Source organism: Piliocolobus tephrosceles, chromosome 13 (assembly GCF_002776525.5).
Source record: "Piliocolobus tephrosceles isolate RC106 chromosome 13, ASM277652v3, whole genome shotgun sequence".
NCBI classification, from domain to species: domain Eukaryota; kingdom Metazoa; phylum Chordata; class Mammalia; order Primates; family Cercopithecidae; genus Piliocolobus; species Piliocolobus tephrosceles.
The window spans coordinates 59,222,867-59,294,955 of record NC_045446.1 but is presented as its reverse complement, the minus strand read 5'-3'; positions in this window follow the sequence as shown (position 1 = coordinate 59,294,955).

Below are 72,089 nucleotides of genomic sequence, written 5' to 3'. Positions count from 1 at the left end.
ATCACACGCTAAACATACACAGGGTTAGAAAACTGCTCAATGAAAAGAGAGGCTTAACTGAGTGAGAGGAATTAAGACGACACAGAGCAGTTTCACAGAAAGCTTCTTTCTGGATTTTACCTGAGGATATTTCACTCTCCATATTCTAAGGATCTTTCCCAAATGTCCTTCCTGAGATGCCACAAAAACAGTGATTTCAAGCTGCTCAATCCAAAGAATGGTTTCACTCTATGAGACGAATACACACAACGCAAAGCAGTTGCTGAGAAAGTTTCTCTGCAGGATTCATCGGAAGACGTTTCCTTGCTCACTACAAGCCTCCGGACGTCACTAAATATCCCTTCAGAGATTCTTCAAAAACAGAGTTTTGAAAGTTGGCAACATAGAGTAAGCATTAACTCTGTGAATTGAACGCACATATTAGAGAGCAGATCCTTGTAACGCTTCCTCCTCGAGTTCATTTCAGTATATTTCACTATTTGCCATAGTGCTCAATGCACTCCAATATATCACTTTTTTGATTTCACAGGAACAGTGTTCAAACACTGCCTTGTGAGAAGAGAGGTGTATCTCCCAGAGTTGCATACATGACAAAGTAGTTTCTCAGAATCCTTCTGTCCAGTTTTTATCTGAAGATATCTCCTCTTTCACCATAGGCCAGAATGTGCTCCTGAATATCCCTTTGTGGATCCATGCATGACGGAGTTTCCAAACTGCGTTATGTAAGAAAAGTTTTAACTATGCGAGATGAATAAATATATCTAACACAAAGCAGTGTCACAGAAATCTTCCTTCCAGTTTTTGTCTGAGGGTATTTCCTTTTTCACCAGTGCTGTCCCTATACTCCCGAATGTCTCTTGGTAGCTTTTTCTCTAAAAGGGATTCCTTAATCCTCTAGGAGAGGAACTGTATAATTCTGTGAGTGAAATGCACACGTCACAAAGCAGCTCCTCAAAAAGCTTCTCTCCAGTTTCTATCTGAGGACGCTTCCTTTCTCACCGTAAGCCTCAATGTGCTCCTGAATATCACTTTGCAGACTAAAAAAAAACAGTGTTAGGATACTGCTCAATGAAAAGAGAAGCTTAACTGTGTGAGCGGAATTCACGTGACACAGAGCAGTTTCACAGAAAGCTTCCTTCCGGTTTCTCTCAGAGTTTCTTTCTTTTTTAGGATATTCTAAAGAGCGTTTCCAAATGTCCTTTCTCAGATACATAGAAACAGTGATTTCAAACTGCTCAACCCAAAGAATGATTGAACTCTATGAGATGAATACAAACATCACAAAATGGTTGCGCAGAAAGCTTCTCTCCAATTTTCGATGGAAGACATTTCTTTGCTCGACACAGGCCTCCAGTTGCTACTTACTATCCCTTCACAGAACCCTCAAAGACCAACATTCAAACTGGGAAATGTAGAGTGAGCTTTAACCCTTTTAAAATAACGGACAACCAGAAAGCGGTTTCTTCGAGTGCTTCTTTCTGCTTTTTATTGGACGACATTTCACTTTTTGCCATAGTCTTCAATGTGCTCTGAATATCACTCTTTTGGTTTTACAGGAACAGTGTTCAAATCTGCCTTATGAGAAGAAAGTTATAACTCTCTGAGTGGAATGCACACGTCACCAGGCAGTTTCTCAGAAAGCTTCTTTCCAGTTTTTATCTGACTATATTTCCTCTTTCACCATAGGCCCGAATGTGATGAAAAATATCCCTTTGCAGATACATCCACAAGGGAGTTTCCCAGCTGCATATTGTAAAGTAAGCCACATCTATGTGAGATGAAAAAACACAGCAAAAAGCAGATTCACATAAAGCTTCTTTCCAGTTTTTGTCTGAAGATATTTCCTTTTCACCATAGTCCTGAAAGTGCTCCCGAAGGTCCCTTCATGGATCCCTCCATGACAGTTTCCAAGCTGCATAATGTAAAGGAAGCTTTATCTATGTGAGATGATTACACATAGCACAGAGTAGTTTCCTAAAAAGCTTCTTTCCATCAGCATCAACATGCTCCCGAATATCACTTGTTACCTGTTTCTCCAACAGGGTATCCCCAACGCTGCATGAGAAGAGAGGTATAGCACTGTGAGTGGAATGCACACGTCACAAAGCAGTTCCTCGAAACGCTTCTGTCCAGTTTCGGTCTCAGCATATTTCGTTTTTCACTGTTAGCCTCAAAGTGCTCCCGAATATCCAATCACACACTAAACATACACAGGATTAGAAAACTGCTCAATGAAAGGAGAGGCTAAAGTGAGTGAGAGGAATTAAGACAACACAGAGCAGTTTCACAGAAAGCTTCCTAATGGGTTTTACTGAGGACGTTTCTTTCTCCATTATCTAAGGATCGTTTCCAAATGTCCTTCCTCAGATTCCACTAACACAGTGATTTCAAGCTGCTCAATTCAAAGAATGGTTTAACTCTATGAGACGAATACACACATCACAAACCAGTTGCTCAGAACGTTTTTCGGCAAGTTTCATCGGAAGGCGTTTCCTTTCTCAACACAAGCCTCTGGGCGTCACTAAGTATCCCTTCACAGATTCTTCAAAGACAGAGTTTCAAAACTGGGAAACATAGAGTAAGCATCAATTCTGTGAAGTGAATGCACATATCAGAGAGAAGACTCTGGGAATGCTTCTTCCTCGATTATATTTCAGTATATTTCACTATGAGAGATAAATAAATATATCTAACACAAAGCAGTTTCACAGAAAACTGGATAGAAGGTTTCTGGGAAACTACTTTGTGATGTATGCATTCCACTCAGGGAGTTACACGTCTTTTCTCACAAGGCAGCTTTTGAACACTGTTCCTGTGAAACCGAAAAAGTGATAGTTCAGAATGCATTGAGGACTATGGGGAATAGTGAAATATGCTGAAATAAAGTAGAAGAAGAAGCCTTCCAAGAATCTGGTGCTGATATGTGCATTCACTTCACAGAGTTAATGCTTACTCTATAATGCCCAGTTTCGAAACTGTGTCTTTGAAGCATCTGTGAAGGGATATTTCGTGACGCCTGGAGGCTTGTGGTGAGCAAGGAAACGTCTTCCAATGAAACCTGCAGAGAAACTTTCTGAGAAACTGCTTGGTGATGTCTGTATTTGTCTCATAGAGTGAAACCATTCTTTGGATTGAGCAGCTTGAAATCACTGTTTTTGTGGCATCTGAGGAAGGACATTTGGGAACGAACTTTAGAATATGGAGAAGAAATATCCTCAGGTAAAATCCAGAAGGAAGCTTTCTGTGGAACTGCTTTGTGTCGTCTTAATTCCTCTCATTCCTTTAAGCCTCTGTTTTCATTGAGCAGTTTTCTAACCCTGTGTGTGTTTAGCATGTGATGGGATATTCGGAAGCACTTTGAGGCTTACAGTGAAAAAGGAAATATATGGAGAGCGAAACTGGAGAGAAGCTTTCTGAGGAACTGCTTTGTGACGGGTGCATTCCACTCACAGTGTTGTACCTCCTTTCTCATACATAGTCTGGAAAACCCGTTTTGAGAAACAGGTATCAAGTGATATTTGGCAGCATGTGGATGCTGATGGTGAAAGGGGAAACAGCCTCACACAAAAACTGGAAAGAAGCTTTCTAGAAAAATACTCTGTGATATGTGTAATCATCTCACTTAGATAAAGCATTCTTTACATTATACAGTTTGGAAACTCTCATGGACGGATCCACGAAGGGACTTTAGGGAGCACATTCAGGACAAATGTGAAAAAGGGAATATCTTCAGATAAAAACTGGAAAGAAGCTTTCTGTGAATCTGCTTTTTGCTATGTTTATTCATCTCACGTAGATGTAGCTTTCTGTACTTTATGCAGCTTGGAAACTCCCTCGTGGATGGATCCACGAAGGGATATTTGGGATCACATTCGGGTCTATGGTGAAAGAGGAAATATATTCAGATAAAAACTGGAGACAAGCTTTCTGAGAAACTGCTTGGGGACGTGTGTATTCAATGCAGGGAGTCAAAACTTTCTTCTTCTAAGGCCCAGTTTGAACACTGTTGCTGTAAAACCAAAAGAGTGATATTCGGAGCACATTGAAGACTATGACAAAAAGTGAAATGTCGTCCAATAAAAAACTGAAAGAAGCACTCGAAGAAACTGCTCTCTGACACGTCAATTCTTTTCACAGGGTAAAAGCTTACTCTACATTTCCCAGTTTGAAAGTCGGTCTTTGAGGGTTCTGCGAAGGGATAGTAATTGGGAACTGGAGGCCTGTGTCGAGCAAGGAAATGTCTTCCATCGAAAATTGGTGAGAAGCTATCTGCAGAACTCTTTTGTGATGTTTGTATTCATCTCATAAAGTTAAATGATTCTTTGGATTGAGCAGTTTGAAATCACAGTTTCTGTGGAATATGAGAAAGGACATTTGGGAATGCTCTTTAGAATATCCTGAAAAAGAAATAACCTCAGAGAGAAATTAGAAGGAAGCTTTCTGTGAAACTGCTCTGTGTCACGTGAATTCCGCTCACACAGTTAAGCTTCTCTTTTCATTGAGCAGAATCATAATGCTATTTTTGCTTAGACTCTTAAGGGTTATTCAGGAGCGCTTTGAGGCTAATGGTGAGAAAGGAAACGTCTTCAGATAGAAACTGGAGAGAAGCTTTCTGAGGAGCTTCTTTGTGACGTGTGCATTCCACTCACAGAAATATACCTTTCTTCTCATAGAGGATTCCGGAAATCCTTTTGGAGAAAAAGCTACCAAGAGACATCCGGGAATATGGGGACAGTTATGGTGAAAAAGGAAATATCCTCAGACAAAAACTGGAAAGAAGATTTCTCTGAAACTGGTTTGTGTTAGATATATTGATTCATCTTGCATAGTTAAAACTTTTCTTATATTACGCCGTTTGGAAGCTCCGTCATGCATGGATCCGTGAAGGGACATTTGGGAGCACATTCAGGCCTACGGTCAAAGAAGAGATATCTTCAGATAAAAATTGGATAGAAGATTTCTGAAGATTTCTGAGAAACTGCTTTGTGATGTATGCATTCCACTCAGGGAGTTATACATCTTTTCTAACAAGGCAGCATTTGAACACTGTTCCTGTGAAACCGAAAAAGTGATATTTTGGAGCACATTGAGAACTATGGCAAAATGTGCTCCCGAATGTCCCTTCATGTGTCCGTGCATGATGGAGTTTCCAAACACCAAGGTCCGCTTGGTGCAGAGATGAGTTCAATTCCTGGATATCCTTGTTAACTTTCTGTCTCGTTGATCTGTCTAATGTTGATAGTGGAGTGTTGAAGTCTCCCATTATTATTGTATGGGAGTCTAAGTCTCTTTGTAAGTCTCTAAGGACTTGCTTTATGAATCTGGGTGCTCCTGTATTGGGTGCATATATATTTAGGATAGTTAGCTCTTCCTGTTGAATTGATCCCTTTACCATTGTGTAATGGCCTTCTTTGTTTCGTTTGATCTTTGATGGTTTAAAGTCTGTTTTATCAGAGACTAGGATTGCAACCCCTGCTTTTTTTTGTTCTCCATTTACTTGGTAGATCTTCCCCCATCCCTTTATTTTGAGCCTATGTATGTCTCTGCATGTGAGATGGGTCTCCTGAATACAGCAGACTGAGGGGTCTTGACTCTTTATCCAGTTTGCCAGTCTGTGCCTTTTAATTGGAGCATTTAGTCCATTTACATTGAAGGTTAATATTGTTATGTGTGAACTTGATCCTGCCATTATGATATTAACTGGTTATTTTGCTCGTTAGTTGATGCAGTTTCTTCCTAGCCTTGATCGTGTTTACATTTTGGCATGGTTTTGCAATGGCTGGTACCGTTTGTTCCTTTCCATGTTCAGGGCTTCCTTCAGGGTCTCTTGTAAGGCAGGCCTGGTAGTGACAAAATGGCTAATCATTTGCTTATCTGTAAAGGATTTTATTTCTCCTTCACTTATGAAACTTATTTTGGCTGGATATGAAATTCTGGGTTTAAAATTCTTTTCTTTAAGAATGTTGAATATTGGCCACCACTCTCTTCTGGTTTGTAGAGTTTCTGCTGAGAGATCTGCTCTTAGTCTGATGGGCTTCCCTTTGTGGGTAACCCGACCTTTCTCTCTGGCTGCCCTTAAGATTTTTTCCTTCATTTCAACTTTTGTGAATCTGGCATTTATGTGTCTTGGAGTTGCTCTTCTCGAGGAGTATCTTTGTAGCATTCTCTGTATTTCCTGAATTTGAATGTTGGCCTGCCCTACTAGATTGGGGAAGTTCTCCTGGTTGATATCCTGAAGAGTGTTTTCCAACCTGGTTCCATTTTCCCCCTCACTTTCAGGCACCCCAATCAGACGTAGATTTGGTCTTTTTACATAATCCCATACTTCTTGCAGGCTTTGTTCATTTCTTTTTCTTCTTTTTTCTTTTGGTTTCTCTTCTCGCTTCATTTCATTCATTTGATCCTCCATCCTGATACTCTTTCTTCCAGTTGATCGAGTCGGTTACTGAAGCTTGTGGATTTGTCACGTATTTCTTGTGTCATGGTTTTCATCTCTGTCATTTTGTTTATGACCTTCTCTGCATTAATTATTCTAGCTATCAATTCTTCCACTCTTTTTTCAAGATTTTTAGTTTCTTTGCGCTGAGTACGTAGTTCCTCCTTTATGTCTGAGAAGTTTGATGGACTGAAGCCTTCTTCTCTCATCTCGTCAAAGTCATTCTCTGACCAGCTTTGATCCATTGCTGGCGATGAGCTCTCCTCCTTTGCAGGGGGGGATGCGCTCTTATTTTTTGAATTTCCAGCTTTTCTGCCATGCTTCTTCCCCATGTTTGTGGTTTTATCTGCCTCTGGTCTTTGATGATGGGGATGTACTGATGGGGTTTTGGTATAGGTGTCCTTTCTGTTTGATAGTTTTCCTTCTAATAGGACCCTCCGATGTAGGTCTGTTGGAGATTGCTTGAGGTCCACTCCAGAACCTGTTTGCTTGTGTATTAGCAGGAGAGGTTGCAGAAGATAGAATATTGCTGAACAGCGAGTGCACCTGTCTGATTCTTACTTTGGAAGCTTCCTCTCAGGGGTGTACTCCACCCTGTGTGGTGTGGGGTGTCAGACTGCCCTAGTGGGGGATGTCACCCAGTTAGGCTACTCAGGGGTCAGGGACCCACTTGGGCAGGTAGTCTGTCCCTTCTCAGATCTCAACCTCCGTGTTGGGAGATCCACTGCTCTCTTCAAAGCTGTCAGACAGAGTCGTTTGCCTGTGGGCAGGTTTCTGCTGCTTTTGTTGTTGTTGTTGTTTAGCTGTGCCCTGCCCCCAAAGGTGGAGTCTACAGAGACAAGCAGGTTTAATTGAGCTGCTGTGAGCTCCACCCTGTTCAAGCTTCCCAGCAGCTTTGTTTACCTACTTAAGCCTCAGCAATGGCGGGCGCCCCTCCCCCAGCCTGGCTGCTGCCTTGTGGTTAGATTGAAGACTGCTGTGCTAGCAATGAGGGAGGCTCCGTGGCTGTGGGACCCTCCCGGCCAGGTGTGGGTATAATCTCCTGGTGTGCCCATTTGCTTAAAGCGCTGTATTGAGGTGGGAGTTACCCGATTTTCCAAGTGTTGTGTGTCTCAGTTCCCCTGGCTTGGAAAAGGGATTCCCTTCCCCCTTGCACTTCCCAGGTGAGGTGATACCTCACCCTGCTTCAGCTTTTGCTGGTCGGGCTGCCACAGCTGACCAGCACCGATTGTCTGGCACTCCCTAGTGAGATGATCCCAGTACCTCAGTTGAAAATGCAGAAATCACTGGTCTTCTGTCTCGCTCGTGCTGGGAGTTTGAGACTGGAGCTATTCCTATTCGGCTATCTTGCTCCGACCCTCAAAAATATCAGTTTTTTGGTTTCCCAGAATGGTGTAAAAACACTGCCCTGTGAGAAAAGAGGTATAACTCCCTGAGTGGAATGCATACCTCAAAAATAGTTTCTCAGAAAGCTTCTATCCAGTTTTGATCTGAAGATATCTCCTTTTTCACCATTGGCCTGAATGTACTCCCAAATGTCCCTTCTCGGATCCATCCACAAGGGTATTTCCAAGCTGCATAATATAAGGAAAGCTTCATGTATGTGAGATGAATAAACATAGCACAAAGCAGATTCACTGAAAGCTTCTTTCCAGTTTTTATGTGAACATATTTCCTTTTTCACCATAGTCCTGAATGTGCTCCCAAATGTCCCTTCGTGGATCCGTCCATTACAGTTTCCAAGCTGCATAATATAGAGAAAGCTTTATCTATGTGAGATGATTACACATATCACAGAGTAGTTTCCAAGAAAGCTTCTTCCCAGGTTTTGTCTGAGTCTATTTCCCTTTTCACCATAGGCATCTACATGCTCCTGAATATCACTTGGTGCCTGTTTCTCCAAAAGGGTTTCTGCAATGCTGTATGAGAAGAGAGGTATAACAGTGTGAGTTCAATGCACACAACACAAAGCATTTCCTCAGAGAGCTTCTCCCCGTTTCGTTCTGAACATATTTCCTTTTTCAAAGTAAGCCTCAAAGGGCTCCTGAATATACCATCACATGCTTAACATACTTAGGGTTAGAAAACTGCTCAATGAAAAGAGAGTCTTAACTGAGCGAGAGGAATTAAGGCAATGCAGAGCAGTTTCACAGAAAGCTTTCTTCTGCACTTTTCCTGAGGATATTTCTTTCTCCATATTCTAAGGATCTTTCCCAAATGTCCTTCCTCAGATTCCACAAAAACAGTGATTTAAAGCTGCTCAATTCAGAGAATTATTTAACTCTATGAGACGAATACAGACATCACAAAGCAGTTGCTCAGAAAGATTCTCTGCATGTTTTATTGGAAGACGTTTCCATGCTCACCATAAGCCTCTGGGCGTCACTAAATATCCCTTCACAGATTCTTCAAAGACAGAGTTTTGAAACTGGGCAACATAGAGTAAACATTAACTCTGTGAAGTGAATGCACATATCAGAGAGCAGATTCTTGGAAGGCTTCTTTCTCAATTTTACTTCAGTAAATTTCACTATTCACCATAATCCTCAATGCGCTCTGAAATATCACTTTTTTGGTGTCACAGGAACAGTGTTCAAAAACTGCCTAGTGAGAAAAGTGGTATAACTCCCTGAATGGAATGCACACATCAAAAAGTAGTTTCTCCAAAAGCTTCTATCCAGTTTTTATCTGAAGATATCTCCACTTTCACCGTAGGCCTGAATGTGCTCTGGAATGTCCCTTCACAAATCCATGCATAACGGAGTTTCCAGTCTGTGTAATTTAAGAAAAGTTTTAAGTATGAGTGATGAATCAATATATCTAACACAAAGCATTTTCACAGAAATCTTCTTTCCAGTATTTGTTTGAGGATATTTGCTTTTTCACCATAACCATCCTTATACTCCCGAATGTCCCTTGGTAGCTTTTTCTCCAAAAGCGATTCCAGAATCCTCTATGAGAAAAAGGTATATTTCTGTGAGTGGAATGCACACATCACAAAGCGGGTCCTCAGAAAGCTTCTCTCCAGTTTCTATCTGAAGACGTTTCATTTCTCACCGTAAACCTTAATGGGCTTCTGAACATCCCTTCACAGACTAAACAAAAACAGAGTTATGATACTGCTCAATGGAAAGAGAAGCTTAACTGTGTGAGTGGAATTCACGTGACACAGAGCAGTTTCACAGAAAGCTTCCTTCTGGTTTCTCTCTGAGGTTATTTCTTTTCAGGATAATCTAAAGAGCATTTCCAAATGTCCTTTCTCAGATTTCACAGAAGCAATGATTTCAAGATGCTCAATCCAAAGAATTATTTCACTCTATGAGATGAATACAAGCATCACAAAGAAGTTGCTTGGAAAAATTCTCTCCAATATTCGATTGAAGACATTTCATTGCTCAACACAGGCCTCCGGGTGCCACTTACTATCCATTCGCAGAACCCTCAAAGACCGACTTCCAAAATGGGAAATGTAGAGTAAGTTTTAACCCTGTGAAAAGAATGGACATGTAAGACAGCAGTTTCTTCGAGTGCTTTTTTCTGTTTTTTATTGGACGATATTTCACTTTTTGCCATAGTCATCAACGTGCTCCAATTATCACTCTTTTGGTTTTACAGGAACAGTGTTCAAACTGTGCCTTATGAGAGGAAAGTGATAACTCCCTGAGTGGAATGCACACATCACCAAGCATATTCTCAGAAAGCTTCTCTCCAGTTTTTATCTGACTGTATTTCCTATTTCACCATAGGCCCGAATGTGTTCCCAAATATGCCTTTGCGTATCCATCCACGAGGGAGTTTCCAAGCAGTATAAGGTAAAAAAAGCTTCTGCTATGTTAGATGAGTAAACATACTAAAAAGCAGACTCACAGAAAGCTTCTTTCAAGTTTTTATCTGAAGATATTCTCTTTTTCAAAATAGTTCTGAATGTGCTCATGAAGGTCCCTTCGTGGATGTGCTCATGACAGTTTCCAACCTGCGTAATGTAAAGAAAGCTTTACTTATGTGAGATGATTACACATATCACAGAGTAATTTCCTAGAAAGCTTCTTTCCAGTTTTTGTCTGAGGCTATTTCCCTTTTCACCATCGGCATCAACATGTCCCGAATATCACTTGGTACCTGTTTCTGCAAAACGGTTTCCCTCACACTGTATGTGAAGAGTGGTATATCACTGTGAGTGTAATGCACACTTCACAAAGCAGTTCCTCGGAAAGCTTCTCTACAGTTTTGGTCCGAACATATTTCCTTTTTCATTGTAAGCCTCAAACTGCTCCTGAATATCCCATCACACGCTCAACATACACAGAGTTAGAAAAATGCTCAATGAAAAGAGAGGCTTAACTGAGTGAAAGGAATTAAGACGTCACAGAGCAGTTTCACAGAAAGCTTCCTTCTGGACATTACCTGAGGATATTTCTTTCTCCATATTCTAAGGATCGTTCCCAAAATCCTTCGTCAGATTCCACGGAAACGATGATTTCTAGCTGCTCATTCCAAAGAATGTTTTAACTCCATGAGACGAATACACACATCGCAAAGCAGTTGCTCAGAATGTTTCTCTGCAGGTTTCATCAGAAGATGTTTCCTTGCTCACCACCAGCCTCCGGGCGTCACTAAAGATCCCTCATAGATTCTTCAAAGACAGATTTTCGAAACTGGGCAACTTAGAGTAAGCATTAACTCTGTGTAGTGAATGCACATACCAGAGATCAGTTTCTTGGAACACTTCTTCCTCGATTTTATTTCAGTATATTTCACTATTCGCCATAGTCTTCAATGTGCTCTGAAATATCACTTTTTCAGTTTCACATGAACAGTTTTCCAACACTGCCTTGTGAGAAAAGAGGTATAACTCCCTGAGTGGAATGCATACATCACAAAGTAGTTTCTGAGGTAACTTCTATCCAGTTTTTATCTGAAGATATCTCCTCCGTCACTGTAGGCCTGTATTTGCTCTGGAATGTCCCTTGGCGGATCTGTGCATGATGGAGTTTCCAAACTGCATAATATAAGAAAGTTGTTAAATATGCGAGATCAATCAATATATCTAACAAAAAGCAGTTTCACAGAAATCTTCTTTCCAGTTTTTGTCTGAAAATATTTCCTTTTTCACCATAGCCATCACTATACTCCCAAATGTCTCTTGGTAGCTTTTTCTCCAAAATGGATTCCGGAATCCTCTATGAGAAGAAAGGTATATTTCTGAGAGTAGAATGCACATGTCACAATGCAGCTCCTCAGAAAGCTTCTCTCCACTTTCTATCTGAAGATGTTTCCTTTCTCACCGTTAGCCTCAAAGTGCTCCTGAATATCTCTTTCACAGACTAAACAAAAATAGTGTTTTTATACGGCTGAATGAAAAGAGAAGCTTAACTGTGTGAATGGAATTCGTGTGACACAGAGCAGTTTCACAGAAAGCTTCCTTCTGGTTTCTCTCTGAGGTTATTTCTTTTTCAGGATATTCTTTTTTTTTTTTTTTTTTTAGACGGAGTCTCGCTCTGTCGCCCAGGCTGGAGTGCAGTGGCCAGATCTCAGCTCACTGCAAGCTCCGCCTCCCGGGTTCACGCCATTCTCCTGCCTCAGCCTCCTGGGTAGCTGGGACTACAGGCACCCGCCACCTCGCCCGGCTAGTTTTTTGTATCTTTTAGTAGAGACGGGGTTTCACTGTGTTAGCCAGGATGTTCTCGATCTCCTGACCTTGTGATCCACCCATCTCGGCCTCCCAAAGTGCTGGGATTACAGGCTTGAGCCACCGCGCCCGGCCCTTTTTCAGGATATTCTAAAGAGCATTTCCAAATGTCCTTTCTCCGATTCCACAGAAACAGTGATTTCAAACTCCTCAATAGAAATAATTGCTTTACTCTATGAGACGAATACACACATCACAAAGTAGTTGCTCACTAAGTTTCTCAGCAGGTTTCAGCGAAAGGTGATTCCTTGCTCACCACAAGCCTCCAGGTGTCAAGAAATATCCCTTCAAATATTCTTCAAAGCAGAGTTTCGAAACTAGGTAACATAGAGTAAGCCTTTACTCTGTGAAGTGAATGCACATATCAGAGGGCAAATTCTTGGAACGCTTCTTCCTCGCTTTTATTTCAGTATATTTCACTACTCGCCATAGTCCTCAATGCACTCTGAAATATCACTTTTTCAGATTCACAGGAACAGTGTTCACATACTGCCTTGTGAGAAAAGAGGTATAACTCCCTGAGTGAAATACATACATCACAAAGTAGGTTCTCAGAAAGCTTCTCTCCAGTTTTTTTTCTGAAGATATCTCCCCTTTCCCATAGGCCTGAATGTGCTCCCGAATGTCTCTTCATGGATCCGTGAATGACGGAGTTTCCAAACTGTGTAACATAAGAAAACTTTAACTATGCGAGATGAATAAATATATCTAACACAAAGCAGCTTCACAGAAATCTTCTTTCCAGTTTTTGTCAGAGGATATTTCCATTTTCACCATAGCCGTCCCTATACTCCAGAATGTGTCTTGGTAGCTTTTTCTCCAAAAGGATTTCCGGAATCCTCTATGAGAAGAAAGATATATTTCTGTGAGTGGAATGCACACGTCACAAACCGACTCTTGAGAATGCTTCCCTCCAGTTTCTATCTGAAGGCGTTTCCTTTCTCACTGTCTGCTTAAAGGTGCTACTTAATATCCCTTTCACAGACTAAACAATAACAGTGTTATGATACTGCTCAATGCAAACAGAAGCTTAACGGTTTGAGTGGAATTAATGTGACAAAGAGCAGTTTCACGAAAAGCTTCCTTCTGGTTTCTCTCTGAGGTTATTTCTTTTTCAGTATATTCTAAATAGCGTTTCCAAATGTCCTTTCTCAGATTCCACAGAAACAGTGTTTTCAGACTGCTTAATCCAAAGAATGATTTAACTCTATGAGATGAATACAAACATCACAAAATAGTTGCGCAGAAAGCTTCTCTCCAATTTTCCATGGAAGACATTTCCTTGCTGGTCACAGGCCTCTGGTTGCCACTTACTGTCCCTTCACAGAATTCTCAAAGACCAACTTTCCAACTGGGAAATGTACAGTAAGCTTTAAACCTGTGAAAATAATGGTCATGTCAGAGACCAGTTTCTTCGAGTGCTTCCTACTGTTTTTTATTGGACGACATTTCTCTTTTTGCCATAGTCTTCAATGTGCTCCGAATATCACTCTTTTGGTTTTACAGGAACACTGTACAAACTGCCTTATGAGAAGAAAATTATAACTCCATTAGTGGAATGCACACATCACCAAGCAGTTTCTCAGTAAGCTTCTCTGCAATATTTACCTGACTATATTTCCTATTTCACCATAGGCCCCAATGTGATCCCAAATATCCCTTTGCGGATCCATTCATGAGGGAGTTTCCAAGCAGCGTAATGTTAAGGAAGCTTCATCTATGTTAGATGAATAAACAGAGCAAAAACAGATTCACAGAAAGCTTCTTTTTAGTTTTAATCTGAAGATATATCCTTTTTCACCATAGTCCTGAAAGTGCTCCCAAATATCACTTCCTGGATCCGTCCATGACAGTTTCCAAGCTGCGTAATGTAAAGAAAGCTTTATCTACGTGAGATGATTACCCATACCACAGAGTAGTTTCCTAGAAAGCTTCTTTCCAGTTTTTGGCTGCGGCTATTTCCCTTTTCACCATCGGTATCAACATGCTCCCGAATATCACGTGGAACCTGTTTCTCCCAAAGGTTTTCCCTGATGCTGTATGAGAAGAGAGGTCTAACACTCTTAGTGGAATGTACTCGCCACAAAGCAGTCCCTCGGAAAGCTTCTCTCCAGTTTCAGTCTGATCATATTTCCTTTTTCACCGTAAGCCTCAATGTAATCCCGAATATCCCATCACATGATAAACCTATACAGGGTTAGAAAACTGCTCAATGAAAAGAGAGGCATAATTGAGTGAGAGGAATTAAGACAACACAGAGGAGTTTCCCAGAAAGCTTCCTTCTGGATTTTACCAGGAGATATTTCTTTCTCCATATTCTAAGGATCGTTCCTAAATGTCCTTCCTCAGATTCCATAAAAACAGTGATTTCAAGCTTTTCAATCCAAAGAATGGTTTAATTCTATGAGAGGAATACACACATCGCAAAGCAGTAGTGCAGAAAGTTTCACTGCATGTTTCATTGGAAGACGTTTCCTTGCTCACCACAAGCCTCTGGGCGTCACTAAATATCCCTTCACAGATTCTTCAAAGACAGAGTTTCGAAACTGGGCAACATAGAGTAAGCATTAAATCTGTGAAGCAAATGCACATATCACAGAGCAGATTCTTGGAATGCTTCTTCCTTGTTTTTATTTCAGTATATTTCACTATTTGCCATAGCCCTCAAGTCGCTCCGAAATATCACCTTTCTGGTTTCACAGGAACAGTGTTCAAACACTGCCTTGTGAGAATGGAGGTATAACTCCCTGAGTGGAATGCACACATCACAAAGTAGTTTCTCAGAAAGTTTCCATCCAGTTTTTATCTGAAGACATCTCCTCTTTCACCGTATGCCTGAATGTGCTCACGAATGTCCCTTTGCGGATCCGTGCGTGATGGAGATTCCAAAGTGCGTAATATAAGAAAAGTTTTAACTATGCGAGATGAATCAATACATCTCACACAAAGCAGTTTCACAGAAATCTTCTTTCCAGTTTTTGTCTGAGGACATTTCCTTTTTCACCATATCCATCCCTATACTCCTGAATGTCTCTTGGTAGTTTTTTTCTCCAAAAGGGATTCCAGAATCCTCTATGGGAAGAAAGGTATATTTCTGTGAGTGGAATGCACACGTCACAAAGCAGCTCCTCAGAAAGCTCTCAAATTTCTATCTGAAGATGTTTCCTCTCTCACCGTAAGCCTCAAAGTGCTCCTGAATATCCCATTCACAGACTAACGAAAAAAAGTGTTATGATACTGCTCAATGAAAAGAGACGCTTAACTCTGTGGGCGGTATTTATGTGAAACAGATTAGCTTCACAAAAAGCTTCTTTCTGGTTTATCTCTGAGGTTATTTCTTTTTCAGGATATTCTAAACAGCGTTTCCTAATATCCTTTCTCAGATTCCACAGAAACAGTGATTTCAAACTGCTCATTCCAATGAATGATTTCACTCTATGAGATGAATACAAACATCACAAAAGAGTTGCGCAGAAAGATTCTCTCCAATTTTCGATTGAAGACATTTCCTTGCTCAACATAGGCCTCCAGTTGCCACTTAATATCCCTTCACAGAACATTCAAAGACCGACTTGAACCTGGGAAATGTAGAGTAAGCTTTAACCCTGTGAAAAGAATGGACATGTCAGACAGCAGTTTCTTTGAGTGCTTCCTTCTGTTTTTTATTGGACAACATTTCACTTTTTGCCATAGTCTTCAATGTGCTCCAAATATCACTCTTTTGGTTTTACAGGAATTGTGGTCAAACTGTGCCTCATGAGAAGAAGAAAACTTCTTTCCAGTTTTTATCTGACTATATTTCCTAATTCACCATAGGCCCAAATAGCCCTTCACAGATCCATCCACGAGGAGTTACCAAGCTACGTAATGCAAAGAAATCTTCATCTATGTGAGATGAATAAACATAGCAAAAACAGATCACAGAAAACTTCTTTCCAGTTTTATCTGAAGATATATACTTTTTCACCATAGTCGTGAAAGCTCTGGAAGACCCCTCATGGATCTGTCCATGACAGTTTCCAAGCTGCATAATGTAAAGAAAGCTTTATCTATGTGAGATGATTACACATATCACAGAGTAGGTTCCTAGAAACCTTCTCTCAAGATTTTGTCTGAGGCTATTTCCCTTTTCACCAACGACATCAACATGCTCCTGAATGTCACTTGGTACCTCTTTCTCCAACAGGGTTTCCCCAACGCTGTATGAGAAGTGAGGTTTACTACTGTGAGTTCAATGCACACATCACAAAGCAGTTCCTCAGAGAGCTTCTCTCCAGTTTCAGTTTGAACACATTTCCTTTTTCGAAGTACACCTCAAAGTGGTCCTGAATATCCCATCACATGCTAAACATACACAGGGTTACAAAACTGCTCAATGAAAGGAGAGGCTTAACAGAGCGAGAGGAATTAAGGCGACACAGAGCAGTTTCACAGAAATCTTCCTTCTGGATTTTACCTGGGAATATTTCTTTCTCCATGTTCTAAGGATCATTGCCAAACGTCCTTCCTCAGATTCCACAAAAAACAGTGATTTCAAGCTGCTCAATCCAAAGAATGGTTTATCTCTATGAGACGAATACACACATTACAAAGCAGTTGCTCAGAAATGTTCTGTGCAGGTTTCATCAGAAGACGTTTCCTTGCTCACTACAAGCCTCTGGGCGTCACTAAATATCCCTTCACAGATTCTTCAAAGACAGAGGTTCAAAACAGGGCAACATAGAGTAAGCATTAACCCTGTGAATTGAATGCACATATCAGAGAGCAGATCACTGGAACATTTCTTTCCGATTTTATTTCAGTATATTTTACTATTTGCCATAGACCTCAATGTGCTCTGAAATATCACCTTTTCGGTTTCACAGGAACGGTGTTCAAATACTGCCTTGTGAGAAAAGAGCTACAACTCCCTTAGTTAAATGCATACATCACAAGGAAGTTTCTCACAAAGCTTCTATTCAGTTTTTATCTGAAGATACTTCATCTTTCACCGTAGGCCTGAATGTGCTCCCGAATGTCCCTTTGCGGAACCAGGCATCACGGAGTTTCCAATCTGAGTAATTTAAGAAAACTTTTAAGTATGTGAGATGAATCAATATATCTAACACAAAGCATTTTCACAGAAATCTCCTTTCCAGTTTTTGTCTTAGGTTATTCCCCTTTTCACCATAGGCATCCCTATACTCCCAAATGGCTCTTGGTAGCTTTTTCTCCAAATGGATTCCAGATTCCTCAAGGAGAAGAAAGGTATATTTCTGCGAGTGGAATGCACACGTCACAAAGCAGCTCCTCAGAAAGCTTCTCTCCAGTATCTATCTGAAGACGTTTCCCTTCTCACCGTAAGCCTCAAAACCCTCCTGAATATCCCTTTGCAGACTAAACAAAAGCAGTGTTTTGATACTGCTCAGTGAAAAGCTTAACTTGTGAGTGGAATTCACGTGACACAGAGCAGTTTCACAGAAAGCTTTCTTCTGGATTCTCTCTGAGGTTATTTGTTTTTCAGGGTATTCTATGGAGCTTTTCCAAATGTCCTTTCTCAGATTCCACAGAAACCGTGATTTCAAACTGCTCAATCCAAAGAATGATTTAACTCTATGATATGAATGCAAACATCACAAAAAGTTGTGCAGAAAGCTTCTCTCCAATTTTCAATGGAAGACATTTCCTTGCTCATCACAGGCCTCCGGTTGCGACTTACTATCCCTTTGCAGAACCCTCAAAGACCTATTTTCCAACTGGGAAATATAGAGTAAGTTTTAACCCTGTGAAAAGAATGGATATGACAGAGAGCAGTTTCTTCAACTAATTCTTTTGGTTTTTTATTGGTCGAAATTTCACTTTTAGCGACAGTCTTCAATTTACTCTGAAAATCACCCTTTTGGTTTTACAGGAACACTGTTAAAACTCTGCCTTATGAGAGGAAAGTTATAACTCCCTGAGTGGAATGCACACATCACTAAGCAGTTTCTCAAAAAGCTTCTCTGCAGTTTCTATCTGAAGACGTTTCATTTCTCACCGTAAGCCTCAAAGCGCTCCTGAACATCCCTTCACAGACTAAACAAAAACAGAGTTATGATACTGCTCAATGGAAAGAGAAGCTTAACTGTGTGAGTGGAATTCACGTGACACAGAGCAGTTTCACAGAAAGCTTCCTTCTGATTTCTCTCCGAGGTTATTTCTTTTAAATGGCGTTTCCAAATGTCCTTTCTCAGATTCTATAGAAACAGTGATTTCAAACTCCTCAATCGAAATAATTGTTTAACTCTATGAGATGAATACACACATCACAAAGCAGTTGCTCAGTAAGTTTCTCTGCAGGTTTCAGCGAAAGACATTTCCTTGCTCACACAAGCCTCCGGGCGTCAAGAAATATTCCTTCAAATATTCTTCAAAGACAGAGTTTCCAAACTAGGCAACATAGAGTAAGCATTAACTCTGTGAAGTGAATGCACATATCAGAGAGCAGATTATTGGAATGCTTCTTCCTCGATTTTATTTCAGTATATTTCATTATTCCCCATAGTCCTCAATGCGCCCCGAAATTTCACTTTTTCGGTTTTACAGGAACAGTATTCAAACACTGCCTTGTGAGAAAAGAGGTATAACTCTCTGAGTGGAATGCATACATCACAAACTAGTTTCTCAGATAGCTTCTATCCATTTTTATCTGAAGATATCTCCTCTGTCACTGTAGGTCTGAATGTGCTCCCGAATATCCCTTCGTGGATCCGTGGATGACGGAGTTTCCAAACTCCGTAATATGAGAAAAGTTTAACTATGTGAGATGATTCAATATATCTTACACAAAGCAGTTTCACAGAAATCTTTCGAGTTTTTGTCTGAGGATATTCCTTTTCCACCATAGCCGTCCCTATACTCCTAAATGTCTCTTGGTAGCTTTTCTTTCAAAAGGGATTCCAGAATCCTGTATGAGAAGAATGGTATAGTTCTGTGAGTGGAATGCACACGTCACAAAGCAGCTCTGGAGAAACCTCCCCTCCAGTTTCTATCTGAAGACGTTTCCTTTCTCACCATAAGCCTCAAAGCGCTCCTGAATATCCCTTTGCAGACTAAACAAAATCAGAGTTATGATACTGCTCAATGGAACGAGAAGCTTAACTGTGTGAGTGGGATTCACAGGACAGAGACCAGTTTCACAGAAAGCTTCCTTCTGGTTTCTCTCTGAGTTCATTTCTTTTTCAGGATATTCTAAAGAGCGTTTCCAAATGTCCTTTCTCAGATTCCACAGAAACAGTGATTGCGAACTGTTCAATCCAAAGAACGATTTAACTCCATGAGATGAATACAAACATCAGAAAAGCGTTGCGCATAAAGCTTCTCTCCAATTTTCGATGGAAGACATTTCCTTGCCAGACAGAGGCCTCCATTTGCCACTTACAATCCCTTCACAGAAGCTTCAATGACAGACTTTCAAACTGGAAAATGTATAGTAAGCTTTAACCCTGTGAAAATTATGGACATGTCAGAGAGCAGTTTCTTGGGGTGCTTCTTTCTGTTTTTTATTGGACGACATTTCACTTTTTGCCATAGTCTTCAATGTGCTTCGAATATCACTCCTTTGATTTTACAGAAACAGTGTTCAAACTGTGCCTTATGTGAAGAAAGTTATAACTCCCTGAGAGGAATGCCGACATCACCAAGCAGTTTCTCAGAAATATTCTCTCCAGTTTTTATCTGACTATATTTCCTATTTCACCATAGGCCCAAATATGATCCCAAATATCCGTTCGCAGATACATCCACAAGGGAGGTTCCAAGCAGTGTAATGTAAAGAAAGCTTCTTCTATGTGAGATGAATAAACATAGCAAAAAGCAGATTAACAGAAAGCTTCTTTTCAGTTTTCATCTGAAGATATTTATATTTCACCATCGTCCTGAATGTGCTTCCGAATGTCCCTTCATGGAATCGTCCATTATAGGTTCTAAGCTGCGTAAGGTAAAGAAAGCTAAATCTATGTAAGATGATTACACATATCACAGAGTAGTTTCCTAGAAATCTTCTTTCCAGTTTTTGTCTCAGGCTATTTCCCTTCTCAGCATCAGCATCAACATGCTCCCGAATATCACTTGGTTCCTGTTTCTCCAAAAGGGTTTCCCGATGCTGTATGAGAAGAGAGGTATAAAACTGTTAGTGGAATGCACACGTCACAAAGCAGTTCCTCGGAAAGCTTCTCTCCAGTTTCGGTCTGAACATATTTCCTTTTTCACCGTAAGCCTCAAAGTGCTCCCAAATATCCCATCACACGCTAAACATACAAAGGGTTAGAAAACTGCTCAATGAAAAGAGAGGCGTAACTGAGCGATAGGAATTAAGACAACACAGAGCAGTTTTACAGAAAGCTTCCTTCTGGATTTTACCTGAGAATATTTCTTTCTCAATATTCTATGGATCGTTCCCAAATGTCCTTCTTCAAATTCCATAAAAACAGTGATTTCAAGCTGCTCAATCCAAAGAATGGTTTAACTGTATGAGATGAATACACACATGGCAAAGCAGTTGCTCAGAAAATTTCTCTGCATGTTTCATCAGAAGACGTTTCCTTGGTCACCACAAGCCTCTGGGTGTCACTAAATATCCCTGCACAGATTCTTCAAAAACAGTTTCAAAACTGGGCAACATAGAATAAGCATTAAATCTGTGAAATGAATGTACATATCAGAGAGCAGGTTCTTGGAACACTTCTTCCTTGACATTATTTCAGTATATTTCAATATTCGCCATAGTTCTCAACGTGCTCTGAAATATCACCTTTACGGTTTCACAGGAACAGTGTTCAAACATTGCCTTGTGAGAAAAGAGGTATAACTAACTGAGTTGAATGCATACATCACAAAGTAGTTTCGCAGAAAGCTTCTATCCAGATTTTATCTGAAATTATCTCCTGTTTCCCTGTAGGCCTGAATGTGCTCCCAAATGTCCCTTCGCAGATCCATGCATGAGGGAGTCTCCAAAATGCATAATATAAGAAAAGTTTTAACTATGCGAGATGAATAAATATATCTAACACAAAGCAGTTTCAGAGAAATCTTTTTTCTAGTTTTTGTCTGAGGATATTTCCTTTTCTGTCATTGTTGTCCCTATACTCCTCAATGCCTCTTGGTAGCTTTTTCTCCAAAATGGATTCCGGAATCCTCTATTAGAAGAAAGGTATATTTCTGTGAGTGGAATGCACACGTCACAGAGCAGCTCCTCAGAAACCTTGTCTCCAGTTTCTATCTGAAGACGTTTCCATTCGCACCGTAGGCCACAAAGGGCTCCTGAATATCCCTTTCGCAGACAAAAACAAACAGTGTTATGGTAGTGCTCAATGAAAAGAAAAACTTACTGTGTGAGTGAAATTCTTGTGAAACAGAGCGGTTTCAAAGAAAACTTCCTTCTGGATTTTACCTGAGGATATTTCTTTCTCCATATTCTAAGAATCGTTCCCAAATATCCTTCCTCAGATGCCACAAAACAGTGATTTCAAGCTGCTCAATCAAAAGAATGGTTTGACTCTACGAGACGAATACATACATCATCAAGCAGTTGCTCAGAAAGTTTTTCTGCAGGTTTCATTGGAAGACGTTTCCTTGCTCACCACAAGCCTCTGGTCATCACTACGTATCCCTTCACAGATTCTTCAAAGACAGAGTTTCGAAACTGGGCAGCATAGAATAAGCATTATCTCTGTGAATTGAATGCACATATCAGAGAGCAGATTCTTGGAATGCTTCTTCCTCGATTTTATTTCAGTATATTTCACTATTAGCCATAGTCCTCAATGCACTCCGAAATACCACTTTTTCGGTGTCACAGGAACAGTGTTCAAACACTGCCTTGTGAGAAAACAGGTATAACTCCTTGAGTGGAATGCATCTATCACAAAGTAGTTTCTCACAAAGCTTCTATACAGTTTTTATCTGAAGATATCTCCTCTTTTACTGTAGGCCTGAATGTGCTCCCGAGTGTCCTTTCCCAGATCCGTGCATGACAGAGTTTCCAAACTGTGTAATATAAGAAAAGTTTTAACAATGCGAGAAGAATCAATATATCTAACACAAAGCAGTTTCACAGAAATCTTCCTTCCACTTTTTGTCTTGAGGATATTTCCTTTTTCACCATAGCCATCTCTATACTCCTGAATGGCTCTTGGTAGCTTTTTCTCCAAAAGGGATGCCTGAATGCTCTCTGAGAAGAAAGATATTACTGTAAGTGGAATGCACACGCCACAAAACAGCTCGTCAGAAAGCTTCTCTCCAGTTTCTATCTGAAGAGGTTTCCTTTTTCACTGTAACCCTCAAAGCGCTCCTGAATATCCCTTCACAGACTACACAAAAACAGTGTTATGATACTGCTCAATGAGAAGAGAACCTTAATTGTGTGAGCAGAATTCTGATAGTAGTTTCACAGAAAGCTTTTGTCTTCTTTCTCTCTGAGACTATTTCCTTTTCGGGACATTCTAAAGAGTGTTTCCAAATGTCCTTTCTCAGATTCCACAGATAGAGTGATTACAAACTGCTCCAAAGAATGATTTAACTCTATGAGATGAATACAAACATCACAAAAGAGTTGCGCAGAAAGCTTCTTTCCAATTTTCATTGGAAGACATTTCCTTGCTCGACACATGCCTCTGTTTGCAACTTACTATCCCTTCGCAGAAACCTCAAAGACTGACTTTCAAATTGGGAAATGTAGAGTAAGCTTTAATCCTGTGAATAGAATGACATGTCACAGAGCAGTTTCTTCGAGTGTTTTTTTCTGTTTTTTATTGGATGACATTTCACTTTTAGCAATAATCTTCAATCTGCTCCGAATATCACTCTTTTGGTTTTACAGGAACAGTGTTCAAACTGTGCCTTATAAGAGGAAAGTTATAACCCCCTGAGTGGAATACACACATCACAAAGCAGTTTCTCAGAAAGCTTCTCTCCAGTTTTTATCTGACTATATTTCCTATTTCGAATATGATCCCAAATATCCCTTCGTGGATCCATCCATGATTGACTTTCCAAGCAATGTAATGAAAAGAACGCTTCATCTATGTGAGATGAATAAATATAGCAAAAAGCAGATTCACAGAAAGCTTCTTTCCAGTTTTTATCTGAAGATATTTACTTTTTCACCATAGTCCTGAATGTCCTCCCGAATGTCCCTTCTTGGATCCGTCCATGACAGTTTCCAAGCTGCGTAATATAAAGAAAGCTTTATCTATGTGAGATGATTACACATATCACAGAGTAGTTTCCTAGAAGCTTCTTACAGTTTTTGTCTGAGTCTTTTCCCTTTTCACCATCGGCATCAACATGCTCCCGAATATCACTTGGTACCTGTTTCTCCAAAAGGGTTTCCCCGACGCTGTATGAGAAAAGGGGTATAACACTTGAGTGAAATGCACAAGTCACAAAGCAGTTCCTCGGAAAGCTTCTCTCCAGTTTCGGTTTGAACATATTTCCTTTTTCACTGTAAGCCTCAAAATTCTCCCGAATATCCACTCACACGCAAAACATACACAGGGTTAGAAAACTTCTCAATGAAAAAAGAGGCTAAACTGAGTGAGAGGTATTAAAATGACACAGAGCGGTTTCACAGAAAGCTTCCCTCTGGATTTTACCTGAGGATATTTCTTTCTCCATATTCTAAGTATCGTTTCCAAATGTCCTTAATCAGATTCCACAAAAACAGTGACTTCAACTGCTCAATCCAAAGTATGGTTTAACTCTATGAGAATAATATACACATCACAAAGCAGTTGCTCTGAAAGTTTCTCTGCAGGTTTCATTGGAAAACATTTCCTTGCTCACCTCAGGTCTCCAGGCTTTATTAAATATCCCTTCAAATATTTTTCAAAGACACAGTTTCGAAACTGGGCAACATAGAGTAACCATTAACTCTGAGAAGTGAATGCACATGTAGGAACAGATTCTTGCAATGTTTCTTTCTCGATTTTATTTCGGTGTACTTCACTATTCGCCATAGTCCTCAATGCGCTCCAAAATATCACTTTTTCGGTTTCACAGGAACAGTGTTCACACACTGCCTTGTGAGAAAAGAGGTATAACTCCCTGAGTGAAATACATACATCACAAAGTATGTTCTCAGAAAGCTTCTATCCAGTTTTTAGCTGAAGATGTCTCCTCTCTCACCATAGGCCTGAATGTGCTCCCGAATGTCCCTTCACGGATCCGTGAATGATGGACTATCCAAACTGCATAATATAAGAAAAGTTTTAACAATGAGAAATGAATCAATATACCTAGCACAAAGCAATTCACAGAAATCTTCTTTCCAGTTTTTGTCTGAAGATATTTCCTTTTTCACCATAGCCATCCTTATACTCAGGAATGTCTCTTGGTAGTTTTTCTCTAAAAGGGATTAAGGAATTCTCTATGAGAAGAAAGGTATAATTCTGTGAGTGGAATGCACATGTCACAAGGCAGCTCCTCAGAAATCTTCTCTCCAGTTTCTATCTGAAGACGTTTCCTTTCTCACCATCAGCCTCAAAGCACTACAAAATATCCCTTTCACAGACTAAAGTAAAACAGTGTTATGATACTGCTCAATGGAAAGAGAAGCTTAACTGTGTGAGCAGAATTCACGTGACACAGAGCAGTTTCAGAGAAAGCTTCCTTCTGGTTTCTCTCTGAGGTTATTTCTTTTCAGGATATTCTAAAGGGCGTTTCCAAATGTCCTGTCTCAGTTTCCACAGAAACAGTGATTTCAAACTGCTCAATCCAAGGAATGATTTAACTCTATGGGATGAATACAAACATCACAAAAGAGTTTCTCAGAAAGCTTCTCTCTAATTTTCGATGGAAGACATCGCCTTGTTCAACACAGTCCTCCGGTTGCCACTTACTATCCCTTCACAGAACCCTCAAAGACCGCCTTTCAAACTGGGAAATGTAGAGTAAGCTTTAATCCTTTGAATAGAATGGACATGTCAGAGAGCAGTTTCTTCTAGAGTTTCTTTCTGTTTTTTATTGGAAGACATTTCACTTTTTGCCATGGTCTTCAATGTGATCCGAATATCACTCTTTTGGTTTTACAGGAACAGTGTTCAAATTGTGCCTTATGAGAAAAAAGTTGTAACTCCCTCAGTGGAATGCACACATCCGCCAGCAGTTTCTCAGAAAGCTTCTCTCCAGTTTTAATCTGATTACATTTCCCATTTCACCAGAGGCCCGAAAGTGATCCCAAATATCCCTTCGGAGATCCATCCCTGAGGGAGTTTCCAAGCTGCGTGACATAAAGAACACTTCATCTATGTGAGATGAATGAACATAACAAAAGGCAGTTTCACAGAAAGCTTCTTTCCAGTTTTTATCTGAAGATATTTCCTTTTTCACCATAGTCCTGAATGTGCTCCCGAAGATCCCTTCCTCGATCAGTCCATGACAGTTTCCAAGCTGCGTAATGTAAAGAAAGGTTTATCTATGTGAGACGATTAAAAATATCACTGAGTAGTTTCCTAGAAAGCTTCTTTCCAGTTTTTGTCTGAGGCTATTTCCCTTTTCACCATCGGCATCAACATGCTCCCAAAAATCACTTGGTACCTGGTTCTCCAAAACGGTTTCCCCGATGTTGTATGAGAAGAGAGGTATAACACTGTGAGTGGAATGCACACGTCATGAAGCAGTTCCTCAGAAAGCTTCTCTCCAGTTTCGGTCTGAACATATTTCCTTTTTCACCGTAAGCCTCAAAGTGCTCCCAAGTGTCCCATCACACGGTAAACATACACAAAGTTATAAAACTACTCAATGTAAAATGAGGCTTAACTAAGCAAAAGGAATTAAGACAACACAGATTAGTATCACTGAAAGCTTCCTTCTGGATTTTACCTGAGGATATTTCTTTCTCCATGTTCTAAGGATCCTTCCCTAATGTCCTTCCTCAGATTCCACAAAAACAGTGATTTCAATCTGCTCAATCCAAGGAATGATTTAAATCTATGAGACGAATACACACATCACAAAGCAGTTACTCAGAAAGTTACTCTGCAGGTTTCATTGGAAGATGTTTCCTTGCTTACCACAAGTCTCCGGGCATCACTAAATATCCCTTCACAGATTCTTCAAAGACAGAATTTCGAAACTGGGCAACATAGAGTAAGCCTTAATTCTGTGAAGTGAATGCACATATCAGAGAACAGATTCTTGGAACGCTTCTTTCTCTATTTTATTTCAGTATATTTCACTATTTGCCATAGTCCCAAATGCGCTCCGAAATATCACCTTTTCAGTTACACAGGAACAGTGATTAAACACTGCCTTGTGAAAAAAGAGGTATAACTAATTGAGCGGAATGCATATATCACAAGTACTTTCTAACAAAGCTTTTATCCAGTTTTTATCTGAAGACATCTCCTCTTTCACAGTAGGCCTGAATGTGCTCCCAAATGTCCCTTCATGGATTCGTGCATGATGGAGTTTCCAACCTGCATAATATAAGAAAGATTTGAACCATGCGAGATGAATAGATATATCTAACACGAAGCAGTTTCGTCGAAATGTTCTTTCCAGTATTGTCTGAGGATATTTCCTTTTTCACCATAACCATCCCTATACTCCCGATGTCTCTTGGTAGCTTTTTCTCTAAAAGGGATTCCAAAATCCTCTAGGAGAAGAAAGGTACATTTCTGTGAGTGGAATGCACATGTCACAAAGCAGCTCCTCAGAAACTTCTCTCCAGTTTCTATCTGAGGACGTTTCGTTTCTCACCGTAACCCTCAAATCTCTCCTGAATATCCCTTCGCAGTCTAAAGAAAAACAGTGTTATGATACTGCTCCATGAAAAGTGAAGCTTAATTGTGTGAGTGGAATTCACGTGACACAGAGCAGTTTCACGGAAAGCTTCCTTCTGGTTTCTATCTGAGGTTATGTCTTCTTCAGGATATTCTAAAGAGCGTCTCCAAATCTCCTTTCTCAGATTCCACAGAAACAGTCATTTCAAACTGCTCAGTGCAAAGAATGATTTCACTCTTTGAGATGAACACAAACATCACAAAAGTGTTGCGCAGAAAGCTTGTCTCCAATTTTCGATGGGTAGCATTTCCTTGCGAGACACAGGCCTCCGGATGCCACTTGCTATCCCTTCACAGAACCCTCAGAGGCCAGAGGCCGACTTTCAAACTGGGAAATGTAGAGTAAGCTTTAACCCTTTTAAAATAATGGACAACCAGAGAGCAGTTTCTTCGAGTGCTTCTTTCTGCTTTTTATCGGACGACATTTCACTTTTTGCCATAGTCTTCAATGTGCTCTGAATATCACTCTTTTGGTTTTACAGGAACAGTGTTCAAACTGTGCCTTATGAGAAGAATATTAAAACTCCCTGAGTGGAATGCACACATCACCAAGCAGTTTCTCAGAAAGCTTCTCTCCAGTTTTTATCTGACTATATTTCCTATTTGTGATCCCAAATATCCCTTCGTGGATCCATCCACGAGGGAGTTTCCAAGCTGCGTAATGTAAAGAAAGCTTCATCTATGTGAGAAGAATAGAGATAGAAAAACGCAGATTCAGAGAAAGCTTCTTTCCAGTTTTTAACTGAAGATATTTCCTTTTTCACCATAGTCATGAGTGTGCTCTTTAAAGTGCCTTCGTGGATCCGTCCATGACAGTTTTCAAGCTGTGTAATGTATGGAAACCTTTATCTCTGTGAGATGATTACACATATCACAGAGTAGGTTCCTAGAAACTTCTTTCCAGGTTTTGTCTGAGGGTATTTCCTTTTTCATCATTGGCATCAACATGCTCCTGAATGTTACTTGGTACCTGTTTCTCCAAAACGGTTTCCTGACGCTGTATGAGAAGAGAGGTATAACACTGTGAGTGGAAAGCACACGTCACAAAGTAGTTCCTCGGAAAGCTTCTCTACTGTCTCTGTCTTAACATATTTCCTTTTTCACCGTAAGCCTCAAAGTGCTCCTGAATGTCCCATCACACGCTAAACACGCACAGGGTTATTAAACTATTCAACATAAGGATAGGGTTAACTAAGCGAGAGGAACACAGAGTAGTTTCACAGAATGCTTCCTTCTGGATTTTACCTGAGGATATTTCTTTCTCCATGTTCTAAGGATCATTCCCAAATGTCCTTCCTCAGATTCCACAAAAACACTGATTTCAAACTGCTCAATCCAAAGAATGGTTTAAATCTATGAGACGAATACACACATCGTAAAGCTGTTGCTCTGCAGGTTTCATCAGAGGATGTTTCCTTGCTCACCACAAGCCTCCTGGCGTCACTAAATATCCCTTCACAGATTCTTCAAAGACAGTATTTTGAAACTGGGCAAAATATTGTAAACATAAATACTGTGAAGTGAATGTACATATCAGAGAACATATTCTTGGAACTCTTATTTTTCGATTTTATTGCAGTATATTTCACTATTAGCCATAGTCCTCAATGCGCTCTGAAATATCACATTTTTGGTTACATAGAAAGAGTGTTGAAACACTGCTTTGTGAGAAAAGATGTATAACTCCCTGAGCGGAATGCATACATAGCGAGTAGTTTGTCAGAAAGCTTCTATCCAGTTTGTATCTGAAGATATCTCCTCTTTCATTGTAGGCCTGAATGTGCTCCAAAATATCCCTTTGCAAACTCGTGCATGACGAAGTTTCCAAACCGCATAATATAAGAAAGGTTTGAACTATGCGAGATGAATAGATATATTTAACACGAAGCAGTTACGCAAAAATCTTCTGTCCAGTTTTGTCTGAGGATATTTCCTTTTTCACCATAACTGTCCCTATACTCTTGATGTCTCTTGGTAGCTTTTTCTCCAAAAGGGATTCCAGAATCCTCCAGGAGAAGAAAGGTATATTTCTGTGAGTGGAATGCACACCTCACAAAACAATTCCTCAGAAAGCTTCTCTCCAGTTTCGGTCTGAACATATTTCCTTTTTCACAGTAAGCCTCAAAGTGTTCCCGAATGTCCCATCGCACACTAAACATACACAGGGTTATAAATCTACTCAACATAAGCAGAGGCTTAACTGAGTGAGAGGAATTAAGATGACACAGAGTAGTTTCACAGAAAGCTTCCTTCTGGATTTTACCTGACGATATTTCTTTCTCCATGCTATAAGGATTGTTCCCAAATGTCATTCCTCATATTCCACAAAAACCGTGATTTCAATCTGCTCAATTCAAAGAATGGTTTAAATCTATGAGATGAATACACACATCACAAAGCAGTTGCTCTGAAAGTTACTCTGTAGGTTTCGTTGGAAGATGTTTCCTTGCTCACCACAAGTCTCTGGGCATCACTAAAATTTCGTAACTGGGCAACATAGAGTAAGCATGTATTCTGTGAAGTGAATGCACATATCAGAGAGCAGTTTCTTGGAACCCTTCTTTCTCGATTTTATTTCAGCATATTTCACTGTTTGCAATAGTCCTCAGTGCTCTCCAAAATATCACATTTTCGGTTACACAGGAACAGTGTTTAAACACTACCTTGTGAGAAAAGAGGTATAACTCCCTGAGCAGAATGCATACATCACAAGTAGTTTCTCACAAAGCTTTTATCTGGCTTCATCTGAAGATATCTTCTCTTTCACTGTAGGCCTGAATGTGCTCCCGAATGTCCCTTCGCAGATTTTTGCATGACGGAATTTCCAAACTGCGTAATATAAGAAAAGTTTTAACTATGTGAAATGAATAGACATATCTAACACAAAGCAGTTTCACAGAGATCTTCTTTCCTGTTTTTGTCTGAGGATATTTCCTTCTTCACCATGGTCATCACTATACTCCAGAATATCTATTGGTAGCTTTTTCTCCAAAAGGGATTCCAGAATCCTTTGAGAAAGGAAACGTATATTTCTGTGAGTGGAATACACACGTCACATGGCAGCTCCTCAGAAAGCTTCTCTGCAGTTTCTATCTGAAGACGTTTTGTTCTCACCGTAACCCTCAAATCTCTCCTGAATATCCCTTCACAGTCTAAACAAAAACAGTGTTATGATACTGCTCAATGAAAGGATAAACTTAACTGTGTGAGCGGAATTCACGTGACACTGAGCAGGTTCTCAGAAAGCTTCCTTCTGGTTTCTCTCTTAGGTTATGTCTTTTTCACGGTATTCTAAAGATCGCCTCCAAATGTCCTTTCTCAGATTCCAGAGAAACAGTGATTTCAAACTGCTGAATCCAAAGAATGATTTAACACTTTGAGATGAACACAAACATCATAAAAGAGTTGCGCCGAATGCTTCTCTCCAATTTTCAATGGGAGAGATTTTCTTGCGTGACACAGGCCTCCTGTTGCCACTTACTATCCCTTCACAGAACCCTCAGAGGCCGACTTTCAAACTGGGAAATGTAGAGTAAGTTTTAACCCTGTGAAAAGAATGGGCATGTCAGAGAGCAGTTTTGTCGAGTGCTTCTTTCTGTTTTTTATTGGACGACATTTCACTTTTTGCGTTAGTCTTCAAAGTGCTCTGAATATCACTCTTTAATTTTTACAGGAATAGTGTTCAAACTGTGTCTTATGAAAAGAACATGAAAACCCCCTGAGTGGAATGCACACATCACCAAGCAGTTTCTCAGAAACTCTCTCTCCAGGTTTTATCTGACTATATTTCCTATTTGACCATAGGCCCGAATGTGATCCCAGATATCCCTTCGTGGATCCATCCACGAGGGAGTTTCTATGCTGCATAATGTAAAGAAAGCTTCTTCTATGTGAGAAGAATAAACATAGAGAAAAGCAGATTCACAGAAAGCTTCTTTCCAGTGTTTATCTGAATATATTTCCTTTTTCGCCATATTCCTGAGTGTGCTCCCAAAAGTCCCTTCCTGGATGCGTCCATGACAGTTCTCAAGCTGTGCAATGTAAGGAAATCTTTATCTATTTGAGATGATTACACATATCTCTGAGTAGTTTTCTAGAAAGCTTCTTTCAAGGTTTTGTCTGAGGCTATTTCCCTTTTCCTCATCGGCATCAACATGCTCCCGAATATCACTTGGTACCTGTTTCTCCAAAAGGGTCTCCCCGACGCTGTATGAGAAGAGAGGTATAACACTGTAAGTGGAATGCACACGTCAAAAAGTAGTTACTCGGAAAGATTCTCTCCAGTTTCGGTCTGAACATATTTCCTTTTTCACGTAAGAATCAAAATGCTCCCAAATATCCCATCACACACTAAATATACACAGGGTTAGAAAACTGCTCAATGAAAGAAGAGGCTTAATTGAGGGAAAGGAATTAAGATGACATGGAGCAGTTTCTCAGGAAGCTTCCTTTAGGCTTTTACCTGAGGATATTACTTTCTCCATATTCTAAAGATCATTGTGAAATATCCTTGCTCTGATTCCACAAAAACAGTGATTTCAAGCTGCTCAGTGCAAAGAATCGTTTAGCTCTATGAGACGAATACACACATAACAAAGCAGTTGCTCAGAAAGTTTCTCTGCAGGTTTCATCGGAACACGTTTCCATGCTCACCACAAGCCTCCGGGAGTCACTAAATATCCCTTCACAGATTTATCAAAGACAGAGTTTCGAAACTGGGCAACATAGAGTAGGCATTAACTCTGTGAAGTGAATGCACATATCACAGAGCAGATTCGTGGAACACTTCTTCCTCGATTTCATTTCAGTATACTTCACTATTCGCCAGAGTCCTCAATGCAGTCTGAAATATCACTTTTTTGGTTTCACAGGAACAGTGTTGAAACACTGCCTTGGGGAATGGAGGTATAACCCCCTGAGTGGAATGCATCCATCTAAAAGTAGTTTTTCAGAAAGCTTCTATCCAGTTTTTATCTGAAGATACCTCCTCTTTCACCGTAGGTCTTAATGTGCTCCCAAATGTCCCTTCACCTATCCGTGCTTGACGGAGTTTCCAAACTGCGTAATAGAAGAAAAGTGTTAACTATGAGAGGTGAATAAATATATCTAACACAAAGTAGTTTCACAGAAATCTTCTTTCCAGTTTTTGTTCAGGGATATTTCCTTTTTCTCCAGAGCCGTCCCTATACTCTTGAATGTCTCTTGGTAGCTTTTTCTGCAAAAGTGATTACAGAATCCTCTCTGAGAAGAAAGGTTTATTTCTATGACTGGAATGCACACGTCACAAAGCAGCTCCTCAGAAAGCTTCTCTCCAGTTGCTACCTTCTCACAATAAGCTTCAAAGCACTCCAGAATATCTCTTCACAGTCTAAACAAAAACAGTGTTATGATACTGTGCCATGAACAGAGAAGCTTAACTGTGTGAGCAGAATTCACGTGACACAGAGCAGTTTCACTGAAAGCTTCCTACTGGTCTCTCTGAGGTTACTTCTCTTTCAGGATATTCTAAAGAGTGTTTCCAAATGTCCTTTCTCAGATTCCACGGACAGTGATTTCAAACTGCTCAATCCAAAGAATGATTTAACTCTATGAGATAATTACAAGTTTCACAAAAGAGTTGTGCAGAAAGCTTCTCTCCATTTTCGATGGAAGACATTTCCTTGCTTAACACTGGCCTCCAGTTGCCACTTACTATCCCTTCGGAGAACCCTCAAAGACCAACATTCAAACTGGGAAACATAGAGTAAGCTTTAACCCTCTGAAAAGAATGGACAGGTCAGAGAGCAGTTTCATCGGGTGCTTCTTTCTGCTTTTTATTGGATGACGTTTCACTTTTTGCCATAGTCTTCAATGTGCTTTGAATATCACTCCTTCGGTTTTATAGGAACAGTGTTCAAACTGTGCCTTATGAGAAGAAAGTTATAACACTCTGAGAGGAATGCACCCATCACCAAGCAGTTTCTCAGAAAGCTACTCTGCAGTTTTATCTGACTACATTTTCTATTTCACCATAGGCCCGAATGTGATCCCAAATAATCCTTCATAGACCCTTCCAAGAGGGAGTTTCCAAGCTGCGTAATGTAAAGAAAGCTTCATCTATGTTAGATGAATAATCACAGCAAATGAGAGAATCACAGAAAGCTTCTTTCCAGTTTTTAACTGAAGATATTTCCTTTTTCACCACAGTCCTCAATGTGCTAACAAAGATCCTTTCATGGATCCGTCAATGACAGTTTCCAAGCTGCGTAGTGTAAAGAAAGCTTTATACATGTGGGATGATTACACATATCACAGAGTAGTTTCCTAGAAAGCTTCTTTCCAGTTTTTGTCTGAGGCTATTTGTCTTTTCACCATCGGCATCAACATGCTCCCGAATATCGCTTGCTACCTGTTTCTCCAAAAGGGTATCCCCGACGCCGTATGAGAAGAGATGTATAACACTGTGAATGGAATGCACAAGTCACGAAGCAGTTCCTCGGAAAGCTGCTCTCCAGTTAAGGTCTGAACATATTTACTTTTTCATCGTAAGCCTCAAAGTGCTTCTGAATATCCCAACACAAGCTAAACATAAACAGGGTTAGAAAACTGCTCAATGAAAAGTGAGGCTTAACAGAGTGAGAGGAATTCAGACGACACAGAGCAGATTCACGAAAAGCTTCCTTCTAAATTTTACCTGAGGATATTTCTTTCTCCATATTCAAAGGATCGTTCCCAAATGTCCTTCCTCAGATTCCAAAGAAACAGTGATTTCAAGCTGCTCAATCCAAGAAATGATTTAACTCTATGAGACGAATACACACATCACAAATCAGTTGCTCAGAAAGTTTCTCTGCAGCTTTCATCAGAAGACGTTTCCTTGCTCATCATAAGCCTCCGGTTGTCACTAAATATTCCTTCACAGATTCTTCAAAGACAGTTTCGAAACTGGGTATCATAGAGTAAGCATTAAGTAAGCATACTCATTAACATAGAGTAAGCATAACTCTGTGAAGTGAATGCACATATCAGAGAGCAGATTCTTGGAATGCTTCTTCCTCGAATTTATTTCAGTATATTTCACTATTCACCACAATCCTCAAGGTGCTCCGAAGTATCAGGTTTTTGGTTCCACAGGAACAGTGTTCAAACACTGCCTTGTGAGAAAAAAGGTATAATTCCGTGAGTTAAATGCATACATCACAAAGTAGTTTCTCAGGAAGCTTCTATCTAGTTTTTATCTGAAGATATGTAATCTTTCAACATAGGTCTGTATGTGCTCTAGAAAGTCCCCTCATGGATCAGCTCATGATGGAGTTTCCAAACTGCAGAGTATAAGAAAAGTTGTAACTATGCGAGATAAATAAATATATCTAACACAAAGCAGTTTCACAGAAGTCTTCTTTCAAGTTTTTGTCTTAGGACATTTCATTTTCACCAAACCCATTCCTATACTCACGAATGTATCTTGGTAGCTTTTTCTCCAAAAGGAATTGCAGAATCCTATAAGAGAAGAAAGGTATATTTCTTTAAGTGGAATGCACACGTCACAAAGCAGCTCCTCAGAAAGCTTCTCTCCAGTTTCTATCTGAAGACGTTTCCTTTCTCACCATAAGCCTCAAAGCTCTCCTGAATATCCCTTCACAGACTAAACAAAAACAGTGTTATGATACTGCTCAATGAAAAGAGAAGCTTAACTTTGTGAGTAGAATTCACATGACACAGAGCAGTTTCACAGAAAGCTTCCTTCTGGATTTTACCTGAGGATATTTCTTTCTCCATGTTCTAAAGATTGTTCCCAAATGTCCTTCCTCAGATTCCACAGAAACACTCATTTCTATCTGCTCAAACCAAAGAATGGTTTAAATCTAGGAGATGAATACACACATCGCAAAGCAGTTTTTCAGAAACTTTCTCTGCAGGTTTCATCGGAAGATGTTTCCTTGCTCACCACAAGCCTCCGGGCGTCACTAAATATCCCTTCATAGATTCTTCAAAGACAGATTCCCAGAAAGCTTCTTTCCAGTTTTTATGTGAAGATATTTCCTTCTTCACCGTAGTCCTGACTGTGCTCCCGAAAGTCCCTTTGTGGATCCGTCCATGACAGTGTTCAAGCTGTGTAATGTACAGAAACCTTTATCTCTGTGAGATGATTACACATATCACAGAGTATTTTCCTAGAAAGCTTCTTTCCAGGTTTTGTCTGAGGCTATTTCCTTTATCATCATCAGCATCAACATGCTCCAGAATATCACTTGGTACCTGTTTCTCCAAAGGGGTTTCCCTGACGCTGCATGAAAGGAGAGGTATAACACTGTGAGTGGAATGCACGTCACAAAGCAGTCCCTCGGAAAGCTTCTCTCCAGTTTCGGTCTGAACATGTTTCCTTTTTCACCATGAGCCTCAAAGACCTCCCGAATGTCCCATCACACGCTAAACATACACAGAATTATGAAACTACTCAACGTAAGGAGAGGCTTAACTGAGCGAGAGGAATTAAGACGACAGAGAGTGCTTTCACAGAAAGTTTCCTTCTGGATTTTTCCTGAGGATATTTCTTTCTCCATGTTCTAAGGATCGTTCTGAAATGTCCTTCCTCAGATTCCACAAAAACAGTGATTTCAATCTGCTCAATTCAAAGAACAGTTTAAATCTAGGAGACAAATACACACATCGCAAAGCAGTTGCTCAGAAAGTTACTCTGCAGGTTTCATCGGAAGATGTTTCCTTGCTCTGCACAAGCCTCCGAGCGTCACTAAATATCCCTTCACAGATTCTTCAAAGACAGAATTTCGAAACTGGGCAACATAGAGTAAGCATAAATTCTGTGAATTGAATGCACATATCAGAGAGCAGATTCTTGGAACCCTTCTTTCTCGTTTTTATTTCAGTATACTTCACTATTTGCCATAGTCCTCAGTGCACTGTGAAATATCACATTTACATTTACACAGGAGCAGTGTTTAAGCACTGCCTTGTGAGAAAAGAGGTATAACTCCCAGACCAGAATGCATACATCACAAGTAGTTTTTCAGAAAGCTTCTATCAGGTTATTGTCTGAAGATATCTCCTCTTTCACCATAGGCCCCAATGTGCTCCCAAATGTTCCTTCACGGACTCGTGCATGACAGAGTTTCGAAACTGCATAATATAAGAAAGGTTTGAACAATGCGAGATGAATAGCTCTATCTAACACAAAGCAGTTTCACAGAAATCTTCTTTCCAGTTTTGTCTGAGGATATTTCCTTTTTCACCATAGCCATCCCTGTACTCCCAGATGTCTCTTGGTAGCTGTTTCCCCAAAATGGATTCTGGAATCTTCTAGGAGGAGAAAGGTATATTTCTGTGAGTGGAATGCACACGTCACAAAGCAGCTCCTCAGAAAGCTTCTCTCCAGTATCTATCTGAAGACGTTTCCTTTCTCACCGTAACCCTCAAATCACTCCTGAATATCCCTTCGCAGTTTAAACAAAAACGGTTTTATGATACTGCTCAACGAAAAGAGAAGCTTAACTGTGTGAGCGGAATTCACATCACACAGAGCAGGTTCACAGAAAGCGAGAGGAATTAAGACGTCACAGAGTAGTTTCACAGAAAGCTTCCTTCTGGATTTTAACTGATGATACTTCTTTCGGCATGTTCTAAGGATCGTTCCCAAATGTCCTTTCTCAGATTCCACCAAAACAGTGATATCAATCTGCTCTATCCAAAGAACAGTTTAAATCTAGGAGATGAATACACACATAGCAAAACAGTCGCTCACAAAGTTACTCTGCAGGATTCATCGGAAGATGTTTCCTTGCTCACCACAAGCCTCCGGGCATCACTAAATATCACTTCAAAGATTCTTCAGAGACAGAATTTCCAAACTGAGGGACATAGTGTAAGCATGAATGCTGTGAAGTGAATGCACAGATCAGAAAGCAGATTATTGGAACGCTTCTTTCTCGATTTTGTTTCAGTATATTTCATTATTTGCCATGGTCCTAAGTGTGCTCCAAAATATCATTTTTTCAGTTACACAGGAACAGTGTTTACACACTGCCTTGTGAGAAAAGACGTATAAGTCGCTGTGGGGAATGAATACATCTCAAATAGTTTCTCAGAAAGTTTCTATCCAGTTTTCATATGAAGATATCTCCTCTTTCACCGTAGGCCTGAGTGTGCTCCCTAATGTCCCTTCGCGGATTCTTGCATGAGGGAACTTCCAAACTGCATACTATAAGAAAGGTTTGAACTATGCTAGATGAATAGATACATCTAACACGAAGCAGTTTCACAGAAATCTTCTTTCTAGTTTTGTCAGAGGATATTTCCTTTTTCTCCATAGCCGACCCTATACTCCCAAAAGTCTCTTGGTATTTTTTTCTCCAAAAGTGATTCCGGAATCCTCTATGAGAACAAAGGTGTATTTCTCTTAGTGGAATGCACGCATCACAAAGCAGCTCCTCAGAAAGCTTCCCTTCAGTTTGTATCTGAAGATGTTCCTTTTCTCACCATAACCCTCAGATCGCTCCTGAATATCCCTTCGCTGTCTGAACAAAAACAGTGTTATGACACTGCTCAATGAAAAGAGAAGCTTAACTGTGTGAGTGGAATTCACGTGACACAGAGCAGGTTCACAGAAAGCTTCCTTCTGGTTTCTCTCTGAGGTTATTTATTTTTCAGGATATTCTAAAGAGCGTCCCCAAATGTCCTTTCTCAGATTCCACAGAAACAGTGATTTCAAACTGCTCAATCCAAAGAATGATTTAACTGTTTGAGATGAATACAAACATCACAAAAGAGTTGCGCAGAACACTTCTCTCCGATTTTTGATGGGAGACATTTCCTTGTTTGACACAGTTCTCCGGTTGCCAATTACTACCCCCTTGCAGAAACCTCAGAGGCTTACTTTCAAACTGTGAAATGTACATTTAGCTTGAACCCTGTGAAAAGAATGGGCCTGTCAGAGAGCTGTTTCTTCGAGTGCTTCTTTCTGTTTTTCATTGGACGACATTTCACTTTTTGCCATAGTCTTCAAGGTCCTCCGAATATCACTCTTTTAGTTTTACAGGAACAGTGTTCAAATTGTGTCTTATGAGAAGAACATTAAAACTCCCTGAGTGGAATGCACACATCACCAAGCAGTTTCTCTGAAAGCTTCTCTCCAGTTTTTATGTCACTCTGTTGCCTTTTTGACCATAGGCCCTAAGGTAATCCCAAATATCCCTTCGTGGATTCATCCACGAGGGAGTTTCCAAGGTGTGAAATTTAAAGAAAGTGTCATCTATGTGAGAAGAATAAACATAGAAGGAAGCAGATTCACAGAAAGCTTCTTTCCAGTGTTTACCTGAAGATATTTCCTTTTTCACCATAGTCCTGATTGTGCTCCCAAAAGTCCCTATGTGAATCCGTCCATGACAATTTTCAAGCTGTGTAATGTAAGGAAACCTTTGCCTCTTTGAGATGATTACACATATCAAAGAGTAGTTTCCTAGAAAGCTTCTTTCCAGGTTTTGTCTGAGGCTTTTTCCCTTTTCATCATTGGCATCAACATGCTTTGGAATATCACTTGGTACCTGTTTCTCCAAAAGGATTTCCCCGACGCTGTATGAGAAGAGAGGTATAACACTGTGAGTGGAATGCACACATCACAAAGCAGTTCCTCGGAAAGCTTCTCTCCAGTTTCGGTCTGAACATATTTCCTTTTTCACCATAAGCCTCAAAGTGTTCCCGAACGTCCCATCACACGCTAAGCATACACAGTGTTATAAAACTACTCTAGGTAAGGAGTGGCTTAACTAAGCGAGAGGAATTAAGACGACACAGTGTAGTTTCACAGAAAGCTTCCTTCTGGATTTTACCTGAGGATATTTCTTTCTCCATGTTCTAAGGATCGTTCCCAAATGTCCTTCCTCAGATTCCACAAAAACAGTGATTTCAGTCTGCTCAATACAAAGAACGGTTTAACTCTATGAGACGAATACACACATCGCAAAGCAGTTGCTCAGAAAGTTACTAGGCAGGTTTCATCGGCAGATGTTTCCTTGCTCACCACAAGCCTCCCAGCGTCACTGAATATCCCTCCACAGATTCTTCAAAGACAGAATTTCGAAACTGGGCAACATAGAGTAAGCATAAATTCTGTGAAGTGAATGCACATATCAGAGAGCAGATTCTGGGAATGCTTCTTCTCGATTTTATTTCAGTATATTTCACTATTTGCCATAGTCCTCAATGCACTCCGAAATATCACTTTTTCGGTTACACAGGAACAGTGTTTAAGCACTGCCTTGTGAGAAAAGAGGAATAACTCCCTGAGTGGAATGCATAGATCACAAGTAGTTTCTCAGAAAACTTCTATCCAGTTTTTATCTGACGATATCTCCTCTTTCACTGTAGGCCTGAATGTGCCTGCGAATGTCCCTTCGTGGATTCGTGCATGAAGAAGTTTCCAAACTCTGTAATATAAGAACGGTTTGAACTATGCAACGTGAATAGCTATATCTAACATGACGCAGTTTCACAGAAAATTTCTATCCAGTTTTGTCTGAGGATATTTCCTTTTTCACCATCGGCATCCCCGTATTCCCGAATTACTCTTGGTAGCTTTCTCTCCAAATGGGATTCCGGAATCCTCTAGGAGAAGAAACTTATATTTCTGTGAGTGGAATGCACACATCACAATGCAGCTCCTCAAACAGCTTCTCTCCAGTTTCTATCTGAAGACGTTTCCTTTCTCACCATAACCCTCAAATCGCTCCTGAATAACCCTTCGCAGTCTAAACAAAACCAGTGTTATGATACTGCTCAGTGAAAAGAGAAGCTTAACTGTGTAAATGGAATTCACGAGACACAGAGCATGTTCACAGAAAGCTTCCTTCTGGTTTCTCTCTGAGGTTATTTCTTTATCAGTGTATTCTAAAGAGCATCACCAAATGTCCTTTCTCAGATTCCACTGAAACAGTGATTTCAGACTGCTCAATTCAAAGAATGATTTAACTCTTTCAGATGGATACAAACATCACAAAAGAATTACGCAGAAAGGTTCTCTCCAATTTTCGATGGGAGACATTTCCTTGCTCAACAGAGACCTCCGGTTGCCCCTTACTATCACTTCGCAGAACTCTCAGATTCCGACTTTCAAACTGGGAAATGTAGAGTAAGATTAAACCCTGTGAAAAGAGTGGGCATGTCAGGGAGCAGTTTCTTCGAGTGATTCTTTCTGTTTTTTATTGGACGACATTTCACTTTTTGCCATAGTCTTCAATGTGCTCCGAATATCACTCTTTTGGTTTTACAGGAACAGTGTTCAAACTGTACCTTATGAGAAGAACATTAATACTCCCTGAGTGGATTGCACACATCACCAAGCAGTTTCTTAGAAAGCTTCTCTCTAGTTTTATCCACCTGTATTTCCTATTTGAACATAGGACCAAATGTGATCCCAAATATCCCATCGTGGATCCATCCATGAGGGAGTTTCTAAGCTGTGTAATGTAAAGAGAGCTTCATCTATGTGAGTAGAATAAACATAGAAAAAAGCAGATTCACAGAAAGCTTCTTTCCAGTTTTCATCTGAAGATATTTCCTTTTTCACCATAGTCCTGAGAGTGCTCTCGAAAGTCCCTTTGTGGATCCATCCATGACAGTTTTCAAGCTGTGTAATGTAAGAAAAGCTTTATCTGTGTGAGATTATTACACATATCACAAAGTAGTTTCCTAGAAAGCTTCTTTCCAGGTTTTGCCTGAGGGTATTTCCCTTTTCATCATCGGCATCAACATGCTCCCGAATATCACTTGGTACCTGTTTCTCCAAAACGGTTTCGCGGACGCTGTATGAGAAAAGAAGTATAACACTGTGAGTGGAATGTGCACTTCACAAAGCAGTTCCTAGGAAAGCTTCTCTCCAGTTTCGGTCTGAATATATTTCCTTTTTCACGGTAAACCTTTACTTGTTCCGGAATGTCCCATCACACGCTAAACATACAGAGGGTTATGAAACTACTCAACGTAAGGAGAGGCTTACCTAAGTGAGAGGAATTAAGATCCACACAGAAGTTTCCCAGAAAGCTTCCTTCTGGATTTTACCTGAGGATATTTCTTTCTCCATGTTCTAAAGATCATTCCCAAAGTCCTTCCTAAGATTCCACAAAAACAGTGATTTCAATCTGCTCAATCCAAAGAACGGTTTAAATCTATGAGATGAATACACACATCACAAAGCAGTTGCTGAGAAAGTGACTCTGCAGGTTTCATCGGAAGATGTTTCCTTGCTCACCACAAGTCTCCGGGCGTCAATAAATATCCCCTCACAGATTCTTCAAAGACAGAATTTCGAAACTGGGCAACATAGAGTAAGCAAAAATTCTGTCAATTGAATGCACATATCAGAGAGCAGATTCTTGGAACGCTTCTTTCCCGATTTTATTTCAGTATATTTCACTATTTGCCATAGTCCTCAATTCGCTCTGAAATATCACTTTTTCAGTTACACAGGAACAGTGTTTAAACACTGCCTTGTGAGCAAAGAGGTATAACTCCCTGAGCGGAATGCATACATCACAAGTAGTTTCTCAGAAAGCTTCCATCTTGTTTTTATCTCAAGATATCTCCTCTTTCACCATAGGCCTGAATGTGCTCCCAAATGTTCCTTCATGGCCTCGTGCATGACGGAGTTTCAAAACTGCGTAATATAAGAAAGGTTTGAACTATGCGAGATGAATAGATATATCTAACATGGAGCAGTTTCACAGAAATCTTCTCAACAGTTTTGTCTGAGGATATTTCCTTTTTCACCACAGCCGTCCCTATACTCCCAAATGTCTCCTGGTAGCTTTTTCTTCAAAAGGGATTCCGGAAAGCTCTAGGAGATGAAAGGTATATTTCTGTGAGTGGAATGCACACATCACAAAGCAGGTCCTTAGAAAGCTTCTCTCCAGTTTCTATCTGAAGACATTCCCTTTCTCACCATAACCCTCAAATCACTCCTGAATATCCCTTCGCAGTCTAAACAGAAACTGTGTTATGATACTGCTCAATTAAAAGAGAAGCTGAACTGTGTGAGCAGAATTCACGTGACACAGTGCACTTTCACGGAAAGCTTCCTTCTGGTTTCTCTCTGAGGTTATGTCTTTTTCAGGATATTCTGAAGAGTGTCTCCAAATGTCCTTTCTGAGATTCCACAGAAGCAGTGATTTCAAACTGCTGAATCCAACGAATGATTTAACTTTTGAGATGAACACAAACATCACAAAAGATTTACACAGAAAGCTCTCCAATCTTCGATGGGAGACATTTCCTTGCTCAACACAGGCCTCTGGTTGCCCCTTACTTTCCCTTCGCAGAACCCTCAGAGGCCAACTTTCAAATGGAGAAATGTAGAGTAAGTTTTAACCCTGTGAAAAGAATGGGCATGTCAGCGAGCAGATTCTTCGAGTGCTTCTTTGTGTTTTTTATTGGACGACATTTCACTTTTTACCATAGTCTTCAATATGCTCCGAATATCACTCTTTTGGTTTTACAGGAACAGTGTTCAAACTGTGCCTTCTGAGAAGAACATTAAAACCCCCTGAGTGGAATGCACACATCACCAAGCAGTTTCTCACAAAGCTTCTCTCCAGTTTTATTCGACTGTATTTCCTATTTGACCATAGGCCCGAATGTGATCCCAAATATCCCTTCGTGGATCCATCCACGAGGGAGATTCTAAGCTGCGAAATGTAAAGAAAGCTTCATCTATGTGAGAAGAATAAACACAGAGAAAAGCAGATTCACAGAAAGCTTCTTTCCAGTTTTTATCTGAAGATATATCCTTTTTCACCATAGTCCTGAGTGTGCTCCCAAAAGTCCCTTCGTGGATCCGTCCATGACAGTTTTCAAGCTGTGTAATGTAAGGAAACCTTTATCTCCATGAGATGATTACACATATCACAGAGTAGTTTCCTAGAAAACTTCTTTTCAGGTTTTGTCTGAGGTTATTTCCCTTTTCATCATCGGCATCAACATGCTCCCGAATATCACCTGATACCTGTTTCTCCAAAAGGGTTTCCCTGACGCTGTATGAGAAAAGGGGTATTACACTGCGAGTAGAATGCACACGTCACAAACCAGTTCCTCGGAAAGCTTCTCTCCAGTTTCGGTCTGAACATATTTCCTTTTTCACCATAAGCCTCAAAGTGCTCCCGAATGTCCCATCACACGCTAAACATACACAGGGTTATAAAACTTCTCAACGTAAGTGTTTGGATAAACAGAGGCAAGATGGCGCACTTCCGGGTTCTTCATCGCCAACTATTCCCACGTGTGCGAAAATTCTGCCAGCGCCCGGGAAGGTGCACACCAACCGGGCATGCGCCAGGTCCGTCAATCTGAAGAGACCAAGATTTACCTGGTCGCACCTATGGAATGCTTCCAACATGCCCGTGCCCAGCCTATTGCCCTCCCACTCCTAGAAAAGCCACTCCCTGTGAGCGTCTCACGCGGACTTCCCATTCGCCCACTCCTGTCGGGACTACATTAGGAACTCCATCCGAGAGGCCCACGGGGCGAATCTCTTGGCCTTCTTTGCCGGAGGCCTACAGACCTCTCCCTACCCACCTTCTTCCCTGAAGCTAGGTGACCAAAAATAAATTTGCAGTTTTGCTCCTACCCTTGCCTACTCGCAGGTTCTTTTGTGCTCACTCTGGTGGTCTTAGAAAAACAAATCAGTTGGTGCCGAACCCGGGAGGAGACCCCTCCTCTGGGCCCCCAGGTTCCGAGTAGCCTCCTCCTCCTGTTTCCACGCCACGGATGGACCAGGACGTGAGACCCACTTCCCTCACTCTCATGGCCTCTCTGGGCTAAATGCCCTTGTCTCCTCTTTACCTCCCTCAGCCAAAAATCCTGCGCAGGTCCAACGCCCACTTTTGAGCCATCAAGTGGCTCGGGAGACCAGTTCAGGATGGAGACCGCCGCCTGAAAGTAATCTCCACCTTGGCTCCAAGAGCCTCCAGTGTGTCTCTCCTGGTTCCAAAGGACACTATGAAGCCAGGCAGAGATCCACTTTCATTTCCATTGTGTCCATTGTGTAAGTAAAGAGGAAACAAATGGGAAACCCCCGTCCAAATTTCCAAAGAGAACCACTTTAAGGTACCTCCTAGCCAATTTAAAAACCTTACAGCTCGAACAAGACCTTAGGAGGAAGTGGTTAATTTTCCTTTCCACTGTGCCGTGGACCTGATACAAACTAGGCAATCAGTCTCAGTGGCCACCAGAGGGCACCCTAGACCGCAATGTTCTGACTGACCTCAGCAATTTCTGCCAGCGGCTAGGCAAGTGGTCCAAAATTACTTACATACAAGGCTTTTGGGCCTTAAGCTCTCGTCCCGACCTGTGTAGCCGGTGCTCTTTGGCCCAAGTTATGCTAGCCAAGGACGCCGGCTCACAGGAACCCGAAAAACAGGAATCTTCATTCCTTTCTGTCCAGCTGGAGGACCTAGGGTTTCCCTCACTTCCGCCCTACACTTCTCCTCCTCCCTCCGTCTAGACTCCTCCTTCCTCTAACTTATCTACTAGTAATCCACTCGGTCCTGTGCCTCCTCCGGGGCCCCCAACTGGCTGTCTTGAGTCTCCTGTCTCTGCCCACACCCGCTCTAAGTGCCCTGCTGATGCCCTCACTCCTGCCCCACACCATCCTACAGTGTTAGCACCTTTGCGAGAGGTAGCTGGGGCAGAGGGGGTAGTCAGAGTACATGTCCCTTTTTCACTGGCCAATCTTTCCAAAATTGAGAAGCGTTTAGGTGATTTCTCACTTAATCCTACCATATACATAAAGGAATTTAGATATCTTGGTCAGGCCTATGACTTAACTTGGCATGACCTTCAGGTTATCCTAACCTCCACCCTAAACCCTGAGGAGCAAGAGCACATCCTAGCAGCCGCCAGGCAGCATGCCAACCAACTACATGTAACTGATGCCGCCATCCCACTAGGGGAGCAAGCAGTCCCCTTGGCAGACCCAGACTGGAAATACCAAGCAGGCCAGCCTGGGCTGAGCCATAACGGTCCAGTGTTTGTTGGCTGGTATGCAAGCAGCCTCAAACAAAACCGTAAATTTTAACAAATTAAAAGAAATTGTTCAAAATCCAGAAAAAAATCCAGCCGCATTCTTAAATAGGCTGACTGAGGTTCTAACCCAATATACCCGGCTAGATCCAGCCTCCCCTACAGGGGCCACCATTTTGGCGTCTTATTTAATTTCTCAATCAGCTCCTGACATTTGTAAAAAACTTCAAAAGCTAGAGGATGGTCCTCAGGCACCAATACAAGACCTGGTTAAATTAGCCTTTAAGGTCTATAACTCCAGAGAGGAGATGGCTGAAGAACAGTGACAGGCTCGCCTTACACAGAAAGCACAGCTCCTAGCAGTGGCTTTACAGCCCAGTCGTAACCCCAGGCCAGAAAGTACACACCCTGCAGATTCCAAGGCTACAAAAGGAGCCTGCTATAAGTGCGGCAAGGCAGGACACTATGCCAACGGGTGTCCGCAAGGTCCCCAAGCCCCAACGCAGCCTTGCTATAAGTGCAAGGCATCAGGACATTGGGACAGTGAATGTCCTAACCCTCGTCCACCAGCAACCCCCTGCCCTGCTTGCCAACAGGGAGGACACTGGAAGTCTGATTGCCCCAACCTGAGAACAGGTGCTGCGTCTTCACGTGACCCCCTTTCCCAGGATCCTGGGAGCTCCTTCCAGCTCCTACATCTGGATGACGACAAATGAAGGTGCCGAGACTCGGGGACCCCCATCACCCACGCGGAGCCATGGGTAACTCTCCTGGTAGCGGGTAAGACAATTAATTTTTAAATAGATTTAAATTTTTAAATAATTTTTAAATATATTTTAAAATACCTATTTTAAAAATTAATTTTTAAATAGATAGAGGGGCTACCTATTCTGTTTTGCCATCCTTCTCTGGACCTAGCCTTCCATCCAATATCTCTGTAGTAGGAGTAGACGGAAAGCCATCCACTCCACGAAAAACTCCACTCAAAGCCAACAACTACTTTGTGCACTCGTTCCTCATTATACCCCCTTGCCCTACCCCCTTACTAAGCCGAGACATCCTGAGCACCTTAAAGGCCTCCATATACATTCCCACCAACCCATCCACTCCCCTTCAACCCCCTCACGACCTGTTGCTCATGCTTTGTGCAGGAGCACACGCTCCTGCTATGTTGCCCCCACCCCCCATCTTCCCTATTTCTGTACACCCTCAAGTGTGGGACACTTCCACCCAGGTCATAGCGACCCACCACCCACCAGTTCTTGTCAAGCTCAAAGATCCCACCCGTTTCCAAAACCACCCCCAATTCTCTCTCCCTCCGACACATCTACAAGGTTTAAAGCCAATTATCACGTGACTACTTAGCCAACATATTCTTGTCCACACACATTCCCCCTGTAACACCCCCAATACTTCCAGTTAAGAAGGCAGACGGAACGTACAGGTTAGTACAGGATCTTCGGCTAGTCAATGAGGCTATCCATCCAATGCACCCTGTAGTTCCCAACCCTTACACCCTTCTGTCCCATATCCCCACCAATTCTACTTATTTTACTGTGCTAGACCTTAAGGATGCTTCCTTTACCATACCCCTACACACAGACTGCCAGTTCCTTTTTGCTTTCACATGGGAGGACCCAGACACACATATCTCCACTCAACTGACATGGACAGCCCTCCCACAGGAGTTCTGGGACAGCCCCCATTTCTTTGGTCAGGCCTTAGCAAAAGACCTTGCCTCCTGCTCTCTCTAATAGCAAAGTTCTGCAGCATGTAGATGATCTCCTAATCTGTAGCCCTACCAAACAAGACTCTCTTCTAGACACTGCAACTCTCCTCAACCAGTTAGGCTCATTAGGTTATAGAGTATCTAAACACAAGGCCCAAATTTCTTGCCAAACCGTCATATACTTAGGAATTGAAATCACCCCAACAACCCAGTCACTAAATACTGACCGCATGGCCCTAATACGTAATCTTCTTCTCCCTCAAAATGCAAAAGAAATTCAATCCTTCCTAGGTCTAATAGGCTTCTTCAGACATTGGATCCCCAATTTTGGAATCTTAGCCAAACCTTTATACGCCACAGTTAAAGAAACCCCACATGGGCCTTTGTCCAACCCCAAGTTAATCTCGACTCATTTCACCCACTTAAAAGTTTGCCTTCTCTCACAACCCCCTCTCTCACTGCCTGATTTCCAGCGTCCCTTCCAACTCTTTACAGATGAAAGGCAGAAAGTGGCAGTTGGTCTTTTAGCCCAGCCTGTCGGCAGCACCCACCACCCTGTGGCCTATCAATCCAAACAACTAGACCCAACTGTACAAGGCTAGCAACCCTGTCTGTGTGCATTAGCAGCGGCAGCCTGCCTGACCCAGGAAGCAAAAAAGTTCACTAGAGGCAGTAACCTAACAGTCCTCTCCACACACCGTCTTCAGGATCTCATCTGTCATAAAAGTATTAGCCACTTAACTCCATCTCGGCTCCAACTTCTCCATCTCTTATTCATAGAAGACCCCACTGTTACTTTAGTAGTTTGCTCCTCTCTAAATCCAGACACTTTACTGCCAGACCCTCTTAAACCACCCCATACTAAATATTCTTGCCCTGAGGTCCTGGAGGCTCAACCCCCCAGCCACCTACACTTGCATGACCGGCCCCTTCAGAATGCACAACTAACCCTATTTGTGGATGGCAGCTCCTTTATCAACCCTCAAGGAAACAGACAGGCAGGATATGCAGCAGTTACCTCCTCTGCAGTTTTAGAGGCAAAACCCCTATCACAAGGGACCACATCACAGCAGGCAGAACTCACTGCACTAACCAAGGCACTCCTAGTATCAAAAGGAAAAACAGTAAACATATACACAGATTCTAAATATGATTTTCTCATTGCACACACCCATTCAGTCATCTGGAAAGAGAGAGGGTTTTTAACCACCGGTGGTACCCCTATTATTAACAAAAACCAAATACTCAAACTACTAGATGCACTGTCGGCACCTTCCAAGGTAGCCATTATACATTGTAAAGGTCACCAAACTTCATCTCACACGGTAGCAGCTGGCAACAATTTCGCTGACGTCACTGACAAGTCAGCCACCCGATTTTCCACCCCTAAGCCTCCTTCTGTCTGTTTTCTCTCCCCCCAGTATGCCCCTAATTACACTCAGGAAGAAAACGCTAAGCTGTTACAAAATCCAACAGCCAAACTAACTACAGGTGACTGGATATATATTAATAACAAATTAGTCATTCCTGCAACACAACTCCATACCATTCTAACAGACATACATAATTCTTTACATATAGGACTCAAAGCCTTATACAATTTTCTAAATCCCCTCCTCCACTGTCCAACACTACAAAAACACTTACTTACAATCAACCAGCAGTGCTCTACCTGCCTAAAGGCAAATCCTCACGGCGCATTGCGTAATCCCCATCCCAGCCATCAATCAGAAGACACCAACCAGGTGAAGCTTGGCAAATTGATTTCACACATATGCCAAGACATAAAAAATTCAAATACCTTTTAACCCTTGTGGACACCTTTTCATGGTGGATAGAGGCCTTTCCTACCACAGGAGAAACCACTAACATTGTTGCCTCTATACCCACTGAACATATTATCCCAAGGTTTGGCCTCCTGGTCACTCTTCAATCCGACAACGGTCCAGCATTCATCTCTAAGGTAGTCCAACAGGTGGCAGCCCTCCTACACATCACCTGGAAACTCCACATTCCTTATAGGCCTCAGTCTTCTGGTAAGGTGGAAAAGGCTAACGGACTCATCAAACAACAGCTCACCAAACTCTCAATCGAAACCCAGCAGTCGTGGGTAACCCTCCTTCCCTTAGCCCTGACCCGGCTATGGGCAGCACCTTGAAGCCCAACAGGCCTCAGTCCATTCGAATTAGTCTATGGACGGCCCCTAGCCCTCCAGTAAATACCTTCCGTGCCTGCCCCTTTGGCGAATTACCTCCAAATCTCACTCTTCTCAGACAACTCCTAAGACAACACGCTGAGTTAGCACACCCTCCTCCAACAGATGCCTACAACCCACATCTCTCCCTCAGTCCCGGAGACCAAGAATACATAAAAGATATCCAAGCTAAAGACTTACAGCCCAGGTGGAAAGACCCATACACTGTCCTCCTGTCTACACATACAGCAGCAAAACTCCTAGGACACATGCATTGGATTCATATTTCCCAGCTAAAAAGACCCCCACCAAGAACAATCAGTGGACATCAGTTCAACTTTCCCCACTCACCTCAAACTTACAAAACTTCCTTGACTCTCTCATGCTCCCCGTCCCCTGGTACTTAGCTCGCTTTCTCACCATCCTCTACATAAACCTATCAGACTTTCAATACATAACCCCAGACCCATATCTACCTCCAGACAATAGTCCAGAGCAGTGGTTCTCCTGTCTCCTAACCTTCATCAAACATTTTCAGTGGCAAGGGACACTCTGCGACTACACTGAAAATGAAGTCTCATTTTATACTTATATTGCTGTCTCACTCATACACTCAGAACTTTGCTAGTCCGCCTACTGTATGGCAATTTTTTTTCGTCACTGAAGCTTGGTCACAAGACAGCCCAACACACTCAGTAGTAAATAGTTCTGCCAGTTGTCTTCCTTAAGGCTGTCAAACTTCTCTCTGGACAATAGAGACTCATTCTCATGGCTCACACTTATCCGCCAAGGGCTAAACTTAACCTACACTGTGAATACAACCAATCTCTCCCATTGCTTCCTCTGGGAGGGTTTAGAAGCCCCCCCACTAGTGGCAGGCCCCTGCCCATGGCCTTCAACACAACTGGTCAAACATCCACAATTTACTCACACTCCAGGCTCCACTATACCAAAATCCAAATAGCCCAATCCTTCCTTTTTGTTATTCAACCCCAAATTCATCCTGGGGTAATCATACTCAGGTGCCCAATGGATGCCAAGCAGCCCCCATTGGAAGCTATTTCTGGTGCAAGGGGTCCCTTTCTAAAACCTTTAACCAAACTGTCACAACCCAATCTCAGTCTCTCTGTGTCCCAGTATCCTTAGTGCCCAGCCTCACCCTGTATAGCAAGGCTGAACAAGTCGAACTGACACTGCAGCTACACTCTCCTGCCAATCACTTACCAAAATGGGCTGTTTTCCTCCCTCTAGTTATTGGAATCAGCTGAAAGCCTGGCCTCCCTGCAGCGCAGAACTACTTCAATAGCCCAAGTAGCTGCCCCAAACAGGTGAGCCCTAGACTTGCTTACAGCGGAAAAAGGAGGCACTTGTCTCTTCCTTGGAGAAGAGTGCTGCTATTATGTTAGCGAGTCAGGCCTAGTAGACACTAACATTCAAACCCTCAATAACAACAGCAAAAAAAAAAAAAAAAAAAAAAAAAAACCTGAAATACAGAACCTTAATACCACAACCTTGCCGGGACCTTCTTCTGGGTTTTGCCAATATTCCAGCAAATGCTTCCATTCCTCATTCCTATACTAATACTGTGCCTTATGTTATTCTTCATCCGTACGTCCAAATATCACACATAGGCCCCGACATTAATGATGCCCGTTAACAGTAGGAAGTAGCCATACAGACCACGGCACCCCTTATCACTATTATCAATGAAAGGTTGGACTGTTTGGATAAACGGAGGCAAGGTGGAGCACTTCCGGGTTCTTCATCACCAACTTTTCCCGCTCATGCGAAATTGCAGCTGGTGCCCATGAAGGTGCAGACCAACTGGGACTGTGCCAGGTGACGTCAATCTGAAGAGACCAAGATTTACCTGGTCGCACCTACGGAACACTCCCGACACGCCCGTGCCCCGCCTATTGCCCTCTCACACATAGAAAAGCCGCTCCCGGTAAGTGTCTCACGTGGACTTCCCAGTCCCCCACACCTGTCAAGACTGCATTAGGAACTCCGTCCGAGAGCTCCACGGGGCGACTCTCTTGGCCTCCATTACCGGAGGACAACAGACCTCTCCCTACCCACCTTCTTCCCTGAAGCTAGGTGACAAAAAATAAATTTGCAGTTTTGCTCCTTCCCTTGTCTACTCGCTGGTTCTTTTGTGCTCGCTCTGGTGGTCTCAGAAAAACAAATCAGTAAGGAGAGGCTTAACGAAGCGAGAGAAATTAAGATGACACAGAGTAGTTTCACAGAAAGCTTCCTTCTGGAATTTACCTGAGGATAATTCTTTCTCCATGTTCTAAGGATCGTTCCCAAATGTTCTTCCTCAGATTCTACAAAAACAGTGATTTCAATCTGCTCAATCTAAAGAATGGTTTAAATCTATGAGACGAATACAGACATCACAAAACAGTTGCTCAGAAAGTTACTCTGCAGGTTTCATCAGAAGATGTTTCCTTGCTCACCACAAGCCTCCATGCCTAACTAAATATCCCTTCAAAGATACTTCAAAAACAGAATTTCGAAAATGGGCAACATAGAGTAAGCATAACTTCTGTGAAGTGAATGCACATAACAGAGAGAAGATTCTTGGAACGCATCTTCCTCAATTTTATTTCAGTATATTTCACTATTCGTCATAGTCCTCAGTGCACTCCAAAATATCAATTTTTCGGTTTCCCAGGAACAGAGTTCAAACCCTGCCTTGTGAGAAAAGAGATATAACTCCCTGAGTGGAATGCATACATCACAAAGTAGTTCCTCAGGAAGCTTCTTTGGAGTTTTTATCTGATGATATCTCCTCTTTCACTGAAGGACAGAATGTGCTCCCAAATGTACCTTCGTGGATTCTTGCATGACAGATTTTCCAAACTGCGGAATATAAGAAAGATTTAAACTATGTGACATGAGTAGATATATCTAACATGAAGCTGATTCACAGAAATCTTCTGCCCAGTTTTTGTTTGAGGATATTTCCTTTTTCACCATAGCCATCACTATACACTCAAATGTCTCTTGGTAGCTTTTTCACAAAAAGGGATTCCGGAATCCTCTAGGAGAAGAAAGGTATATTTCCGTGAGTCGAAGGCATACATCACAAAGCAGCTCCTCAGAAAGATTCTTTCCAGGTTCTATCTGAAGACATATCCCTTCTCACCGTAACCCTCATATCGCTCCTTAATATCCCTTTACAGTCTAAAAAACAGTTTTATGATACTGCTCAATGAAAAGAGAAGCTTAACTGTGTGAGCAGAATTCACATGACACAGAGCAGTTTCACAGAAAGCTTCCTTCTGGTTTCTCTCTGAGGTTATTTCTTTTTCAGTGTATTCTAAAAAGTGTCTCCAAATGTCCTTTCTCAGATTCCACAGAAACTGTGATTTCAAACTGCTCTATCCAAAGAATGATTTAACACTTTGAGACGAATACAAACATGACAAAAGAGTTGCACAGAAACTTCTCTCAAATTTTCGATGGGAGACATTTTCTTGCTCGACGCAGGCCTCCGGTTGCCCCTTATTATCCCTTCACAGAACCTCAGAGGGTGACATTCAAACTGGGAAATGTAGAGTAAGCCTTAACCCTGTGAAAAGAATTGGCATGTCAGAGAGCAGTTTCTTCGAGTGCCTCTTTCTGTTTCTCATTGGGCGACATTTCACTTTTTGCATAGTCTTCAATGTCCTCCGAATATCACTCTTTTGGTTTTACAGGAACAGTGTTAAAACTGTGCCTTATGAGAAGAACATTAAAACCCCCTGAGTGGAATGCACACATCACCAAGCAGTTTCTCAGAAAGCTTCTCTCCAGTTTTTATCTGACTCTATTTCCTGTTTCACCATGGACCCGAATGTGATCCTAAATATCCCTTCGGGGATCCGTCCACGAGGAAGTTTCCATGCTGCATAATGTAAAGAAACCTTCATCTGTGTGAAAAGAATAAACATAAAGAAAAGCAGATTCACAGAAAGCGTCTTTCAAGTTTTTTCTGAAGATATTTCCGTATTCACCATAGTCCTGAGTGTGCTCCCGAAAGTCTCTTTGTGGATCTGTCCATGACAGTTTTCAAGCTGTGTAATGTAAGGAAATCTTTAACTCTGTGAGATGATTACACATATCACAGAGTAGTTTCCTAGAAAGCTTCTTTCCAGGTTTTGTCTGAGGCTATTTCCCTTGTCATCATCGGCATCAACATGCTCCCGAATATCACTTGGTACCTGTTTCTCCAAAAGGGTTTCCCCGATGCTGTATGAGAAGAGAGGTATAACACTGTGAGTGGAATGTACACGTCACAAAGCAGTTCCTCGGAAAGCTTCTCTCCAGTTTTGGTCTGAACATATTTCCTTTTTCATCGTAAGCCTCAAAGTGCTCCCGAATGTCCCGTTACACACTAATAATACACAGGTTTATAAAACTACTCAATGTAAGGAGAGGCTTAACTAAGTGAGAGGAATTAAGATGACAGAGAGTAGTTTCACAGAAAGCTTCCTTCTGTATTTTACCTGAGGATATTTCTTTCTCCATGTTCTAAGGATCATTCCAAATGTCCTTCCTGAGATTCCAAAAAAACAGTGATTCCAATCTGCCCAATCCAAAGAACGGTTTAAATCTAGGAGACGAATACACACATTGCAAAGCAGTTGCTCAGAAAATTACTCTGAAAGTTTAATCGGAAGATGTTTCCTTGCTCACCAGAAGCCTCCGAGCATCACTAAATATACCTTCACAGATTCTTCAAAGATAGAATTTCGAAACTAGGCAACATAGTGTAAGCATAAATTCCATGAAGTGAATGCACATATCAGAGAGCAGATTCTCGGAACGCTTCTTCCTAGATTTTATTTCAGTATATTTCACTATTCATCACAGTCCTCAGTGCACTCCAAAATATCAATTTTTCGGTTTCACAGGAACAGTGTTCAAACGCTGCCTTGTAAGAAAAGAGGTATAACTCCCTGAGTGGAATGGATACATCACAAAGTAGTTTCTCAGAAAGCTTCTTTCCAGTTTTTATCTGATGATATCTCTCTTTCACCAAAGGCCAGAATGTGCTCCTGAATGTCCCTTTGCAGATCCATGTATGACGGAGTTTCCAAACTGCGTAATATAAGAAAGGTTTTAACTATGTGAGATGAATAGATATATCTAACACGAAACAGTTTCACAGAAATCTTTCCAGTTTCTGTCTGAGGATATTTCCTTTTTAACCATAGCTGTCCCTGTACTCCTGGACGTCTCTTGGTAGCGTTTTCCCCAAAATGGATTCCAGAATCCTCTAGGAGGAGAGAGGTATATTTCTGTGAGTGGAATGCACACGTCACAAAGCAGCTCGTCAGAAAGCTTATCTCCAGTATCTATCTGAAGACGTTTCCTTTCTCACCTTAACCCTCAAATCACTCCTGAATATCCCTTCGCAGTGTAAACAAAAACGGTTTTATGATACTGCTCAATGAAAAGAGAAGCTTAACTGTGTGAGTGGAATTCCCGTGACAGAGTGCAGATTCACAGAAAGTGAGAGGAGTTAAGACGACACAGAGTAGTTTCACAGAAAGCTTCCTTCTGGATTTTACCTGAGGATACTTCTTTCTGCATGTTCTAAGTATCGTTCCCAAATGACCTTCCTCAGGTTCCACAAAAACAGTGATATCAATCTGCTCAATTCAAAGAAAAGTTTAAATCTATGAGACGAATACACACTTTGCAAAGCAGTCACTCACAATGTTACTCTGCAGGTTTCATCGGAAGATGTTTCCTTGCTCACTACAAGCCTCTAGGCGTCACTAAATATCCCTTCACAGATTTTTCAAAGACAGAATTTCCAAACTGAGGGACATAGAGTAAGCATAAATTCGGTGAAGTGAATGCACATATCAGAGAGCAGATTAGTGGAACGCTTCGTTCTCGATTATATTTCAGTATATTTCAGTTTGCCATAGTCTTAAGTGCACTCCAAAATATCATTTTTTCGGTTACACAGGAACAGTGTTTACACACTGCCTTGTGAGAAAGGCATATAACTCGTTGAGGGGAATGCATACATCACAAGTAGTTTCTCAGAAATTTTCTATCCAGTTTTCATCTGAAGATATCTCCTCTTTCACCATAGGCCTTAATGTGCTCCCGAATGTCCCTTCGCAGATTCTTGCATGACAGAACTTCCAAACTGTGTACTATAAGAAAGGTTTGTACTATGCTAGAGGAATAGATATATCTAACACGAAGCAGTTTCACAGAAATCTTCTTTCCAGTTTTGTCAGAGTATATTTCCTTTTTCTCCATAGCTGACCCTATACTCCCAAATATCTCTTGGTATTCTTTTCTACAAAAGTGACTCCAGAATCCTCTATGAGAAGAAAGGTGTATTTCTCTGAGTGGAATGCACACATCACAAAGCAGCTCCTCAGAAAACTTCTCTTCAGTTTTTATCTGAAGATGTTACTTTTCTCACCATAACCCTCAGATCGCTCCTGAATATCCCTTCGCTGTCTGAACAAAAACAGTGTTATGACACTGCTCAATGAAAAGAGAAGCTTATGAGTGGAATTCACGTGACATAAATCAGGTTCACAGAAAGCTTCCTTCTGGTTTCTCACTGAGGTTGTTTATTTTTCAGAATATTCTAAAGAGCGTCTCCAAATGTCCTTTCTCAGATTCCACAGAAACAGTGATTTCAAACTGCTCAATCCAAAGAATGATTTAACTGTTTGTGGTGAATACAAACATCACAAAAGAGATGCGCAGAAACTTCTCTCCCATTTTCAATGGGAGACATTTCCTTGCTCGACACAGGCCTCCGGGTGCCACTTACTATCCCTTCGCAGAACCCTCAGAGGCCGACTTTCAAACTTGGAAATGTAGAGTAACCTTTAACCGTGTGAAAAGAATGGGCATGTCCGAGAGCAGTTTCTTCGAGTGCTTCTTTCTGTTTTTTATTGGAGACATTTCACTTTTTGCAAGTCTTCAATATGGTCCGAATATCACTCTTTTGGTTATACAGAAACAGTGTTCAAACTGTGCCTTATGAGAAGAACATTAAAACTCTTTGAGTGGAATGCCACAACACCAAGCCATTTCTCAGAAAGCTTCTCTATAGTATTTATCTGACAATATTTCCTATTTGACCATAGGCCCAAATGTGATCCCAAATATCCCTTCGAGGATCCATCCACGAGGGAGTTTCCAAGCTGCATAATGTAAAGAAAGCTTCATCTATGTGAGAAGAATAAACATAGAATAAAGCAGATTCACAAAAATCTTCTTCCCAGTTTTTATCTGATGATGTTTATTTTTTCACCATAGTTCAGAGTGTGCTAGCGAAAGTCCCTTCTTGGATCCGTCCATGACAGTTTTCAAGCTGTGTAATGTAAGGAAACCTTTAACTCTGTGAGATGATTACACATATCACAAAGTAGTTTCCTAGAAAGCTTCTTTCCAGGTTTTGTCTCAGGCTATTTCCCTTTTCATCATCGGCATCAATATGCTCCCGATATCACTTGGTACCTGTTTCTCCAAAGGGTTTCCCCAATGCTGTATGAGAAGAAAGGTATACCACTATGAGTGGAATGCACACGTCACAAAGCAGTTCCTTGGAATGCTTCTCTCCCGTATCGGTCTGAACATATTTCCTTTTTTACCATAAGCCTCAAAGTGCTCCTGAATTTTCCATCTCACGCTAAACATACACAGGGTTATAAAACTACTCAATGTAAGGAGAGCCTTAACTAAGTGAGAGGAATTAAGACGACACAGAGTAGTTTCACAGAAAGCTTCCTTCTGGATTTTATCTGAGGATATTTCTTTCTCCATGTTCTAATGATCGTTTCCAAATGTCCTTCCTCATATTCAACAAAAACCGTGATTTCAATCTGCTCAATCCAAAGCACGGTTTAAATCTATGAGAATAATACACACATCACAAACAGTTGCTCTGAAAATTACTCTGCAGGTTTCATCGGAACATTTTTCCTTGCTCACCACAAGCCTCTGGGCATCACTAAAGATCCCTTCACAGATTCCTCAAAGACAGAATTTCGAAACTGGGCAACATAGAATAACCATAAATTCTGTGAAGTGAATGCACATATCAGAGAGCAGATACTTGGAACGCGTCTTTCTCGATATTATTGCAGTACATTTCACTATTTGCAATAGTCCTCAGTACGCTCCAAAATATCACTTTTGCAAATACACAGGAACAGTATATAAAAACTGCCTTGTGAGAAAAGTGGTATAACTCCCTGAGCGAAATGCATACATCACAAGTAGTTTCTCAGAAAGCTTCTATCCAGTTTTCATCTGAAGATATCCCCTCCTTCACCATAGTCCTGAATGTGCTCCCAAATGTCCCTTCGAGGATTGGTGCATGACAGAGTTTCCAAACTGCGTAATACAAGAAAGGTTTGAATTATGCGAGATGAATAGATATACGTAACACGAAGCAGTTTCACAAAAATCTTCTCTCCAGGTTTGTCTGAGGATATTTGCTTTTTCACCACAGCTATCCCTATACTCCCGAATGTCTCTTGGTAGCTTTTTCTCCAAAAGGGATTCCGGAATTCTCTAGGAGAAGAAAGGTATATTTCTGTGAGTGGAATGCACACGTCACAAAGCAGTTCCTCAGAAAGCTTTTCTCCAGTTTTGGTCTGAACATGTTTCCTTTTTCACCATAAACCTCAAAGTGCTCCCCAAAGTCCCATCACATGCTTAACATACACAGGGTTATAAAACTACTCAACATAAGGAGAGGCTTAACTGAGTGAGAGGAATTAAGACGACACAGAGTAGTTTCACAGAAAGCTTCCTTCTGGATTTTACCTGAGGATATTTCTTTCTCCATGTTCTAATGATCGTTCCCAAATGTCCTTCCTCATATTCCACAAAAACCGTGATTTCAATCTGCTCAATCCAAATAACGGTTTAAATCTATGAGACGAATACACACATCGCAAAGCAGTTGCTCAGAAAGTTACTCTGCAGGTTTCATCAGAAGATGATTCCTTGATCACCACAAGCCTCCGGGCGTCACTAAATATCCCTTCACAGATTCTTCAAAGACAGAATTTTGAAACTGGGCAATGTAGAGTAAACATAAATTCTGTGAAGGGAATGCACATATCAGAGAGCAGATTCTTAGAACGCTTCTTTCTCAATTTTATTGCAGTATATTTCACTATTTGCCAAAGTCCTCAGTGTGCTCTGAAATATCACTTTTTCAGTTACACAGGGACAGTGTTTAAACACTGCCTTCTGAGAAAAGAGGTATAACTCCCTGAGCGGAATGCATACATCACAAGTAGTTTCTCACAAAGTTTTTATCCAGTTTTTATCTGAAGAAATCTTCTCTTTCACCATGGGCTTGAATGTGCTCCCGAATGTTTCTTCACGGATGCGTGCGTGACGGAGTTTCCAAACTGCGTAATATAAGAAAACATTTAAATATGCGAGATGAATAGGTATATCTAACATAAAGCAGTTTCACAGAAATCTTCTTTCCAGTTTTTGTCTGGATAGTACAGTATAGCCGTCCCTATACTCCCAAAGGTCTCTTGGTAGCTTTTTCCACAAAATGGACTCCGGAATTCTCTAGGAGAAGGAAGGTATATTTCTGTGAGTGTAATGCACATGTCACAAAGCAGCTCCCCAGAAAGCTTCTCTCCAATTTCTATGTGAAGACGATTCCTTTCTCACCATAACCCTCAAATCGCTCCTGAATATCCCTTTGCAGTCTAAACAAAAACAGTTTTATGATACTGCTCAATGAAAAGAGAAGCTTAACAGTGAGAGCAGAATACAGTGATACAGAGCAGGTACACAGAAAGCTTCCTTCTGGTTTCTGTGTGAAGTTATTTCTTTTTCAGGATATTCTAAATCCGTCTCCAAATGTCCTTTCTCAGATTCCACAGAAACAATGATTTCAAACTGCTCAATCCAAAGAATGATCTAACACTTTGAGAAGAATACAAACATCACAAAAGAGTTGCACAGAAAGCATCTCTCAAATTTTCAATGGGAGACATTTTCGTGCTCGACGCAGGCCCCGGTAGCCCCTTATTATCCTTTTGCAGAACCTCAGAGGCCGACTTTTAAACTGGGAAATGTAGAGTAAGCTTTAACCCTGTGAAAAGAATTGGCATGACAGAGAGCAGTTTCTTCGAGTGCTTCTTTCCGTTTCTCATTGGATGACTTTTCACTTTTTGCCATAGTCTTCAATGTCCTCCGAATATCACTCTTTTGGTTTTACAGGAGCAGTGTTAAAACTGTGCCTTATGAGAAGAACATTAAAACCCCCTGAGTGGAATGCACACATCACCAAGCAGTTTCTCAGAAAGCTTCTCTCCAGTTTTTATCTGACTCTATTTCCTGTTTCACCATGGACCCAAATGTGATCCCAAATATCCCTTCGTGGATCCATCCACGAGGAAGTTTCCAAGCTACATAATGTAAAGAAAGCTTCATCTATGTGAAAAGGATAAACATAGAGAAAAGCAGATTCACAGAAAGCTTCTTTCAAGTTTTTTTGAAGATATTTCCGTATTCACCATAGTCCTGAGTGTGCTCCCGAAAGTCTCTTCGTGGATCTGTCCATGACAGTTTTCAAGCTGTGTAATGTAAGAAAACCTTTATCTCTGTGAGATGATAACACATATCACAGAGTAGTTTCCTAGAAAGTTTCTTTCCAGATTTTGTCTGAGGTTATTTCCCTTTTCATCATCGGCATCAACATGCTCCTGAATATCACCTGTTACCTGTTTCTCCAAAAGGGTTTCCAATGCTGGATGAGAAGAGAGGTATAACACTGTGAGTGGAATGTACCCATCACAAAGCAGTTCCTCGGAAAGCTTCTCTCCAGTTTTGTTCTGAACATATTTCCTTTTTCACCATAAGCCTCAAAGTTCTCCCAAATGTCCCATCACATGCTAAACATACACAGGGTTATAAAACTACTCAACATAAGAAGAGGCTTAACTAAGCGAGAGGAATTAAGGCGACACAGAGCAGTTTCACAGAAAGCTTCCTTCTGGATTTTACCTGAGCATACTCCTTTCTCCATGTTCTAAGGATCGTTCCCAAATGTCCTTCCTCAGATTCCACAAAAACATTGATTTCAATCTGCTCAATCCAAAGAATGGTTTAAATCTAGGAGACGAATACACAACTCACAAAGCAGTTGCTCAGAAAGTTACTCTGCAGGTTTCATCAGAAGATGTTTCCTTGCTCACCAGAAGCCTCCCGGCGCCACTAAATATCCCTTCACAGATTCTTCAAAGACAGAATTTCAAAATTGGTCAACATAGGGTAAGCATAAATGCTGTGCGGTGAATGCACATATCAGAGAGCAGATTCTTGGAACGCTTCTTTCTCAATTTTATTGCAGCATATTTCACTATTTGCCTTAGTCCTCAATGCGCTCCGAAATATCCCCTTTTCTGTTATGCAGACACAGTGTTTAAACACTCCCCTCTGAGAAAAGAGGTATAACTCCTTGAGTGGAATGCATACATCACAAGTAGTTTGTCAGAAAGCTTCTATCCAGTTTGCATCTGAAGATATCTCCTCTTTAACCGCAGGCCTGAAAGTGCTCGCAAATATCCCTTCGCAAATTCGTGCATGACGGAGTTTCAAAACTGCGTAATATAAGAAATGTTTGAACTATGCGAGATGAATAGATATATCTAACACGAAGCAGTTTCCCAGAAATCTTCTGTCCAGTTTTGTCTGAGGATATTTCCTTATTCACTATAACCGTCCATATACCCCTGATGTCTCTTGGTAGCTTTTTCTCCAAAAGGGATTCCAGAATCCTCTAGGAGAAGAAAGGTATATTTCTGTGAGTGGAATGCACACCTCACAAAGCAGTTCCTCAGAAAGCTTCTCTCCAGTTTCAGTCTGAACATATTTCCTTTTTCACCGTAAGCCTCAAAGTGTTCCCAAATGTCCCATCGCACGCTAAACATACACAGGGTTATAAAACTACACAACGTAAGGAGAGGCTTAACTAAGCGAGAAGAATTAAGACAACACAGAGTAGTTTCACAGAAAGCTTCCTTCTGGATTTTACCTGAGGATATTTCTTTCTCCATGTTCTAAGGATCATTTCCAAATGTCCTTCCTCAGACTCCACAAAAACAGTGATTTCAATCTGCTAAATCCAAATAACGGTTTAAATCTAAGACAGAAATACACACATTGCAAAGCTGTTGCTCAGAAAGTTACTCTGCAGGTTTCATCAGAAGACGTTTCCTTGCTCACCACAAGCCTCCGGGTGTCACTAAATATCCCTTCACAGATTCTTCAAAGACAGAATTTCGAAACCAGGCTACATAGAGTAAGCATAAATGCTGTGAAGTGAATGCACATATCAGAGAGCAGATTCTTGGAACGTTTCTTTCTCAATTTTATTTCAGTATATTTCATTATTTGTCATAGTCCTAAGTGCGCTCCGAAATATCACCTTTTCGGTTACACAGGAACAGTGTTTAAACATGGCCTTGTGAGAAAAGCGGTATAACTCCCTGAGGGAATGCATACAGCACAAGTAGTTTCTCAGAAACTCATCCAGTTTTTATCAGAAGATATCTACTCTTTCTTTGTAGGCCTGAATGTGCTCCCAAATGTCCCTTCATGGATTCGTGCATGATGGAGTTTCCAAACTGTGTAATATAAGAAAGGTTTCCACTGTGCGAGATGTATAGATATATCTAACACAAAGCGGTTTCACAGAAATCTTCTTTCCAGTTTTGTCTGAGGATATTTCCTTTTTCACCATAGTCATCCCTATACTCCCAAATGTCTCTTGGTAGCTTTTCCTCCAAATTGGATTCCAGAATCCTCTAGGAGAAGAAACGTATATTTCTGTGAGTGGAATGCGCATGTCACAAAGCTCCTCCTTAGAATGCTTCTCTCCAGTTTCTATCTGAAGACGTTTCCTTTCTCACCATGAGTCTCAAAGCGCTCATGAATATCCATTCTCAGAGTAAATAAAAACAGTGTTATGATACTGCTCAATGAAAAGAGAGGCTTAACTGTGTAAGAGGAATTCACGTTACACAGAGCAGGTTCACAGAATGCTTCCTTCTGGTTTCTCTCTGAGGTTTTTTCATTTTCAGGGATTCTAAAGAACGTCTCCAAATGCCCTTTCTCACATTCCACAGAAACAGTGATTTCAAACTGCTCAATCCAAAGAATGATTTAACTCCTTAAGATGAATGCAAGCATCACAAAAGGGTTGCACAGAAACTTTCTCTCCAATTTTCAACGAGAGATATTTCCTTGCTCGACACAGGCCTCTGGTTGCCACTTACTATCCCTTCGCAGAACCCTCTGACGCCGACGTTCAAAATGGGAAATGTAGAGTAAGCTTTAACCGTGTGAAAGGAATGGGCATGTCAGAGAGCTGTTTCCTCGAGTGCTTCTTTCTGTTTTTTATTGGACGACATTTCACTTTTTGCCATAGTCTTCAATGTGCTCCAAATGTCACTCTTTTGGTTTTACAGGAACAGTGTTCAAACTGTGCCTTGTGAGATGAACGTTAAAAATCCCTGAGTGGAATGCACACATCACCAAGCAGTTTCTTAGAAAGCATCTCTCCAGTTTTTAGATGACTATATTTCCTATTTGATCATAGGCCTGAATGTGATCCCAAATATCCCTTCGTGGATCCATCCACGAGGGAGTTTCCAACCTGCGTAACGTAAAGAAAGCTTCATCTATGTGAGAAGATTAAAGATAAAAAAAGCAGATTCACAGAAACCTTCTTTCCAGTTTTTCTCTGAAGATATTTCCTTTTTCACCATAGTCCTGAGTGTGCTACCAAAAGTCCCTTTGTGGATCCGTCCATGACAGTTTTCAAGCTGTGTAATGTAAGGAGACCTTTGTCTCTGTGAGATGATTACACATGTCACAGAGTCGTTTCCTAGGAAGCATCTTTCCAGGTTTTGTCTGAGGCTACCTCGTTTTTCATCATCGGCATCAGCATGCTCCCGAATATCACTTGGTACTTGTTTATCGAAAAGGGTTTCCCCAACCCTGTATGAGAAGAGAGGTACGACACTGTGAGTGGAATGCACACGTCAGAAAGCAGTTCCTCGGAATGCTTCTCTCCAGTTTCGGTCTGAACATATTTCCTTTCCAATCCTAAGCCTCAAAGTGCTCGGAATGTCCTATCACACGCTAAACATACACAGTGTTATAAAACTACTTAACATAAGGAGAGGCTTAATGAAGCAAGAGGAATTAATGACACAGAGTAATTTCACAGAAAGCTTCCTTCTGGATTTTACCTGAGGATATTTCTTTCTCCATGTTCTAAGGATCATTCCCAAATGTCCTTCCTCAGATTCCACAGAAACAGTGATTTCAATCTGCTCAATCCAAAGAACGGTTTAAATCTATGAGATGAATACACACATCACAGGCAGTTGCTCAGAAACTTGCTCTGCAGATTTCATCAGAAGATGATTCCTTGGTCACCACAAGCCTCTGGGTGTCACTAAATATCCCTTCACAGATTCTTCAAGGACAGAATTTCCAAACTGAGCAACATAGAGTAAGAATAAATTATGTAAAGTGAATGCACATATCAGAGAGCAGACTCTTGAAACGGTTTGTTTTCGCTTTGTTTTCAGTATATGTCACTATTTGCCTTAGTCCTCAGTGCGCTCCGAAATATCAGTTTTTCGGTTACACAGAAACAGTGTTTAAACACTGCCTTGTGAGAAAAAAGGTATACTCCCTGAGCGGAATGAGTACATCACAAGTAGTTCCTCAGAAAGCTTCTATCTATTTTTTATCTGAAGATATCTCCTCTTTCACCATAGGCCAGAATGTGCTCCCAAATGTACCTTTGTTGGATTTGTGCACGACGGAGTTTCCAAACTGCATAATATAAGAAAGGTTTGAACTATGCGAGATGAATAGATATATCTAACATGAAGCAGTTTCACAGAAATCTTCTTTCCAGTTGTGTCTGAGGATATTTCCTTTTTCACCATAGCCGTCCCTATACTCCAAAATGTCTCTTGACAGCTTTTTCTCCAAAAAGGATTCCAGAATCCTCTAGGAGAAGAAAGGTATATTTCTGTGAGTGGAATGCACCCGACACAAAGCAGCTCCTCAGAAAGCTTCTCTCCAGTTTCTATCTGAAGATGTTTCCTTTCTCACTGTAACCCTCAAATGGCTCCTGAATATCTCTTCACATTCTAAACAAAAACAGTGCTGTGATACTGCGAAATGGAAAGAGAAGCTAAACTGAGAGGGATTCCAGATACCTCTAGGAGAAGAAAGGCATATTTCTGTGAGTGGAATGCACCCGTCACAAAGCAACTCCTCAGAAAGCTACTCTCCAGTTTCTATCTGAAGACGTTTCCTTTCTCACTGCAACCCTCAAATCACTCCTGAATATCCCTTCGCAGTCTAACAAAAAACAGTGTTATGATACTGCTCAATGAATAGAGAAGCTTAACTGTGTGAGCGGAATTCATGTGACACAGAGCAGGTTCACAGAAAGCTACCTTCTGGTTTCTCTCTGAGGTTATTTCTTTTTCAGGATATTCTAAAGAGCATGTCCAAGTGTCCTTTCTCAGATTCCACCGAAACAGTGATTGCAAACTGCTCAATCCAATGAATGATTTAACCCTTTGAGATGAATATAAACATCACAAAACAGTTGCGCAGAAAGGTTCTCTCCAATTTTCGATGGGAGACATTTCCTTGCACGACACAGGCCTCTGGTTGCCACTTACTATCCCTTCGCAGAACACTCAGAGGCCGACTTTCAAACTGGGAAATGTAGAGTAAGCTTTAACCCTGTGAAAAGAATCTGCCTGTCAGAGAGAAGTTTCTTCGAGTGCTTCTGTCTGTTTCTTATTGGAGGACATTTCACTTTTTGCCATAATCTTCAATGTGCTCCGAATATCCCTCTTTTGGTTTTATAGGAACAGTGTTCAAACTGTGCCTTATGAGAAGAATGTTATAACTCCCTGAGTGGAATAGTCACATCATCAAGCAGTTTCTCAGAAAGCTTCTCTCCAATGTTTATCTGACTCTATTTCCTATTTGAACATAGGCCCGAATGTGATCCCAAATATCCCTTCGTGGATCCATCCACGAGGGAGTTTTTAAGCTCTGTAATGTAAAGAAAGCTTTATCTATGTGAGTTGAATAAACATAGTAAAAAGTAGATTCACAGAAAGCTTCTTTCCATTTTTTATCTGAAGATATATCTTTTTTCACCATAGTCCTGAATGAGCTCCCAAAGTTTCCTTCGTGGATCCGTCCAGGACAGTTTCCAAGCTGTGTAATGTAAAGAAAGCTTTATCTGAGTGAGATGATTACACATGTTACAGAATAGTTTCCTAGAAAACTTCTTTCCATTTTTTGTCTGAGTCTATTTTCCTTTTCACTGTCAGCATCAACATGCTCCCGAATATCACTTGGTACCTGTTTCTCCAAAAGGGTTGCCCTGACGCTGTATGAGAAGAGAGGTATAACACTGTGAGTGGAATGCACATGTTACAAAGCAGTTACTCAGAAAGATTCTCTCCAGTTGCAGTCTGAACATATTTCCTTTTTCACGTAAGAATCAAAGTGCTCCCGAATATCCCATCACATGCGAAACATTCACAGGGTTAGAAAACTGATCAATGAAAGAGAAGCTTAATTGAGTGAAAGGAATTAAGACAACATGGAACAGTTTCTCAGAAAGCTTCCTTCAGTCTTTTACCTGAGGATATTTCTTTCTCCATATTCTAAAGTTGATTGCCAAATATCTTTCCTCTGATTGCTCAAAAACAGTGATTTCAAGCTGCTCAATCCAAAGAATCGTTTAACTCTATGAGACGAATACACACATAACCAAGCAGTTGCTCAGAAAGTTTCTCTGCAGGTTTCATTGGAACAATTTTCCGTGCTCACAACAAGCCTCCAGGAGTCACTAAATATCCCTTCACAGATTTATCAAAGACAGAGTTTCGAAACTGGGCAACATAGAGTAAGCATTAACCCTGTGAAATGAATGCACATATCACAGAGCAGATTCTTGGAACACTTCTTCCTTGATTTCATTTCAGTATACTTCACTATTAGCCAGAGTCCTCAACGCGGTCCGAAATATCACTTTTTTGGTTTCACAGGAACAGGGTTCAAACACTGCCTTGGGGAATGAAGGTATAACACCCTGAGTTGAATACATCCATCTAAAAGTAGTTTCTCAGAAAGCTTCTATCCAGTTTTTATCCAAAGATATCTCCTCTTTTACCATAGGCCTTAATGTGCTCCCGAATGTCCCTTCGCGTATCCGTGCATGACGGAGTTTCCAAACTACATAATATAAGAAAAGTGTTATCTATGTGAGATGAATAAATATATCTAACACAAAGCAGTTTCACAGAAATCTTCTTTCCAGTTTTTCTCTAAGGATACTTCCTTTTTCACAATAGTCGTCGCTGCACTCCCGTATATCTCTTGATAGTTTTTTCTCCATAAGGGATTCCAGAATCCTCTAGGAGAAGAAAGGTATATTTCTGTGAGTGGAATGCACACGTCATAAAGCAGCTCCTCAGAAAGCTTCTTTCCAGTTTCTATCTGAATTCGTTTCCTATCTCACCGTAAGCCTCAAAGCGCTCCTGAGTATCCCTTCGCAAACTAAACAAAAACAGTGTTATGGTACAGCTCAATTAAAAGAGAAGCTTAACTGTGTGAGTGTAATTCACGTGACATGGTGCAGTTTCACAGAAAGCTTCCTTCTGGTTTCTCTCTGAGGTTATTTCTTTTCCAGGATATTCTAAAGAGTGTTTCCAAATGTCCTTTCTCAGATTCCACAGAAACACTGATTTCAAACTGTTCAATCCAAAGTATGATTTAACTCTATGAGATGAATACAAACATCTCAAAAGAGTTGCACAGAAAACTTCTCTCCGATTTTCGATGAAAGACATTTCCTTCCCTCACACAGGCCTCTGGTTGCCACTTACAATCTCCTCTCAGAACCCTCAAACACCGACGTTCAAACTGGGAAATGTAGAGTAAGCTTTAACACTGTGAGAAAAATGGACATGTCAGGGAGCAATTTCTTCGAGTGCTTCTTTCTGTTTTTTATTGGACGACATTTCACTTTTCGCCATAGTCTTCAATGTGCTCTGAATATCCCTCTTTTGGTTTCACAGGAACAGTGTTCAAACTGTGCCTTATGAGAAGAAAGTTATAACTCCCTGAGTGGAATGCACACATCACCAAGCAGTTTCTCAGAAATCTTCTCTCCAGTTTTTATCTCATTATATTTCCCATTTCACCATAGGCTCGAAAGTTATCCCAAATATCCCTTTGCGGATCCTTCCACGAAAGAGTTTCCAAGGTGCGTAATGTAAGGAAAGCTTCATCTATGTGAGATGAATAAACATAGCAAAAAGCAGGTTCACAGAAAGCTTCTTTCCAGTTTTTCTCTGAAGCTATTTCCTTTTTCACCATAGTCCAGAATGCGCTCCCGAAGGTCCCTTAGTGGATCCGTCCATGACAGTTTCCAAGCTGCCTAATGTAAAGAACGATTTATCTATGTGGGATGATTACGCATATCACAGAGTAGTTTCCTAGAAAGTTTCTTTCCAGTTTCTTTCTGAGGCTATTTCCCTTTTCACCTCGGCATCAACATGGTCCCGAATGTCACTTGGTACCTGTTTCTTCAAAAGTGTTTCCCCGACGCTGTATTAAAAGAGAGGTACCACACTGTGACTGGAATACACATGACACAAAGCTGTTCCTTGGAAAGCTTCTCTCCAGTTTCAATCTGAACATATTTCCATTTTCACCAGTAGCCTCAAAGTGCTCCCGAATATCACATCACATGCTAAACGTACACAGGGCTAGAAAACTGCTCAATGAAAAGAGAGGCTTAACGGAGCAAGTGTCATTAAGATGACACACAGCAGTTTCACAGAAACCTTCCTACTGGATTTCTCCTGAGGATATTTCTTTCTCCATATTCTAAGGATTGTTCCAAATGTCCTTCCTCAGATTCCACAAAAAAAAAAAAAAAAAAAAAAAAAAAAAATTATTTCAAGCTGCTCAATCCAAAGAACAGTTTACCTCTAGGAGACAAATACACACTTTGCAAAGCAGTTGCTCAGAACATTTCTCTGCTGGTTTCATCAGAAGACATTTCCATTTCCTCACTCACCACAGGCTTCCCGGCATCACTAAATATCCCTTCACAGATTCTTCAAAGACAGAGTTTCCAAACTGGGCAACATAGAGTTAGCATTAACTCTGTGAAGGGAATGCACATATCAGAGCGCAGATTCCTGGAATACTTCTTCCTCCATTTTATTTCAGTTTATTTCACTCTTCGCCATTGTCCTCAATGCATTCTGAAATATCACTTTTACGTTTTCACAGGAACAGTGTTCAAACACTGCCTTGTGGGAAAGGAAATATAATTCCCTGAGTGAAATGCATACATCACAAAGTAGTTTCTCACAAAGCTTCTATCCAGTTTTTTTCTGAAGATATGTCCTCTTTCACCGTAGGCCTGAATGTGCTCCCGAAAGTTCTTTGGTGGATCTGTGCATGACAGAGTTTCCAAACTGCGTAATATAATTTAAGTTTTAACTGTGCAAGACAAATAAACATATTAAACACAAAGCAGTTGCACAGAAATATTCCTTCCAGTTTTTGTCTGAGGATATTGCCTTTTTCACCATAGTCGTTGCTATAATCCTGAATATATCTTGGTAGCTTTTTCTCCAAAATGGATTCCGGAATCCTCTAGGAGAAGAAAGGTATATTTCTGTGAGTGGAATGCACACGTCACAAAGCAGCTCCTCAGAAAGCTTCTATCCAGTATCTACCTGAGGACGTTTCCTTTCTCACTGTAAGCCTCAAAGCCCTCCAGAATATCCCTTCGCAGACTAAACTGTGTTATGATACAGCTCAATGAAAACAGAACCTTAACTGTGTGAGCAGAATTCACGTTGCACAGAGCAGTTTCACAGAAGACATCTTTCTGGTTTCTCTCTGAGGTTATTTCTTTTTCAGGATATTCTAAAGAGCGTTTCCAAATGTCCTTTCTCAGATTCCACAGAAACAGTGATTTCAAACTGCTCACTTCAAAGAATCATTTAACTTTGTGAGATGAATACAAACATCACAAAAGAGGTACGCAGAAAGCTTTTTTCCAATTTTTGATGGAGGACATTTCCTTGCTCGACACAGTCCTCCGGTTGCCACTTACTATCCCTTCGCAGAACCGTCAAAGACCACTTTCAACCTGGGAAATGTAGGGTAAGCTTTAACCCTGTGAAAAGAATGGACATGTCAGAGAGCAGTTTCTTTGAGTGCTTCTTTCTGTTTTTTATTGGACGCCATTTCACTTTTTGCCAAAGTCTTCAATGTGTTCTGAATATCACTCTTTTGGTTTCACAGGAACAGTGTTTAAACTGTGCCTTATGAGAAGAAAATTATAACTCCTGAGTGGAATGCACACATCACCAAGCAGTTTCTCAGAAAGCTTCTTCTAGTTGTTATCTGACTATATTTGCTATTTCACCATAGGCCCAAATGTGATCCCAAATATCCCTTGGCGGTTCCATCCACAAGGGAGTTTCCAAGGTGTGTAATATGAAGAAAGCTTCATGTATGTGAGATGAATAATCATAGCAAAAAGCAGATTCACAGAAAGCTTCTTTCCAGTTTTCATTTGAAGATATTTTGTCTTTCACCATAGTCCTGAACGTGCTCACGATGTTCGCTTCATAGATCCGTCCATGACAGTTTCCAAGCTGTGTAAAGAAAAGAAAGCTTTTTCTATGTGAGATGATTTCACATATCACAGACTAGTTTCCTAGAAAGCTTCTTTCAAATTTTGTCTGAGGCTCTTTCACTTTTCACCATTGGCATCAACATGCTCCTGAATATCACTTGGTACCTGGGTATCTGTTTCTCTAAAAGGGTTTCTCCATTGCTGTATGAGAAGAGAGGTATAACACTGTGACTGGAATGCACACGTCACAAAGCAGTTCCTCGGAAGGCTTCTCGCCACTTTTGGTCAGAACATATTTCCTTTTTCATCGTTAGCCTCAAAGTGCTCCCGAAAATCCCATCACACGCTAAACAAACACTGGGCTAGACAACTGCTCAATGAAAAGAGAGGCTTATCTGAGTGCGAGGAAATAAGATGACATAGAGCAGTTTCACAGAAAGCTTCCTTCTGGATTTTACCTGAGGATATTTCTTTCTCCATGTTCTAAGGATCATTCCCAAATGTCCTTCTTCAGATTCCACAAAAACAGTGATTTCAAGTTGCTCAATCCAAAGAATGGTTTAACTCTAGGAAACGAATACACACATCACAAAGCAGTTGCTCAGAACGTTTCTCTGCAGGTTTCATCGGAATACGTTTCCTCGCTCACCACAAGCCTCCAGGCATCACTAAATATCCCTTCACAGATTCTTCAAAGACAGAATTTGGAAACTCGGCAAAATACAGTAAGCATTAACTGTGTGAAGTGAATGCATATATCAGTGAGCAGATTCTTGGAACACTTGTTCCTCGATTTTATTTCAGTATACTTCACTATTCGCCATAGTCCTCATTGCGTTCTGAAATATAATGTTTTCGGTTTCACAGGAACAGTGTTCAAACACTGCCTTGTGAGAAAAGAGGTACAAATCCATGTGTGGAATGCATACATCACAAAATAGCTTCTCAGGAAGTTTTCTATCCAGTTTTTATCTGAAGATATGTCCTCTTTCACCATAAGGCTGAATGTGCTCCCGAATGTCCCTTCGAGGATATGTGCATCATGGAGTTTCCAAACTGCATTACATAATTAAAGTTTTAACTATGCAAGATGAATAAATATATCGAGCACTAAGAGGTTTCACAGAAATCTTCTTTCCAGTATTTGTGTGAGGATATTGCCTTTTTCACCATAGTCATCGCTATACTCCCGAATATCTCTTGGTAGCTTTTTCTCCAAAAGGGAGTCCGGAATCCTCTAGGAGACAAAAGGTATATTTTTGTGAGTGGAATGCACACGTCACAAAGCAGCTCCTCAGAAAGCTTCTCTCCAGTTTCTATCTGAAGAGGTTCCTTTTCCACTGTAAACCTCAAAGCCCTCCAGAATATTCCTTCGCAGAATAAGCAAAAAGAGTGTTCTGATACAGCTCAATGAAAAGAGAAGTTTAACTGTGTGAGCAGAATTCACGTGACACAGAGCAGGTTCACATAAAGCTTCCTTCTTGTGTCTCTCTGAGGTTATTTCTTTTTCAGGATATTCTAAAGAGTGTTTCCAAATGTCCTTTCTCAGAGTCCACAGAAACAGTGATTTCAAACTGCTCAATGCAAAGAAAGATTTAACTCTCTGAGATGAATACAAACATCACAAAAGAGTTCCGCTGAAAGCTTCTCTCCACTTTTTGATTGAAGACATTTCCTTGTTCGACACAGGTTTCTGGTTGCCACTTACTATCCCTTCGCAGAACCCTCAAAGACCGACTTTCAAACTAGGAAATATAGAGTGAGCTTTAACCATGTGAAAAGAATGGACATGTCAGAGAACAGTTTATTTGAGTGCTTCTTTCTGTTTTTTATTGGACGACATTTCACTTTTTGTCATAGTCTTCAATTTGCTCCAAATATCACTCTTTTGGTTTTACAGGAACAGTGTTCAAACAGTGCCTTATGAGAAGAAAGTTATAACTCCCTGAGTGGAATGCACACATCACCAAGCAGTTTCTCAGAAATCTTCTCTCCAGTTTTTATCTCACTATATTTCCCATTTCACCATAGGCTCGAATGTGATCCCAAATATCCCTTCGCGGATCCTTCCCCAACAGAGTTTCCAAGGTGCGTAATGTAAAGAAAGCTTCATCTATGTGAGATGAATAAACATAGCAAAAAGCAGGTTCACAGAAAGCTTCTTTCCAGTTTTTATCTGAAGATATTCCCTTTTTCATCCTAGTCCAGATTGTGCTCCCGAAGGTCCCCTCGTGGATCCATCCGTGACACTTTCTAAACTGCATAATGTAAAGAAAGCTTTATCTATGTGAGATGATTACACGTATCACAGAGTAGTTTCCTAGAAAGATTTTTCCAGTTTTTGTCTGAGGCTGTTTCCCATTTCACCATCGGAATAAACATGCTCCCGAATATCCTTTGGCACCTGTTTCTTCAAAAGGTTTTCCCCGATGTAGTATGAGAAGAGAGGTATAACACTGTGACTGGAGTGCACATGTCACAAAGCAATTCCTCGGAA